The 69,831-nt window shown below is 38.8% G+C and overlaps 7 protein-coding genes across 10 annotated transcripts in view; 4 read left to right on the forward strand and 3 right to left on the reverse strand.

The window, feature by feature from the left end:
* Positions 1 to 2,454: 2,454 nt before the first annotated feature.
* On the reverse strand, positions 2,455 to 19,933 carry chrnd (cholinergic receptor, nicotinic, delta (muscle)). 4 transcript variants are annotated; one of them, XM_032551975.1, is made up of 14 exons: positions 19,821 to 19,933; positions 16,656 to 19,314; positions 15,079 to 15,243; positions 14,548 to 14,693; positions 13,384 to 13,428; positions 13,203 to 13,312; positions 12,584 to 12,739; positions 12,408 to 12,517; positions 11,278 to 11,478; positions 10,230 to 10,341; positions 9,304 to 9,418; positions 4,089 to 4,299; positions 3,898 to 4,016; positions 2,455 to 3,564 (listed from the first exon to the last, which is right to left on the reverse strand). In XM_032551975.1, exons 2-14 carry the CDS (start codon positions 16,711 to 16,713, stop codon positions 3,379 to 3,381), a joined length of 1,734 nt encoding a protein of 577 aa, XP_032407866.1. In that variant the 5' UTR covers positions 16,714 to 19,314; positions 19,821 to 19,933; the 3' UTR covers positions 2,455 to 3,378. The 4 variants fall into 4 exon arrangements, with proteins under 4 accessions (XP_032407866.1, XP_032407867.1, XP_032407864.1 ...); XM_032551976.1 differs by lacking the exon at positions 15,079 to 15,243; XM_032551973.1 differs by lacking the exons at positions 16,656 to 19,314; positions 19,821 to 19,933 and having other exon boundaries at positions 15,079 to 16,140.
* LOC116712151 (beta-1,4-galactosyltransferase 2-like) lies at positions 19,858 to 23,926 on the forward strand. Its single transcript, XM_032552044.1, has 2 exons — positions 19,858 to 20,272; positions 22,682 to 23,926. The coding sequence occupies exons 1-2, from the start codon at positions 19,886 to 19,888 to the stop codon at positions 23,348 to 23,350; spliced, it is 1,056 nt and encodes a 351-aa protein (XP_032407935.1). The 5' UTR covers positions 19,858 to 19,885; the 3' UTR covers positions 23,351 to 23,926.
* Positions 23,927 to 24,873: 947 nt separating this feature from the next.
* On the reverse strand, positions 24,874 to 41,638 carry cip2a (cellular inhibitor of PP2A). Its single transcript, XM_032551932.1, has 22 exons — positions 41,545 to 41,638; positions 41,221 to 41,323; positions 40,538 to 40,685; positions 40,338 to 40,450; positions 39,661 to 39,755; positions 39,494 to 39,590; positions 37,576 to 37,698; positions 37,164 to 37,309; positions 37,021 to 37,096; positions 35,180 to 35,419; positions 34,556 to 34,718; positions 33,884 to 34,031; positions 33,629 to 33,728; positions 33,438 to 33,556; positions 32,723 to 32,900; positions 31,681 to 31,755; positions 31,469 to 31,579; positions 27,450 to 27,646; positions 26,374 to 26,487; positions 26,201 to 26,283; positions 25,646 to 25,785; positions 24,874 to 25,127 (listed from the first exon to the last, which is right to left on the reverse strand). Exons 2-22 carry the CDS (start codon positions 41,320 to 41,322, stop codon positions 24,981 to 24,983), a joined length of 2,715 nt encoding a protein of 904 aa, XP_032407823.1. The 5' UTR covers position 41,323; positions 41,545 to 41,638; the 3' UTR covers positions 24,874 to 24,980.
* LOC116712132 (piggyBac transposable element-derived protein 4-like) lies at positions 29,522 to 30,885 on the forward strand. Its single transcript, XM_032552002.1, has 2 exons — positions 29,522 to 30,369; positions 30,458 to 30,885. Coding segments are annotated over exons 1-2 (810 nt in total). The 5' UTR covers positions 29,522 to 29,560; the 3' UTR covers positions 30,459 to 30,885.
* A 4,819-nt stretch (positions 41,639 to 46,457) lies between the features above and the next one.
* Positions 46,458 to 58,272, reverse strand: LOC116712175 (SH2 domain-containing protein 1B). The gene is made up of 4 exons (XM_032552071.1): positions 57,180 to 58,272; positions 51,144 to 51,207; positions 47,900 to 48,224; positions 46,458 to 47,816 (listed from the first exon to the last, which is right to left on the reverse strand). Exons 1-4 carry the CDS (start codon positions 57,320 to 57,322, stop codon positions 47,776 to 47,778), a joined length of 573 nt encoding a protein of 190 aa, XP_032407962.1. The 5' UTR covers positions 57,323 to 58,272; the 3' UTR covers positions 46,458 to 47,775.
* A 345-nt stretch (positions 58,273 to 58,617) lies between these two features.
* Positions 58,618 to 62,580, forward strand: LOC116712165 (erythrocyte band 7 integral membrane protein). The gene is made up of 7 exons (XM_032552060.1): positions 58,618 to 58,863; positions 58,950 to 59,062; positions 59,691 to 59,763; positions 59,957 to 60,039; positions 60,975 to 61,178; positions 61,255 to 61,389; positions 62,245 to 62,580. Exons 1-7 carry the CDS (start codon positions 58,809 to 58,811, stop codon positions 62,407 to 62,409), a joined length of 828 nt encoding a protein of 275 aa, XP_032407951.1. The 5' UTR covers positions 58,618 to 58,808; the 3' UTR covers positions 62,410 to 62,580.
* Positions 62,581 to 62,879: 299 nt separating this feature from the next.
* The window catches only part of lipib (lipase, member Ib), a 13,018-nt gene continuing 6,066 nt past the window's right edge, over positions 62,880 to 69,831 (forward strand). Inside the window, exons 1-5 of the mRNA XM_032552034.1 lie at positions 62,880 to 63,065; positions 63,132 to 63,299; positions 64,744 to 64,950; positions 68,331 to 68,716; positions 69,376 to 69,484. Of these exons, the coding sequence (XP_032407925.1) occupies positions 64,899 to 64,950; positions 68,331 to 68,716; positions 69,376 to 69,484 (547 nt within the window). The 5' untranslated portion in view covers positions 62,880 to 63,065; positions 63,132 to 63,299; positions 64,744 to 64,898. The remainder of the gene's footprint in view (positions 63,066 to 63,131; positions 63,300 to 64,743; positions 64,951 to 68,330; positions 68,717 to 69,375; positions 69,485 to 69,831) is intronic.

Here is a 69,831-nt window from a genome sequence, read left to right on the forward strand (position 1 = left end):
TGTCCAGAGTGTTAGCCTCTCTTGTAGCACACTTTACATGCTGGTGGAACTTGGGGAGCGCCGTCTTCAAGTCTGCATGGTTGAAGTCCCCCGCTATGATGTCCACAGCATCTGGATAGATGCTCTGCAGATGGCTAATGCTGCCATGCAAAAGTCCAATAGCTGTTTTAGCATTAGCATCCGGTGGTATGTAAACAGCGGTTACCATGACTACGGTGAACTCTCTGGGGAGGTATATTGGTCTGCATCTAACAGTCACATACTCCAGGTCTGGGCAGCAATGGCTGATGACAGTCGCTGTGTTAGTAACCAGGTGTTGTTCAGGTACACACAGAGCCTCCTCCTCTGCTCTTACCGGAGTCCTTCGTTCTGTCATGGCGCTGTACTGTGTAGCCTGCTAGCTCGATGGCAGAGTCCGCTACGTCTGGATGCAGCCAGGTCTCCGTGATCAGAAGAATACAGCTGTCCTTCACTGCGCTGTGAGATGCAGCCTGTAGTCTCAGTTCATCCATCTTGTTTGCCAGGGATCTGGCGTTGGAGAGAAACAGGCTGGGGAGCGGTGGTTTGTGTGGTTGCCTCCGTAGCCTAGCTAGCAGGCCGGCCCTGCAGCCCCGCTTCTGCCTTCTCTCTCTACGCCGCCGTCGCTTCCTCCCTGCTGCGATGGTAATCCACGGCGCGCCGGGGCTCCTCGCCATGTCCCCCGGAATATTGAACAAGCGTTGAAAATCAGCTGTAACATCTCGTTGGTAGCGGGCACCGATCGTCAGGAGATCGTCCCGACTGTACATTTTGTTTGTCCGACATGACGGAACACAAATCAACACGTACACAAGCAGCCAAACATATCACCGACCGAGAGAGCAACGAGCCGCTGCAACTGCGTGCGCCGCCATCTTGGGGGGGAAAAAATCAGTTATGTAGAAAAGACAAGAACATCCCACTTACAGGATCATCAGTCCGGATTCTGGGCCAAATACTAAACCTTCAAATTAAATCTATCAGGTAAAATGTTTGATCAGATTGGAGGACATTTCTGAACCTGCTGGTTTCAGACCTGAGAAAGCACGAGGCGACAGTGGACAGGAACAACTCCCAGCAGAACCAGGATGTATATTCATCCAGTTTGGACCTGGAAATGTTGGGATGCAGGAAAAGAACCCAGATCTTCCAGTTATGCTCTGGAAAATCTCCACCTAATTTCCACCTAAATCTCAGGATCTCTGTCACCTTTTGTGGAAAATGTCTGACTTCATGCAGTCAAAGCAAAACTTGGTTTTAATTTTTGCCTTTAACAAATAGTTAATGAACAACTGTAATTTCTTACTCAAATGTACGACTTTTCAACATCAGAGCATAGCTAAGCTTTTCTACGGAAAAGGATTAGTGCCACTGTAAAAAAAAAAATATTATTTTTTGTCCAGTGGCTCTAATCTTCTTTATTATTATTTTTCCTAATTAAAAGTGTGACTTTAGATTTAAAACTTCTGAGTTTTTTGGCAGAAACTTTTTTTCTTTTATCTACAGCGACCTTAGATAAAGGTCGCCTAGTGTTTCTCTCCAGCTTTTCTAAAGGTTTTCTTTGCACTAACTCAATGTTACCATGAAACTAAAACTTTGTGTTGTTAAAATATGATGTCATGTCGGAACATTATTAACGATAACGTTTGTATATGAACATTTGTTCAGCCTTAATCTGTTGCATCATCTTTTTCTAGATGTGAACAGAAATATGTTCAATGTTCTTCATGAGCTTTTGTAGTTTTACAAAATATATTTTTACTCAATTTGTTTGTTGACGTTTCCTGAGAATAACATCAGCTGCTCAAATGTTGCCAAACCAGAAGTTGTCTGTCGGTTTTAAAGGATTGTATGGCTGTTTGATACATTTCACATTCAGTTGTATGACATTTTAACATCAAGCTAATATGCCTTCAGATGGAAATGTTCATTAATACTCGTTAAAATGGGACAATAGAGAAGGTTTTTGGTATTTTTTCTTTCTTTTTTTTAGTTCCTTAAGAACAAGATGGTTTCTTTTTTATAATCATTAAACTTCCAAACATCTGGATAAAACAGAATATTGTTTTCATATGTGGAATTAAATACAGCCAGAAAAGTCCAGAATAATTAATCCGATATGACATGGCGTCCACGGCAGATGGCGCTGTTTCCTCCTGATTTATAGTCTTTTCTTTGTAGTAAATAAGAAGCTGAACTCATACATGCATGTATCACTACAGTTATTCTGCTTTAAGATGTGGAATTAGAAGCTTTAGCCCTTTAACTAACTAACTAACTAACTAACTAACTAACTAATTTAGGCCTGAAACTGTTGGACCTTCAATTCTCGTGTTATGTGAAAATGTTTTCTTTTCTCAGCCTTAATATAAAAAAACCTTAAAAACGTATTATTCTAACTTTTCAATCAGAACAATAAAAGAAAAATCCATTAAAAATGTTTCAATCTGTTTTTATTGATCTACAAAATTATATTACAGGCTCCAATTAACTTTATTATGCATTTAAAAGCAAAAATATCCAGTAGTTTTATTTTTCTGTGGAAGTATTCTGATTATTATTAATAACCAATCAAACCAATTGAATAAAAATCAGTTTAGAAAATTAAAAACAAGAAAATAAACAATGGCTTCATGTTTTTATTTGGTTTTATTGCTCTTTACAAAATAAAGGATAAATTAGAATATTAGACACTTAAAGCAACAAACATGCAGTAATTTTATTCCCCTGTGGTTTTATTGTGAATGATTATTATTAATAACCATCTGATTCCCTGAACCGTCACATTTATGAATCTGTGTGGAAAGAAACTGAAGAACATCTGAAGTCATATTAAGTATTTTTGGTGATAATTACATTTTTGTTTTTCATTTAATTTTTCATGTCATTTTTAAAGCAAACAGAGAAAATCAGCATCACGTTTTTTGATCAGTTGCCATTTTTTGACACTTCAAGACTTTTGAAGTTTTTGTTTTTTATTGAAAACATAAAATAAAGTTCATTTATTAAAGCTAGCAAAATGAAAATTCAGAAAAAATCTTACAATTTTATCAGAAGCCATTTTTTGGCAGCCAAAAAAATAATTCTCAATTTTCTAAAGTATTTTTTTAAATAAATAATAAAATGACATTTATATTGTTATGTTTGGTGAATGCAAAAGTAAATGATGGCATTCATTAAAAAATAAAACTTGTCTCGCTGTGCAATACTTCTAGGTAATTTAAATCAAACTGATGTTTTGGAGACACAAAGTAAAGAAAACCAGAACCAAAATATTCACTTCAACCTCAGAAAACTCAGACGATTCAAACATGAAGTGGATAAATGAGTAGAACCGGAACCGGGCTGCCGGTTCCGGTTCTACTCCAGCAGGCGCAGGTTGTCCTCGCTGTAGTCGTGCGGGTCTCCCTGGAAGGGCAGGCGGGGGGGGTGGTTACAGATCCCCATGAGGAAGATGATGACGGTGCCGAAGGTCATCACCGGGGTGATGAGGAAGAGGCAGAGCCGGTCCACCGTTCGGGCGATGCCGCTCCAGTTGTCCTTCTCCTGCGAACACAGAACATCTGGATCTAGATTCTACTGTTGCGGCGGGCATAGATCTATGATCCTAGATCACCTCAGCTCCTGCAGCAGCACCAGGAGAAAGAAACATAATTAAACTGAAATTAACAGAAATTAAACTTCTGCTGCAGCTAAACTCATTTTTTTGTATTTTTCATAACTTTGAAATTTTTATTTTAATCATTTTTCCAGATAAATGCTAAAACTCTCGTTTACTCAGCTGTTTTGTAACTTTCAGTTGATTAAGGATGTTGGAGTTTTGCTGATCGACTGTAGAGCTGATTTGGTTTCTGTCTCCTGGTGTTCGTCTCCTCTCACCTCGTTGTAGTCGTTCTTGTCTCTCATGTGTTGGACGATGTAGTTCGCTCCGTCCACCGCCGGCTTCATCTCCCCGTACAGCTGATCCATCGCTCCGTCGCTTTCCACCGGCTTCAACACTGAACACACACAGCCTGTCAGTGCCCCTGCTGACCCACCTCCCGGTTCTGCCTGGTTCTGTCTGGACGTACCTGAGGCCGGCGTGGGCCGTTTGGACAGTCCGTGTCTCTCTGACTGCCTCTCAAACATCAGCTCACTGCGGGACTTGATGCTGTAATATTCCTCGGCTGCAGCGATGTATCCCACCGAGCTGGATCGCCGTGGCAACGCTCCGTCCCACGCCGGCTCGTCGTCCGCTGGCTGGGCCATGTGGAGGATCCGGGGCAACCGCTCCAGGAAAAACTGGACAAAAAGTTGATTAATATTCATTTAATGTTAAAATCCAAATGAAGAGACTTTAAAATCCTGCAGTTAGTTTCTAATCACTGGACTTAAAGAACCAGAACCAAACATGGAGACGCATTCAGCTTCTATGCACCATAAATCTGGAACAAACTCCGGTCCAGTTTGTTCATCCTAAACTTTTAGGATGAATTGGTGTTATTATTGTAGCACAAAAATAATCATATATTTTTAAAATATGTAATGAAGCTTAAATAAATGTGCAGGTTGTCATGGTTATGCAGGTCAAACAAGCTGTACACTGCAAAAACACAAAATCATTTTTAGTGAAAATAACTTAGTCTAAGTTATTAGTCTGCTCACTGCAAATCTTTTTCATTTTATCAACAAGGACAGCAACGTGATCATCGCTTCAGAAGAACAGGCTCAAGGATTTCTGACTAGGATGGAACCGCTGGCTTATCAGGAACAAACAGTTTCAAAAACAGCTGATACATCGACTGGAGGCGGAGCGACTGGTTCCCTTCCTCCTTCTCCCCTCCCTCTCTGCTCACCCACTCATTCACAGGATTCACAAGATACACATGGAGAAATGTCTTCTGGACCGGAGTTTCTTAAATTTACAGATGGAATGAATCAGCAGGTTGTACTGGGGACGTCGCTCCTTAGCGCTCACGTAGCAGACCTCACTTCATTTAAGCCACCTGACTCTAACTTCCCAGAGGATCCATCACTCTGCGTTTCTGAGGTCTGAGGCCGGGGTCCAGACTTTATCTTTACGCCCTTCTTGCTCCAGAATGTGTCTGGCCCCTCGGCACTGCAGAACAGGACATTACCTGTCCGGATCACTACAAGAAAATTTACAAGAAACAGAAACATAAAATATAGGGGACCTAATTCAAACATCAGACTGATCCCCTGCCTAAAGGAACCTCAGACTGAAGATTTCTTGGCCTCCAAGTCACTTAAACTAGCTCTTTTAAATACCAGATCTCTCTGTGCTAAGGCTCTATTAATTAATGATTTCATCACTGAGCATAATATCGATGTTATGTTTCTGACAGAAACATGGTTGAATGATAATAATGAATCGATCGTACTAATTGAATCTGCGCCTCCTAACTACAATTTCTTCAGTGAGAATAGAAAACACAAAAAAGGAGGAGGCGTGGCTTCAATATTTAAGAATACCATAAATTGTAGTAAAATCTCTTTGGGTCACTTCACCTCTTTTGAGTATCTTGGAATTGAGGTTAAAGGCCACAAATGAACTTTGACAGTAACTTTATACAAAACTCCAACTTTTGTGGAAAATTTTTTTACTGACTTGAATGAGCTTCTATCTCTCATATGTATTGATTATGATTGTTTATTAATTGTTGGTGATTTCAACATTCATGTTGACAACCCCCAAGACAGAGGGGCAAAAAAGCTCGCTAATATTTTAGAGACTTTTGGTCTAACACAACATGTCAAACAAGCAACACACACTCAAGGACACACACTGGACCTGGTTATCAGTAAGGGTGTGAATATTTCCTATGTCTCTGTAAATGATGTCGCCTGTCGCATCACTTCCTGTTATCTTTGAAAGTTCTTTATCTTTTAACCCACTTGGACAAACAGCAACCATCACAAAACGTTCTCTCACTGAAAACACAGCAGAAACTTTTAATCAAATCTACTCTTCTTCCTCACCCTTAAGCTGTAATGATGTAGATAAGTTGGTAAATGATTTTCAGTCTAAAGTCTCAGATATTATTGATTCCATTAAAATGAAGGTTGTCCATCCATCCATCCATCCATTTTCTGTTCACCCTTTGTCCCTAATGGGGTCGGGAGGGTTGCTGGTGCCCATCTCCAGCTACGTTCCAGGCGGGAGGCGGGGTACACCCTGGACAGGTCGCCAGTCTGTCGCAGGGCAACACAAAGACATACAGGACAAACAACCATTCACACACACACACACCCCTAGGGAGAATTTAGATAGACCAATTAACCTAACAGTCATGTTTTTGGACTGTGGGAGGAAGCCAGAGTACCCGGAGAGAACCCACGCATGCACAGGGAGAACATGCAAACTCCATGCAGAAAGACCCCAGCAGGGAATCGAACCCAGGACCTTCTTGCTGCAAGGCAACAGTGCTACCAACTGCGCCACTGTGCAGCCAAAATGAAGGTTGTGTCTGGTAAAAAGAAATCTCCATGGAGAAATGCACAAACAGTTAGATCTGCAAGACAACTCTGCCGTAGGGCAGAACGAAAATGGCGTAAAACTCAACTTCACGTTCATTGTGACATCTATAAAGAAAGTCTACGTAACTATCACTCAACACTAAAACATGCAAGAGAGGCTTTCTTTGCAGATGTCATAAACAAAAACATTAACAATGCTCCAGCTTTATTTGCAACAGTTGACAGAATCACAAACCCTCCTGTGACGTTACCGCCTGAATTCCAATGTATTGCCGCCTGCAACCAGTTTTCCAGCTTCTTTTCAGAGAAAATTCAAAAAATCAGAGGATTAATCTGAACATCCACTATAAAGTCAGTACCAATGCTGAGCCCAAATAAAACAAATACAGGAAAAATGACCCAATTTCAACTACTTAATTATAAAACCCTACAGGAAATTATAAGTCAAATAAGCTCCAGTTTCTGCTGTCTGGATGTCCTAGATCTATAACTCTAGAACATTTCTTTAAGAAAGTCCTGCCTGTTATTGCTGCTGATCTGATCCAGATAGTAACTCATCGCTCTCGTCAGGCGTTTTCCCCCAGGCTCTGAAAACAGCAGTAATCAAACCACTTATAAAAAAGAACAATCTGGACAAATCACTAATGCAGAATTACAGGCCGACCTCTGACCTCTGACCTCCCATTTATCAGCAAAGTTATTGAAAAAGCTGTGTGTAAACAATTAACTAGCTTCCTAACGATAACCAACCGCTTTGACTCCTTCCAGTCTGGTTTCCATGGTTACCACAGCACAGAGACTGGCCTAGTCAAAGTGTTCAATGACACCCATATAAATACGGACTGTGGCAGAACCACAGTGCTGGTTCTGTTGGACCTCAGTGTTGACCATGACATATTACTGAATCAACTGGAGAGTTGGGTCGGACTCTTCGGTCCAGTGCTTAACTGGTTTGAATCCTACATAAAGAACAGGGATTTCTTTGTTTCAATTGAAAACTTTTCATCAAAGAGGTCAAAGGTCACATGTGGGGTACCCCAAGGTTCAATCCTAGGACCCCTTTTATTCAATATTTATATGCTCCCACTAGCTCAGTTTATAACAGGAAATAATATTAGCTACCATAACTATGCAGATGACACACAGCTCTACATTACGATGTCACCAGGTGACCTTTGACCCCATCTAATCACTGAACAGATGCTTAGAACAGATAAATGTGTGGATGTGCCAAAACCTTCTCCAGTTGAACAGAAACAAAACTGAAGTTATTATTCTTGGACCTAAAGAGGAACGATCTAGAGTTATAGATCTAGAGTTATGGATCTACAGTTATAGATCTAGAGTTATATATCTAGAGTCAATGCACAGCTTCAGTTATTACAACTGAAAACCAGCGATCAGGCCCGAAACCTGGGAGTAGTGATGGATTCTGACCTGAACCTCCAGAGCCACATAAAGACAGTTACAAAGTCGGCCTTCTATCACCTGAAGAACATTTCCAGGATTAAAGGACTAATGTCTCAGCCAGATCTAGAGAAACTCATCCATGCGTTCATCTTCAGTCGTATTGATTATTGCAACAGCGTCTTCACAGGTCTGTCCAACAAATCAATCAAACAGCTGCAGCTGATCCAGAATGCTGCTGCTGGCGTTCTCACTAAAACCAGGAAGATAGAGCACATAACACCAGTTCTAAAGTCCCTCCACTGGCTCCCTGTAGCTCAAAGAATAGACTTTAAAATACTGTTGTTAGTTTATAAATCACTGAACGGTTTAGCACCACAATACATTAAAGATCTGCAGTTGTTGTATCAACCTTCCAGACCTCTCAGGTTCTGGTTCTGGTTCTGCTCTGCATCCCCAGAACCAGAACCAAACGAGGAGAAGCAGCTTTCAGCATCTATGCACCACAAATTTGGAACAAACTTCCAGAAAACTGTAAAACAGCTGAAACACTGACTTCTTTTAAATCTCAACTGAAAACCCACCTGTTTAGGATTGTATTTGAAATGTAATCAATTACAAACTTATTGATGGAACTTGACTTAATGATTGATTCTATGTTGCTTTGTGTTTCTGTGTTTGATATGATGTAAAGCACTTTGAAATGTCTTGCTGCTGAAATGTGCTATACAAATAAAATTTGATTGATTGATTGATTGATTGATTGATTGATTGATTGATTGATAAAAGTAACTTTTCAGCAAGATATAGAGGTTTGTTTTAAGTCAATAATTCTTTAATAATAATGAAATCCACTAGCAGATTATTTCACTTCTGCATCACAGAAACTGGAAGAAACTGAAAATCAGCCGAAACACTGATCTCCTTTAAATCAAGGCTGAGAACCCAACTGGGTTGAGTTACTTTAGAACCGTAATAAATGAAACATTTATCAACATTTATTGATGATTTTGATGACGACAATCATCAAAATGTAATGTTTGTTTCTGACTCGCTGATGTTTTTATGACGTTTTATTTTTGTGTTTTTACCAATTAAAGCTGAAACACAAATAAACTGATAGATAACAAGACATTTTATACGTTAAATAATCAACCAGCAGAACTAGGAGTTTAGTTTCTTTCATCAATATAAATCAAATGAACTTTATTGATTTAGTTTTTGGTTTCCTGACTTCTTGTCCTCCATTTATTCTCCGACTACTTTTCTCTGGTGAACTTCAACTTCTCCATTCTGTCCTTTCTTTTTCTCTTTCCTGCATTCAGCTCCAGTTTGTCCGTCAGTGTGTGTGAAATGAGAACCATCAACTCTATTAAATGTTGTGATTTTTCCGCTCTTCACCTTCTTGGTCCATTCAGACATGACGTGTGTGCTGGGCGTCCTGAAGTGCAGGTTGAGAACGACGACACAGTTCAACACGACGATGGTAACGAGAACCATGATGAACATCAAATATCTGAGGAAAAACATCAAATGAGAAAGGTAAACTGACTTACAGTTGACTTTTCAGCAACATATACAAGTTTGTTTTAAGTAAATATTTCCTTAATATTGATAAAAAAACAAAAGTTATAGTTCCACTGCTAAATTATTTCACTTATAAGATGGAAAATGTTTTGTTATCCATCAACAAGGCAGTTCAAAGTGCTTTACTTCATAAAAACATTTTAAAAATCCATAAAAACATCATTCAGTCACTAATTAAGAAAGAAATGTTACATATTGATGTAATGTTTGATCAAAACCATCAACACTCATTAAATATGTTGGTTAATGTTTCACTTTTTACGGTTCTAAAGTAACTCAACCAGTTTTTCAGCCTTGATTTAAAGGAGATCAGTGTTTCGGCTGATTTTCAGTTTCTTCCAGGTTTCTGATGCAGAAGTGAAATAACCTGCTAGTGAATTTCATTATTATTAAAGAGTTATTGACTTAAAACAAACCTCTATATCTTGCTGAAAAGTTACTTTCAAGTTAGTTTCAGTCATTTTTTGCAGTAAAATCTAAACCAAAAATACTTGGTAAAATTTTGTGTTTTTGCAGTGAAATGCAAATTTATTTCTAGGTCCAGTTTAATCTTTGTTACAACTTTTATTTAAATGATTTTAAATAAACAAAAACACTTTCAGCTCATCCTGAAAGCTTAGGAAGTCCTGGACTGAAAGTAAGTTAAAAAATATGTTTTTAAAAAATTATTTAAGGACAATCAGGAACTCTAAAGTGTTTGTTCTTGTAGGTATTGAAAAATAAAATGACTTTTTTCCTACTTGACTATGAGGGGGACGGACATGGACGTCTCCGGCAGCCGCTGGGAAATCAGCAGCAAGAAGACAGACTGAGCCAGCAGGACGGAGATGGACAGCGTCATCTTCTCCCCACCTGAAGAAAAATCACAAAACTTCATCCTCACCTAAACACCAAAACACTAAACTTCAGATCTGTAGCGCTGAGTTTAACCAGATGGAACCAAAACCGTTTACAAGTTTGACAAGTCCTAACACTTTATTACGAAGGGGTTTAAATGAAGACTAGCATAATCCTGTTAACACATGAAGGAGACGTCATGAATGTTTACAGCTGTTTTTATTCGGTAAATAATGACATTTTAATGCAAAGTTGTGTTGAAAGTTGCCTTAAAATCCACTAAGTGTCAACTATAATAATATTTTAATGCAAAGTTGCATTAAAAGTGAATTTAAAACTCATTAAAAGTGTCAACTTTGCTTTATTTGGTAAATAATGACATTTAATTTCAAAGTTGTATTAAAACTTGCATTAAAGGTGCATCAAAAGTGTCAATTATAATAATATTTTCATGCAAAATGAATTAAAAGTTAAATTAAAATCCATTAAAACTATCGACTTTGCTTTATATGGTAAATAATCTTATTTTAATGCAATGTTAAGTGAAAACTTCCATTTAAAAAGTATCAGTGTTGCTTTATTCAGCAAATAAAGACATTTAATTCAAAACTTCCATTAAAATCCATTAATGTGTCAATTTTATATTAAAAGTATAATTATTTACCAAATAATGCAAAGTTGATGCTTTTAATGCAGGTTTTAAAGCAACTTTGCATTAAAATGTAATTTTTTTTATTGACTGAAGCTCCATGACAGTCAACACTTCCTGTTCCTGACAGGAAGTCATGTCCGTCTACGTACAGACCTTCAGAATAAAGTTTAATCTAGCTACTAACAACAGATCTTCTGCAAATCTTCCAGCTTTGCAGAAGAGTCTTTCCTCTGAGTGACCTCTGAGTGACCTCTGAGTGACCTTCAGAGTTTGTAAAGCAGCTGCGGTTCAGTACTGACTGTCAGCAGGCAGGTAGTAGACCAGCGAGGCCAGGAAGGAGATGAGCACACAGGGGATGATGATGTTGACGATGTAGAAGAGCGGCTTGCGTTTGATGACCAGGTAGAAGGTGATGTCCTGGTGCTTGTTGCTCTCCATGGGAATGTGCTTGTAGCCGTTTCTCTTGGCCGGCCGGTGGATGATCTCCCACTCGCCGTTTTCTGCAGGCACAAACTTTACGTCATCAGCTCCTAATTTACACATTATTCTCAATCTAATCTCCATTTTAATTAATCTAAGGATTTTAATTACATTTTGATCGTTTAAAAGCAAAAATATGACTTTGTTTGCCTTTCTCTGTGACAGAATATTTCTAATTTAACCGATATCAGGTTAAAGAAAAAGCTCTGGATGTAAATGTGAAGATATTTTGGTTATTGTGTCAGATAAGATTCGTGTTTTTCAAATGTTTAGCAGAGAAATTTGTGTTCTAGAATGTGAGTTTCTTCAGAGACAAACTGTTGCATCCTCAGTGCACTAAGGAGCGTTATCACAGATCCTTCCTGTCACTCAATATGTTCATGTTTTCATTACCAAGTTTTACCAAAGAGCCAAACCAAGTTTATCCAGAAACTTTTACTGAAAAGTCGACTTTGTAGCAACCAAATCCGCTCTTACTCTTTCTTAAATTTAGCTAAATGTAGCAGATGCTTTGAAACAGAGTCGCCCAGATCCTGTTCTTATAACAGAAAATAAATGTATTCAATAGAGCCCAAAACAAACTGAAAACTAGAAACATTTATTTTAATACAACATGCAGAATTAAAGCAGTTGTACGTAATAAATTTATGCCAAAAACCTTTGAAATTTTCTACAAAAACTGTAGAAAATTTTCTTTTGAAATTTTTTCTGGAAGATTTCTGAGATTAAGCACAAAATTTCTGAGTTTTTGGTGGAAATTTTATTTTCTTCTTTCTACAAAAGCCTTGAAACACCGTCGTAAAAATCACTTTCAAGTTTTGGATCTACAATAAATATCGGGCCTGATTTGGGTTGGGGGGGTTTGGCCTGTGTTTACGATTGAGTCTAAAATTTTGACGGTCAGGGCAGAAAGTTTGGACGCCCCGGGTTGAAAGGATAAAACAGTTGCCTGTGAAGCTGGCCGGGTCGATGATGATCCACTCCACGGTGTGCGTGTGAGTTTCGTTCCCGTCTTTCTTCAGCAGCATCTTGATCTCTTTGGCGTTGTAGGTCAGGGAGCTGCAGAAACACACAGAGCGTTTACCCCTCCCGACCTGCAGGAGGCGCCGTTTCATGGCCACCTACGTGAACTTGAGCGTGCAGTTCTGCCAGTCGAAGGGGAAGTAGTTGACGTTGATGGAGCAGGAGGAGCGGAAGATGGCGGGAGGCAGCCAGTAGCAGAGACCAGACGGATCCACCAGGACGTTGCTGTAGTAGGCAACCTGGAACTGGGCGTCGTTACTAAACACAGGGAACGATGACGTCACGATGACATCACTGCCATCAGATAAACTACTCATACTCCGTCCCACAACACGCACTATTAAAAATATGTACTATTTATTTATTCAACGAGTTTTGGCACTTATGAAACATACAGAACATCTTGACAATAATTAACCTTCAGGGTATAAAATGAAAAATAAAATAAAATTTTACTTGTCTAAACTCAAGTGAACTAGAAACTTGACAAAAATAATGTTCATCTATACTTTGTTGCTAATATTCTATAGTAAAACTAGTTTGTCAAACAAAATGGCCGCCTTGTGTGTGCTGACGTCACTCTGAGAGTGCGTTGGGGAAAAAATAACAATTATTATTATTATTAATTATTATTAACAATTCAAATTATTAACAATCTTCAAACAACAAAACTTTGTTTAATGGGTTTATTTGACCTGATTTGTATAAAATAAAGTTTTACTTGTTTTCCAGGACGATCTCCGGCAGCCACACCATGCTGGGCGGCAGGCGCAGCATCTCGATGCCGTCGAACTCGCTGGCGTTCCACGACAGCCGGTAGTCGGTCCATGTCTGCGTCAGAGAAACGCAGATCAGAGCGGAGGTTTGGTTTGATTAAAAAATAAAAAAACATTCTGACGTACGTGATCGATCCACACGTTGGTCAGCAGCGTCTCGTCTACTTCTTTCTAGAGAAGAAGAGACAAAAACTACATCATATAAGAAACATGGTAGTGGCAGCATCATGCTGCAGCTGTAGGAGGGAGAGAACAGATGCATGCCACACTTTTCAGATAGGGCTGCAACTAACGGTTCCTTTAGTAATTGATTATTTTGATGATTAATTGATTAATCGGATTTTTAAAAAATCAGCCTGTTTTACAGATTTTTTGTTTAACCGCTTAAACTTTTTTATCCAGTATTAAAAATGCATTAAAAGATTCAAATAAACAAATAATTCAATTTCTTTTTGCAATAACAGAATTCCTTTAGTGCCATTATGTGTCAAACTCAAGGTGCGGGGGCCAAATCTGGCCCTCAGCAGTTTTTTATGTGGCCCTCTAGACTCTCCAGTTTTTCACGTCACAAAAAATGAACAGATCTCTGCATTTTTTTACACTAATTCATAACTTGGAATTTATTGCAAATATTCTGAAAAATGGTCAAAACCTTTGGGTTTAAGTGACTGCTAACTCCTGCCTGCAGGTGGCAGTGTTTCTTACTTTTACCACACTGCTGCCTCGGCCTTATTGGACATCAGACATGATCGACACGCCGAGTAACAAGAAGTTATATTTATACATCAACACAAACAATGTAAAATTCCTAGCAAATATTTTTGAATCTGTGATTTTAATTGCAAAAAAGAATCAGAAAAACAATCTTTAAATCCTGATATGTGTTTTTAAGAATGTAGAGACCGCTATTTATTGATAGGTGAACAGTTTGTTAATGGTTTTATCACTTTATCTTCCTGGCCCACAAAGATATTCATGATCTTATTACGGCTGAAAATGAAAATGAGTTTGAATCTGAACCAGGTGAAGATAAATCTGCTGCTTGAGGGATTTTGGGTAAAACCTTACAGACAAAGGCATTTTAATTTAAAAGGCTAATCGTATATATACTGTACAGCTTTGGCTTAATTGCTGCTCTGAGGGTGTTATTTTCTCAGCCATTTATAAAGTCTGCATGCTCCAGTAAACGATGAACCAAATCTGAATCAATAACTGGTTCATCCGGATTCATCGACTTCCAGATAAAGGTGATTTTTGCCTAAAGAATCCAGGAAGTGGCAGGTTTTCTACCAGAGAGATGAGGTTGGAGAGCGTCAGCGCCAGGTAAACGTCCACCACCTCCTGCTGCTTCTTCACGGGTCGCAGCTCCTTGTTGTATCCTTTCTCCACGAACAGGTGGTTGATCAGACGCTCCTCCTCGTTGCGGCACAAACACTCTGACACAGAAACAGATTCAAGACGAAAACGTTAGCGTCATAAAGCTAACTGTGCAGAAACACTTGAGGGAAACTCTTAAGACTTTATTTCTTTTAAAAAGTTATTCATGAACCTTTGACCTTAATGACCTTCACTAACAGAAAGGAGAAATATTGAAAGAGTTCTGCACTGTGATGCTGCTTGGCGACTAATGATCAACAAATCATCCTAACCAGAGGAGAACTAGCAGCTGCGCTCTGGTTACAGTAAAGATACTTCAACATGTTTTTACTCAAGTAAAAGTAAAAAGTATTTGGTAAAAAGTTTACTGGACTGAGTAACGGGTCGAATTGTTAATCATTTAATATTTAAACATTATAAAAGCTTATAAAACTTTAATAAAACCTGCAGTGTGTTTCTGTCTGCTGGACTTTTGGTTAAAACATAAAGGAACCGTTTGGAGCGTCGGTCCGTCACAGCAGGAGGGAGACGGGTCCGGTTTCAGCGGCTGGAGGCCAAAGCTGAGACAGCAGGGATTAATACCAGCAGAACCGACCGGAACCACCGGACCTAACAGAACCAACCAGGAATGAACAGAACCAACAAAACCAAACAGAACCAACCGGAACCAACAGGATCCAGCAGAACTAACAGAACCAACCAGGAATGAACAGAACCAACAAAACCAAACTGAACCGACTGGAACCAGCAGAACTAACAGAACCAGCAGAACCAACCAGAACCAACCAGGAATGAACGGAACCAACAAAACCAAACAGAACCGACTGGAACCAGCAGTACCAACAGAACCGACTGGAACCAGCAGAACTAACAGAACCAACCAGGAATGAACAGAACCAACAAAACCAAACCAAACTGACCGGAACCAGTAGAACAAACAGAACCAACCGGAACCAGCAGGAACCATCAGAACCAACCAGGAATGAACAGAACCAACAAAATCAAATGGAACCAGCAGGAACTAACAGAACCAGCAGGAACCGACCGGTATCAACAGAACCAAAAATACCAACATTTCCACTGAACTTCATGTTTTGCTTCGTCTGATGATGTAATCTGTACATTTTAAATGATTAATAATCTGATCAGTACTTCAGTACTTCAGTACTTCAGTACTTTTTACCAAATACTTTTTTCCTCCTGAGTATTTTCTTGGATGAAAGTTTTTTGCTTTTACTTCAGTAAAATATTTCTACTCTTGTGATTTTTTGGATATTCTTTCCTCCTCGGTTACAACAAACATGATCATTTGCTGGTATTTTAGTATTTTATTCTGTTCATTCCTCGTTGGTTCTGTTTGTTCTGCTGGTTCCGGTTGGTTCTGTTTGTTCTACTGGTTCCGGTCAGTTTGGTTTGGTTTTGTGATCATTTGCTGGTATTTTAGTTTAGGAACATTTAGTTTTCATCAGTTTTTCTGCTGTTTACGTTTCAGTTTTATTGAAAACATCTGAAAACTGATAGATTTTTTTTCTATGAAAAAGCAAAAATATTTTTGCTTATTTTTGTGGCCAATTTTTTCTGCTAATATCCTATTAAGTTTATAAATAAAAGCTCCTTAAAATGTGAAACTGATGAAGGTTTTGTTTTCTCTTAGTTTTTTTAACAGAAGAAAATGTTTGGATGGAAATGTGCAGAACACTGCAAAAACACAAAATCTTACTAAGTATTTTTGGTTTAGTTTCTGGTGCAAATATCTTATTACAGCTGAAATAAGACAAAACTAAATTACAAGTAACTTTTCAGCAACACATAGGAGCTTGTTGTAAGTCAATATTTCCTTAATATTGATTTTAAAAACGTTCTAGTTCCATTGGCAGATTGTTTCTCTTATAACTCGGTAAGATTTTGTGTTTTTCCAGTGAAATGTTTTCATTTCTTTAGAAGCAACACTGAGCCATTCTGGAACTGAAGCAGAAATAAATCTTTGATAGAAAGCAGATCGCAGCTGGAGGTGAACTGACCTGAGGAGAAGAGCGTCAGCAGCAGCAGGGCGACCAGCGCAGCTCGCTGCAGCTCCATGGCGGACCGCCTGACTGGACCAGAACCCGCTCTGCCCGCCGACCTTCACGCAGGAAACTCCGTGAGTGACAAGCAGCAGCTGCAGAAACACAGAGGGCAGAAAATAGAAAAGCGACAACAGGCTGCCGGACCGGCACCTCTTCTCCTTACGGGAAGCAGAACGAGACGAGCCGGAAACACGCAGAACATTCCCAGGATTTATTTATTTAGCCTGCAGAACTGGGGTGTTGAAACAAATATGACTGCACTGTGTTTACGACACTGCTGAAATTGATTATATTTACATTTAATCTGATTTATTGCAACAAAACTGGAGTATTGATTCTCTAAAAAAGGCAGCTGCTGAAAGAGCAACAGCTGCAGGATCGCTGCCGGCTAGTCTGAAGGAGCTGAATGAAACATTCACCAACATGTTTCACGTTGACACTCCATAAAATGTCGTGTTTGCCAGATTTCTCAATTGTTGACTGTGTGGTGTCTCTTGTATTTTTGTGTTTTTAGGACATAAATCACGTTGAACTCCCTTGTTGTTGAAATGTGCGACACAAATAAACTGGATCCTCTGTGAGGAAACACAGTGCTGCGTCTGCAAGGCGACTCCAGAACCAGACGGTCCACAGGCCTTCTCAAACTGAACTGCAGTGCTAAGCTAATTATTTTCCTCTGAGTTTTGCACACACACGTTTTCTCATGAGAGGATTACATTTTATCAAGATTCAAAGAAATACATGTTAAAGAATTTGGTCAGAAGTTTGGACTTTGTGTTAAACTGCAGCGTTTTACTTCCAACTCACAGCCGTTACTTCATAACACAGATCTGTTTGTACCGAGATATTTCATTTTCAACCGTCTAACGTTTGGTTTTCATTCATTGGGGCCATAGCAATGCATAAGCACATGCATTGCAACATGGACTTGCACCATGGTGCAAGTCCATGTTGGTAAACATTCTTGTCAATCTTCTCATGCTATTGATTACATTGCAGCTTTCTTTAGCATTGATGCTAATTTCTAGCATCAGAACCCTGGGTCCAAACCGACTGGCACACTTTGGCAGACCCCGGTTAAATTTCTTCAGGAATTTTCTAGTTAGTGTTTATTATCTATTTGCTGAAACTGACTGGCTAATAAACCGTTGATTGAGTTCTGCTGATGAAGCGTCTGGACTCACGAGCTGAAAAAACCGCAGTCAGACTTTGTTGCGGAGCGTCTCTCCAGTTCCCCTTTCATGAGTTCCTCTTTCTCTAAGATAAAATTAATGGCTTAGTCTTCAAAGAAATGATGAGGATGAGAGGAGGTGTGTGAAAAACAGAAAAATAGCAGAATATATGGTTATGTCCATATAATCTACATTTGCTAGACCTGCCACAATAAACAATAAATCAATTAATCACGTGATGAATTAAAATTAGATCAATAATTTCCATTTGCATGATTTATCGTTTTTCTCTTTCTACCACAGTCTGGATGATAAAAGTCTTTGTGCTGTTTTGGTCTCAACTAGTTTCTTTTTTCTGAAGTTGACTCTGTGTTTCGTTCACAGGTTTCAGGATTCATTTTATTTGTTGTTTCTGTTGTTTTGTTTGTTTATTGAGGATATTTAAAATGTCTTCCAGTTCCAGTGGTAAATGTCGATTAGAATTTAAAGTTTATTGATCTTTGAGAACGTGTTCTTGCATTATTATGCGATTGTTTCTATTATATTCCTTGAAAATGGTCTCAAAACAGCAACATTGTGGTTTATCTCAGCTGTAACGTCTCGTACTGACAGAACCATCTGCTGCATGACCTTGAAGATCTTGAAGTTTTTAATCTGCAAACAGTATTGAAATGTTTGCTGGTCCAATTCTGCAAGCAGCAAATGTCACATGTAAAACATTTCTTAAATGTTGATCTATTATCATGTCTATTGTGACAAAAGTATAAAAAACACATTATTTGTTTTTTTTTTCTATACAAACTATGTCTAAGAAAAGAAACTTTCATTGATTAATTGAAATCAACCTGATAATTCATGTTTTGTTGTATTAAATCAGAACAAATTTAAAACACACCAGCAAGTCCAGCTCCGACTGACAGAAAAACAGGAAGACGACTTGTTCAGACTTGTGGTCTAGTCAAAGTCTGGCATGTATTGAGTCTACATGCGGTTCAAACAGGAAAACCCCAAATGTGGCTGAATAAGAACAGTTCTGCAGAGCAAAGTGGGTCAGAATCCCAGCATGGTGCAGTCAGACACTCAGAGCAAGTCTGCAAACACGCAGCTGCAGTTGCTGCTGATCAACCAGCCTGGACCCAGTTAGAACCAGTGAGACGGCCCAGTTAGAACCAGTGAGACGGCCCAGTTAGAACCAGTGAGACGGCCCAGTTAGAACCAGTGAGACGGCCCAGTTAGAACCAGGACCAATAACCAAATTATTAGACAATCTCTGTTCCACAGTCGTGTGTTTGAACTGGTTTCCTCCTTAATAACAAAAAGCTTCATTTAATTTAAACACTGCATTTTATCTTCATTGTATCATTTTTTTATTAAAGTCCATTTAAACAGTTTGATGACCTGAAACGTTTCCATGTGCATGAAGATCATCTCCAGGTCGCCTCCTGTTAAAGACAAACATCTTCTTTAACATGTCAAATTGAAAGCATTCAAGGGCCACATTTATTTCTACAGATTTTTCTATTTTTATCTCTTTTATAATATTCTAAATAGACAATATTTTAATAAAGCAATGAAATCCAATTTTTGTAGAAAAGGACCAAAATGTAAGCAGTTTCTGCTGTTTAAATAGATCAAATTTTCAAGCATTTGGGGAATTTATTGCTAAACAATGTTCATTAAAGAGAAATGCTTTGTCTCCTACCGAAATAAATAAATATTTTAAGAAGATTTATTTGTAAAAGTGGTGACTAAAAGCTGAGTTGTTGAATTTTGGGCCCAGGACAAACTGGACATCCCTGAAATAAATGTTCTGCAGAATTATTCCATTATCATATTGTATCCAATATTTCTGATCTTGTCTGCAGGTAAGTCATGATGCAGGTTTAGTTCCGCTACACAGAAATGAAGTACTTGAACATGAGAGCCAAATAAGGAAGCGGAACTCGACCTGAACGGAGCTTCCAGGTTGCAGAGGTGGGAACGTCAGTGGCTTCAGATCTGAGCATCAGAGACATGAAGAAGAAAATCACCAGCGTTCTGGCGCTTTCTGCGTTACTGACTCTGACGTGCTTCACCGTGTTTTTACTCCACAGCAAAGACACTTCTTTGGTTTTTCCTTCCGTGCCACAACAGGTGGTGAAAGGAAAGAGCGTTTTTGGAAAGATGATGGATCGTGTTTGGGTAAAGAAGATCCCAGACGTCTCCCGGAAAACAGCAGCGACCTCGGCTCAACCGGCTCCGCCTCTGGATCCGTGTCCCGACTCGCCTCCGTCTCTGGTGGGTCCGCTTCTGGTTGAGTTTAAAACTAATCGCAGTCTGCAGTGGGTCAGGAACCAGCTGGGATCGGTGCTGCAGCAGGGAGGCCGGTACAAACCCCCGGACTGCACCGCACGGCAGAAGGTGAGGCGGCGCCTTAAGACGGGAACGTTCATGAAAATAAATACATGCATTCATAATAAATATATATGCACGATTTCAAAACATGTTGAAGAAAATGTTTTACCGTTTGAAACCAAACATCTCAGTTTTCCAGGTTTTCGGGACATTTTTAAAAAAAAAATCAGTTCATAGTTAAAGTTTCTAAATTACGTTTGGAACCAAAATTACTTCTGTTAAACTTTCCTGAATATGAAAACGTGGAAAACTGAGATGTTTGGTTTGAGATAATGAAACATTATCATGTTCATTATCTCATATATATATATATATATATATATATATATATATATATATATATATATACTACTCACCCAGTAGCCTCTGCTGCTGGGTGAGAAGCTGCAGAGGATGGGTGTCGACGACTCAGTGATCTCCTGGGTGACTGACTACTTGACAGGCAGGCCACAGTTTGTCCGTCTGGGCAGTGTCCTGTCTGATGTGGTGGTCAGTGACGTAGGAGCTCCACAGGGAACTGTGCTTTCTCCCTTTCTCTTCACCCTGTACACCACTGATTTCCAGTACAACTCTGAGTCATGTCACCTACAGAAGTTTTCTGATGACTCAGCGGTTGTCGGGTGTATAGGGGATGGAGGGGAGGGGGAGTACAGGACACTGGTGGACAGCTTTGTGGAGTGGTCTGAGCAGAATCACCTGAGGCTCAACATTAGTAAGACCAGAGAGATGGTGATTGACTTCAGAAGGAAGAAGATACCTTCACGGCCACTAAAGGTCAAAGGGGAAGTGGTGGAGGAGGTGGAGGATTACAAATACCTGGGAGTTGTAATCGGCAACAGACTGGACTGGGCATCTAACACTGACGCTGTGTGCAGGAAGGGGATGAGCAGACTCTATTTTTTAAGGAAGCTGAGATCCTTCAATATGTGCAGCAAGATGTTGGAGACCTTTTATCACAGTGTTGTTGCCGGCGCCATCTTCTTTGCTGCTGTGTGTTGGGGAAGCAGCATCAGAGCCAGCGACTCTAATAGACTGGACAAAATCATCAGGAAAGCTGGCTCTGTACTGGGACTAAGGCTGGAGTCCCTGGAAACTGTGGTGGAGAGGAGGACACTGAAGAAGGTTCTGTCTATTATGGACAATAAACAGCACCCTCTCCACCACATAGTGGACAGACAGCGGAGCACCTTCTCACATAGGCTGCTCCAGCTCCGCTGTCGTAGGGACAGATACAGGAAATCCTTCCTGCCACAGGCCATCTCACTGTACAATAAAAGCTAAATCATTGTTCTGCACTAATCAGTCCAATTTTGCACAACTGCACTGTGGCACACTGCTGTACATATATTTACATATATCTTTGCAAGGACTGCTCTAAGCTGCTTTTTATATTAACAGCATTTTATATTTTTACAATTTATAGCATTTTCTATTTTATTTTCTATTTTTATTTTATCTACAACTACTACTCAGTGGTAGTTGTTATTGTGTCTTGTCTCTATGCTGTAACTGCGAAGTAATTTCCCTGCTGGGATGAATAAAGTACTTCTATTCTATTCTCTTCTATTCTACAGTATATACTGTATATATATATATATATATATATATATATATATATATATATATATATATATATATATATATATATATATATATATATATATACAGTATATATAATTTAATTTAATGAATCTGCCCTTGTGAAAAATAAATATACCAGTATGTTAAATGTTAGCATGCTTGTTGCTAGACTAATCATCAGTATATTTCAGGTTAGTTAACTTGAAGTGATTTATTGTGGAACAACTAATTTTGTGCTTAATGTATTTTAATAGTAATTAAATTATAGAAAATCACAATTTGAAGTGTACTATCACATGCTTTTTTTGGAACCACTAAAGGTATACTTTGTATACCTTTAAGGCTTTTTATACCATATAAATGTGCTATATTTATATTTAAGGTTTACTAAAATATACTATTTGAAAATACTACCAAAAGTACACTTTCAGAAAAGTATTGTTTATATATATTTGTAATATATTTTTTAAATGTGCATTTAAAATAAAAATTTTTACAAATTCATTCAAAGTGTATTTTTAAAGTATTATTTTAGTAACATATTTAATTATATTGCCAGGCCTGTTAGAACTGAATGACTGCTGGTGAGGAAATTCAGACATTTGATCCCAGTCTGTTGGAGTTAGGATGGATCTAAAAGTTGCAGGATGGTAGCTCTGTAGGGCCGGACCGGACCGAACCGGACAGGACCGGACCGGACAGGACCGGACCGGACCTGAGCACCCTCCAGCCTTGTGTGCATTCGAGACATTATGGACCCTGTTACCGGGTAACAGGGTCCATAATGTCTCACTGGCTCTACCAGTTCAAACTCTCCCTGCGTCCATCTTCTAGGTGGCTGTCATCATCCCGTTCAGAAACCGGTATGAACACCTGACCCACTGGCTCTACTACCTCCATCCGGTCCTGATGCGTCAGCAGCTGGACTACGGTGTGTACGTCATCAACCAGGACGGAGACGGAGCGTTCAACCGGGCCAAGCTGATGAACATCGGATTTGTTGAAGCACTGAAGGAATACGACTACGACTGTTTTGTCTTTTCTGACGTAGACCTGGTACCAATAGATGACAGAAACCTCTACAGATGTTCTGACCATCCCAGACATTTATCTGTGGCTATCGATAAATTTAACTACATATTATCCTCAGTAACAGCCTTCGGTGGCGTCTCCCTGCTGACAAAGGAGCAGTTCTCGAAAGTCAACGGTTTCTCCAACACTTTCTGGGGCTGGGGTGGCGAAGACGACGACCTGTACAACAGAATCACCGTAAGAGGAATGTCCATAACTCGGCCGGACGCTGGGATTGCAAAATACAAAATGATCAAACATGGAAGAGACTTGCACAATGAGGTGAATCCAGAAAACGCTGTCAAAACACAAAAAACGGCAGAGAATATTGAGACTGATGGACTAAACTCACTCAACTTTACAGTGAACGAGATTTTGAAGGACGTCTTGTTCACTTTAATCTCTGTGGACGTTCAGGCTCCATCACAGTGACTTAAACACTGGATCTTACTTGAAATGGTGGCAGCTTATGGCTTTGTTCCGATAGGTGTGTGTGTTTTCCTGAACGAGGCCTGGGTTCATTATCTTGGAAAATAACAATCAAGATATGAAAGTGAAAGGTAGCACAAGTTAAATGTATGAACTTTGGTTACCAGAAAGCACAGATACTTTTTACCCAACTGATTTTCTCAGCCAACAAGAAGTCGTTTTTCATGCTGGTTACAAACACAATAACACATATTTATGCATAAATAAGATACTGACTATGTAGTGTTACATTTTTTGTGGTCAGATTCTGTCTGATAAAGATGTGAGTAGCTCGAGAAGAAAGCTCCACATTTGGTATGTTACGGAACAGAGGTGGTTTTTAATGACGTGTTTTGTAGTTCGAAGCTGTTTTACTGTAAAAGGTAAAGAATGTAGGTAGAACAGCAGAACAATGTGAGAATAAGGAGATAATTTAAATGCACAAATAATATGTTGATGTTCTGGCATGTTTTGCTGTTATAGTGTGTTTTTATTCCACCATCCCACAACTTGTGAAAAAATAACCTTTTTCAAAAAATGGCTGCAGGTTCCAATTTTTTTTTTCAGTTTCAAAATAATCAGTTTCCAATCTTTTGGGTTTCTTTTTGAGATAACTTTATGGCACAGATTTAGCTCCATATAAATGTAGGAATTCCTCCACTGATGTCATTTTTGATATTTTCCTAAATTGAGAAGATAATTTCAATTTAATTTCAAGCTAAATTCCCTTTCAGCCAAGTCACCTCAACAAGAGCACAGAAAACACAACTGCAGTGATTCTTGGCAACATTTTTGCTCCCAACCAGTTAGTAATAGGGGCTGGTTAAAAATCAACTCCTATTTGCTTTAGTGGCTGGGCTCTAATGTTAATGTTTCACTTTCTCCGCTGCTGGCAGACAATAACTCTAAAACAGAGCAGAAATTTCATGTCACAGTTCACAACTTCTTCTGTTCACTGATTGGCTGGTCAAAAATCAGCCAGAGGAATCCAAGTGAAAGGGAGAAATCCCAGAAAAATCCCAGAAATTTCATTCATTCTGGGGAAAAATTCTAACCAAGTTTACCTCCCGGATAAAGTAATAAATAACAAACTGATTAAACTGTTTTTCTTAGAAAGTTGAATTCAATGCTACAAGCTAAACCCAAACCTGACCTGCAGATATAATAAATTATTTAAAGTGTTTCATCTGCAGCTGAAAGCCTTGATGAAAAAAAATGTAATCAGTTTTAGTTAACTTTAGTTATTTTAGCTAATGATACTGAGAGTAAATGAAATACTTGTTATATTTAGTATTACAGACAAAAAATTGGTATTGGCAGACAACTGTAATCGGTGCACATGTAGAATTAAAGTTTTTATTATTTATACAGAAAGAAAATTTGATGCAAGGGATTTTTTCTTGACACATTAATTTATTGACTACATTTACATTCAAATATAAACAATAAAAACAAACACATAAAAAGTACAAGTTCAGAAAAAAAGATATTCATTCATGTGTTTTATTGAGTCTAAAAGAGTGAATTAATGTTTCGAATGGAGCTTTGAGTTCATAAGTGTAGCTCCTCTCCCGTCCTGGTGGGGGCGCTGTGGTCAGAGCGACAGGTTGACGTCGCTCTTCAGCTTCCCGCTGCTCAGGCTGTGGATCATGGCGATCATGGCCGAGTGTTTGTTCAGCTCGTCTTCCTTCTGCTTTAACTTGCTCTCCAGCTGGCTCTTCTGCAGCTCCAGAGACGACGCCTGCCAGAGGTCAAAGGTCAGAGGAAGACCGAGCATCATTAAGCTGCAGTTTAGAGTTTTCTATCAGCAGCTGCTTTTCCTGCAGAAACCTCACAGCTATTGGCCACCAAGGAACAGGAGGCCATAAACAAACAAATAATGAATAATAATAGATGGACTATTGGTAATCATTAGCATAGCTTTAGATCAATAACATTAATCATTTGGCCAATAATAAAATAATAAATTCCTCTAGTACTTAATAAGCTCCAGCAAATGGTCATGGATGAAAGTCTTCAGTCAGAGGACTCTTCAGTCGTTGGAACACTGACTGCTACTGGATTTTCTTCCTTCTATCCACTGATTTGTGTAGAGAAATGAACTTTCTGATGCTTTGCGATTCTGTACAGAAACTCTGGTTTACTGGAGGCGGCCATTTTAGGAAGCCATCTTTAGCAGAGTTGTGGAAATAAACCCAAAACAAAGAAGGGTGCTTGTTTTGTCCGACTGCTAACAGCTAACAGCTGCTAGCCGCTCACCTTGATGCTAACGTCCTTCCTGGCTTGCTCCGTTTTGTTCAGCTCCTTCCTGAGGACGTCCAGCGTCTCCTCCAGGTCTCTCCTCTCCTGGTCCTTCTCCCTCAGCGTCTCCTCTTTGGACCGCAGGTCTGCATGCAGACCTAAAACAAATCAGCAGAAACATTTGAAAACTAATAACTGCAGTGTAAGCCCGTCGTAATAATCAATAAATCTATAATAAATAAAAACGAGCTCAATAACATCCATTTTCATGATTTATCGTTTCTCTCTTTCTATCAAAAACTGGATGATAAAAATCTTCAATCTGCTGTTTTGGTCTCAACTCATAATTCATTTCATTTGTAGTTTCTGTTTTGTTTATTTATTTTAGAAATTTAAAATGTCTTCCAATGTTAAATGTTCATCAGAATCTAAAGTTTATTGATCTTTGAGAACATGTTCTGGCATTTTCATGCCTTTATTATTATTACATTGTCTCAAAACAACAATATTATGGTTTATCAGTTTGTCATGGTGACAGGTTTAGTTCAGAGGTCAGATCGCTGCCAAACTGACCTGCAACGTCGCTGTTCTTCTTCTCTACGTCCAGCCGGAGGGATTTGATCTCCGCCTCTCTCTCCTGCAGCTCTGATGTGATTCTGAAACAGACGGAAACCAAACCAAACTTCTACTTTGTTCAAATGCAGAGAATAAAAAGCAGCTGAAAGCTCCAGCTGTCGGCTTCCTACTTGTCCCTGTGCAGCTGCAGAGCTTCGTGGTTCTTCCTCAGCGTGTCGTTCTGTCTGCTCAGAGAAATGTGAGCCGCCTGCAGCTCTTTCAGCAAACGCTCCGTTTCATTAAACCTGCGCAGATAAAAGCATGTCTGATTTCCAACTGCTGGGAAAACAACATTGGTCTTTAACATGGCAAAAGCACTAAATCTTACCAAGTAGTTCAGGTCTAATTACCAGAGCAAATATCTTAGTTCACTTGAAATAAGGCAAAACTGCGGTAACTTACAAGTAACTTTTCAGCAAGATAGTTTGTTTAAAGTCAATAATTACTTTTTATATCAATATAAAACTTCCATTGGCAGATTATTTCACTTACAACAAGACATTTTTTACATGTTTAAAGTGAAATAAATTTCCAATGGAATAAGTTTTTTCTCATCAATATTAAGAAATTATTGACTGAAAACAAACTCCTATTTATTGCTGAAAAGTTAGTGATAAGCAGAGGAAAGCAGAGCATCCAAAACGTTTACGCAAGTAAAAGTAAAAAGTATCCGTCCAAGAAATGACTAAATTAGAGTAAAAGAGTAGTTGGTAAAAAGTCTAACAGATCAAATTATCAATCATTAATATTCAAAAATTACATCATCAGATGGACCAAAATATCAAGCTAAGTGGAAATTTTGGTATTTTAACGAATCAAAATCACAATAATTTATACCAGTGACACAAAAATAACAAAAACAGGCAACAGAACATTTTTCCAAATCAGTTTCTTTAATTAAAAATCTTATGAAACTTTAACACAAACTGCAGGTGTGTGTCTGAATCTGGGGAAGTTTTGGTTATAATATGTTTGTTTTTCATGCAGTTTGTAGAAAATCCAGAAATTTTACTCGAGTAGAAATACTTTACAATAAAATTACTCAAATAAAAGCAAAAAGTACAGTGGAGTTATTCAAGTAAATGAAACTAGTTACTACCCAAAGTTAGTTTAGTCTTAATTCCAGTGCTTTAGTAGAAACCAGGCCACAGCTGCTTGGTGAGGTTTTGTGCCTCAGGATGCATGAGGAATTAATTTTGCCTCTGACCTGTTGAGCAGAGCGTTGTAAGCTCCTTTCAGAGTCTCGTGTTCCTCAGAGTCCCTCTGCAGCCGAGCGTTGTGCTGCAGCAGCTCCTCCATGTCGGCTCTGGACTGCTCCACCTCCAGAACCTGGTTCCCCAGCTCGCCCTGCAGATCCTCCCGCCGACGCTCCGCATCCTTCAGCAGGCAGGCCAGCTTCCGCGCCTGCAGGAGGGAAACCAGCGAGAGACAAACTGCAGATCTGGAGGATTTTACCGACAACCCAAGAGTTTATAAAGTTACAGTCAAAATTTAACAGCAATAATTTAGGTTATTTAGTCTGGTGTAGGAGGAGAGTTTATATTTTCACCATGTTATTAATTCATTTATAAACGTCACAGTTTAAAACTTAATATTTATTTAGAAAGATACAGTAAATATTTAGCTCGTTAAGTCGACGCCCGCCCTGTGGCGGGCATGACGTCATGCATTTAAAAGACTTCTGTATAAAAAAAGGACGCCATGAGAAGTGTGCATTTCATTTCTGTTGGACAGTAGAGACTTCAAACTTTGTAAAAGTAGTGTTTTTATATTGATTTTGTTTTATATTTACTTCCAAATAAAACCAGGAATATGATCGATCATTTTAGCCATAGCGTAGTGCGCATTTTACGCATGCTGAGTGCAATCAGTAGTTGTTTTATGACCAAAAAGTGAACGAATGCAACATGAAAGCCATTTTTCCGAGTTCCTCCAAGTGCACCACATTTCCGAAGCAACCAATCAGAAAGCATTTTCGGCCATTTTGACTTGAGATCGGAACAGCAGCGCGGGGAGAGAGTTTTGTGGCGGAAGAGAACGGTGCGTTGTTGAGATTTCGGATTTTACTAGTAGTGTTTTGTATTAGATTTTTTGGAAGTAGTGTTTTGTATTAGATTTTTAGATCATACGTGTGTTAGTTAGTGTGCATTAGTGTTTGTGTGTAGTGTTTGTAGACGGTTTTTAGTGTTTAGTGTGTGTCAAAATGAGTCGCTACATGACTGCGCAGCAAGCCCTGAAGTACATGTACGAATGTGAAGAGGACGAAGGCGCGCTGCCAGAAGGTTCGGACTCGGAGTTTGAGCTTGACGATGAGGTTTGTTTTTGGTTTTTTTTTCTTGTTTTATTTCTTTGTTTGGCATGGGATATGTACAGTAAATTATTATAATCGGAGTAGATGCACACTGAAACACATTATATGCTAATTTCCATCTCCAGCTTGGTGATCCCTCCATTCTATTCAGGGAGGAGGAGGAGGAGGAGGAGGAAACTCCCACGTGCTCTGTCCAGTTGAGGCCCACACATCAGAGGACACCACTGAGAGCGCAGCGAACTCGGACAAGATCCAGATCTCCTCTGACTGAGGCAGCACCAGAAACACGGGCTGGACAGTGGAACACTGAAGAGGACGCAGATGCAGCCCCTGTTGTAAGCCGCTTTCAACCAAGGAGAACACCAGGACCACAGATGGATCTGATGTCCAACCACAGTCCAAGTGAGCTGTTTTTGTTGTTTTTTGCAGCTGATACAGTCAAAACCATCTGTGACAACACAAACAGATATGCTGCAAAAAATCAAGCAAATGGAAAAAAATATAAATGGGCTGAATTAGACACAGAGGAGCTGTATAGGTTCTTTGGTCTATTGATCTATATGTCCTTGGTGCAACTACCAAGTGTCCAGGACTACTGGAGACAAAATCATTTTTTGTCTGTTCCAACTCCAGCTAAGGTCATGACAAGGGACAGGTTCAGGAGCATTATGTGGAACTTGCACCCAAGTAATCCTGAGGAGGATGTCAAAAATGACAAAAAGAAGGGAACACCAGGCTACGACAAATTATCAAGACTGCGGCCTGTTTATGATGACATCCTCAATGCCTGTCAGGCTTACTACCAACCAAAGAGGGAGCTGGCAGTTGATGAAAGGATGGTGCCAACAAAGGCAAAAACTGGCATGACCCAGTATATGAAAGACAAGCCAACTAAATGGGGAATAAAGCTTTTTGTGTTGGCCAAGTCAAGCAGTGGCTACACTGTGAGTTTTAGCTTATACACTGGCAAGACTCACACTGCAAATGAGCATGGGCTGTCTTATGATATGGTAATGAAACTTATTCAGCCATCTTATCTTGGCACCGGCTACCATATTTACATGGACAATTTTTATACCAGTCCTACACTGTTCAAGGACCTGGCCAGCAAAAAGTTTGGAGCTTGTGGCACTTATAGGGAATCCAGGAAGGGATGCCCTAAAGGGAGGCCAAATGCTCTCACTAAAAAAAGTGGAAGAGGATCAGTGAGATGGATCAGAGAGGGCCCAGTGGTCTTTGTGAAGTGGATGGACACACGGGAGGTGTCTGTCTGCTCAACTATCCATCCTGCGTTTTCAGGTGAGACGGTGCAAAGGAGGGTGAAGAATGAAGTGAAACGCTGGATTGTGAAAGACATTCCATGTCCTACACCAGTCATGGCGTACAATAAATACATGGGTGGGGTTGACCTGTCTGATCAACTCATCCAGTATTACTCTGCACAACGGAAAACTTATCGTTGGTACAAGACTGTGCTTATGCATTTGGTTGACATTGCCACAGCAAATGCCTACATCCTACACCAAGAGTTGTGCAAAGCCAAAGGAGTGAAGCCCATGACACACAAAGACTTCAATGTGGAGATGGCCAGTCAGCTTTGTAGTGTGGACATGGCAGGTGTTCCAAGGAGAAAGGCAGCTGAACACATTCCTGTGCCCATTAGTGCTCAGCAAAATGCCAGAAACGGCAGACTGCAGTGCAGACACTGCCTCCAGGTGAACAAAGTCAGGAAGGACACACAGTGGAAATGTGAGGGCTGTGATGTGCCATTGTGCCTTCTGATTGACAGAAACTGCTTTGCACAGTGGCACAAGTAATTTGTTTTGTCTTGTGGCACCCATTTTGCAAATATTGTAAATAGTTGAAAGTGGGGGGGGGGGTGAGACATTGTGATGTTGGAGAAAATTTGTGATGGAGATATTGACATATTTTGTAAATAGTTGTAAAAAAAACGCCTGGGAAATTACCCACAATATGGTGAAAATATGACTAGTAATTTGTTTTTTACTAAGTTTGTACAAAAGTTCTTAAAATTTACCCAAAAACTTTTCATGTTAGGCTGTAAAAATGGTTTGTTCAACATTTTTGTGAATATTATAGTAAAAATATCAATATTTTTTCTACTCGGATTTTGTTTCTGTGTGTGTTTTTTGCTCCAATGTGATAATAAATTTTGTCAAAATGAAACAAACACTGTAAAATCACAAAGTTTAGGATGTTCTGAAAATAATGATACCAAACAAGGTAAGGTAAATAGTTTTTATGGTGAAAATATAAGGGTAAATTCAAAATTAGACCAAAACGGCCATTTAGACCCAAGACTCCAAAGGGTTAAAACTTAATATTTATTTAGAAAGATACAGTAAATATTTAGCTCGTTAACTATATATCTGGTTTGTAGCTAAATATTTCTTGAAACTGTAACAAATTACTGGAAAGTTAAACCCCGAGTTAAATAACTCAAGTTATTGCTGTAAATCATTGATGGTGTAACAAACAGAACCAGCTGGAGTTAATATTTTCTTAACCTGATGAGTTTGATGACTGTATAGGTCATTCAAACTGTGAAGCATTTATTTACTTTCTTACCTAAAGGTTTCCAGGCTCAATATCTCAACTAGATCATCACTTATTGTATTTGTGTGAGAAGCTGAATTAAAGTTTTACAGATTATTTTGTTATGTGGAGAATCTGAGGAGTTTCCTCTTCACTGAGAATGATTTAGTTTACCTGGATGTTCATTATGAAACAGAATGATTTAGTTTACCTGGATGTTCATTATGAAACAGAATGATTTAGTTTACCTGGATGTTCATTATGAAACAGAATGATTTAGTTTACCTGGATGTTCATTATGAAACAGAATGATTTCGTTTACCTGGATGTTCATTATGAAACAGAATGATTTCGTTTACCTCGGCCTCAGCTTGAGCTCTCTGCAGTCGATACTGAGCGATGAGACGGTCGGCCTGAGACAGAGCCAGAGCTTTGGCCTCCAGAAGGTCCTGCATGCGGCTCTCCTTCGACTAAAACACAAACAACCAGCAGCTGGAAGACGAACTGAACAGGAGATTTAAAAGCAGCTTTTCGTATTTTACCATTAATTCTGATGTTTTGTTAAACTTACAGCAAACCCAGCCAGTTTCTGCTCGTAAACGTCGATGATCTCAGACAGAGGAGAGTCCTTCGTCGGTTCCTGCAGCTACAAAAATAAAAAATAAAAAAAACAGAACAAATAAATTATACACTGCAAAAAACACAAAATCTTACCAAGTATTTTTGGTCTAGTTTCCAGAGCAAAAATCTTAGTATGTTTGAAATAAGATAAAACTAACTTGAAAGTAACTTTTCAGCAAGAAATATCATCTTGTTTTAAGTCAGTAGTTCCTTAATATCGAAGAAGAAGTCCCAGCTCCATTGGCAGATTATCCTAAGTAATTTTCCCATATAAGTGAAATAATCCACCAATGACAAGAACTTTAGCAATTTTAGGGACATTTGATTTCAAACTACCTGTAACTGAATAGTTACTCAACCGAGTCTGAAGAAGCTAAATTATCTTCATTAACAAACCTGGATGATAATCAGATTAATATAAAGAAAAAAATAAGTTTTTAATTCATGAAGACTTTAAGTTTGGTAGAAAATCCAAATCAGGAACAATGAAAAGTAAATAGAAACAAGTTTTTCCTTTATTTCAGGATTAAAGTGCCTTCATTCATACTCTGTAGTTTTTTCCCCAAAGGTGTCAAAAAGGTAGAAACATCCATAAAATATCGGTAAATATTGGTTATCAGCCATAAGAGGAATATTGATGTTGGATATCGGCCCAAATTTTCATCCATAATTAATTCATTTCATCCCATTTTTAAAAACAAACTGGAAAATGAATGTTTTTGACAGCTAAAGATTTGAGATGTGCCTTGCATTTGCTCTCCCCTTCACTTTGACACCCCTAAATAAAACCGATTCCCTCCAAAGCTGGAAGAGGAACCAGAAAACACCTGCAGAAACAGAAGCAACTCCACAGCCGGACAGAAGTCTGCACTACACTGTTCATAATTTTACTTGTTAAAACATGAAAATCAGGACATTTTTCTCCATTTTGTCACATAAAATCCCATGCAGGTGAAAGGTCGTTGCTGTGGCAACGCCTCCAGAGTTTTTACCTCCATGCCGGTCTGCAGCTTCTCCACCAGACTGCTCACGCTCTTGTTGCCGCTGGAGGCGTCCATCGTACTGGAGTTCATCCAGGGAGGCGGGACTTCCTGCACAGCGACACGCTTCGCCGTCAGCTCCGCCTCCCTCTGGCGGTACGCGTTGTTAGCGGCGATGCTTTCCCCCACGCTGGCAGGACAAACACAGACTCAGTCAGCAGCAGATCCTCCAGGACTCTGACAGGAAGCCAAACGGCAGGAAACATTTTCTGTCATTTCTAAAAAATAAGAACTGATTAAAATCCGATCTGGTAAATAAGAAATCTGAGATTTTACTGTTTATAGCCCGACTGCGTGAAGACATTATTTTCATCATGTTTCTTATTAATGCTGAAATAAGCAATAGATCAATTAATCAAATGATAAATTAAAGTGAGCTCAATGATTTATCATTTTTCTCTCTTTCTACCAAAAACTAGATGATAAAACTCTCCAGTCTGGTGTTTTGGTCTCAACTAAACATTTTTTTTGAAGGACAACTTTGGTTGGAGAAACTTTATAATTTATTTTATTTATTTATTGTTTCTGTTTTATTTGTGGATATTTAAAAAGTCTTCCAGTACCAGTGTCAAATGTTCATTAGCATTTAAAGATTACTGATCTTTGCAATAACTTCTGAAACAACTGATCGTCCAGTAAAGTTCATTATTGTGACTGGTCTACTCACAGCAGTGCTGGGAAGTCTGGAAGGGGCGTGGCTTCCAGCAGCAGGGTGAGTCCGGTCTGCACGCGCTCCCTGTGGTGTGAGGTCAGAGCCAGAGAGAGGGGGGTCACCGTCCTCTGGTCCTGCAGGGTTTAATGAGAGACGCTGAAGATTTAAACAGGAAGTGAGGAGGCCTGGCGGGAGTCGTTGTTCACCTGCAGCATCCTGTAGAAGCTCGTCTCCATGTCCTTCACCTGCTGCCTCAGGCGGCTCATCAGCTCCAGAACCTTCAGCAGAGCTTCTGCACACAACTGGCTGGAAGGAAAACCACAACGTCACGATTTCTGCTCCAGAACGGATCGATTTCAATAAAAATATTTACAGCTTTAATTCGCAAACTGATGCAGTGATTAGAAAATAAAATTATTTCATAATAAATATCTCCCTAAAGCGTTTTTATGTTGACTCACCTGAGGTTGCTACTGGAGACAGGAGGCAGGCAGGTCAGGGGACTGTTGCTATGGCAACAGGAGAGGAGAATTTCTACCTGAGAGAGGCAGAGCTGAGCGCTCACCTGAGAGGACACCAGAGACCTGGTGGCGTCCTGGCAGCAGAGGGGTGGAGCAGGTGAAGGAAACAACCCGATTCCTCTCCATTTAGCTCAAGGTTAGTTGGTTTTAGTTAGTTGTTTAATCTTGCTAGCTCAATATATAACTTTTGTTTTGAAACTGCTTGCAAACTAAACAGTTAGCTTGGAGTTGAATATTTACTTTGCTAAATAGATATTTAGCTTGCTAACTAAATGTTTAATTTAACTTACCAACTCAATATTTAGCCTGAAGCCAAATATTTAGCTTACTAATTAATGTTTATTTTGGTAAGTAATTTTTAAGTTGCAGCTAAATATTTTGTAAACTAAATATTGAGCTTTCTTAGTAAATATTTAGTTTAAAACTGTGACATTCATAATGTCACAGTTATTGAATGAATAACATGGTGAAGATGAACCCCATATTTTTTCTGTCATGACTGTTCATCTTTAGACACAATAATTTAAAAAATGCAAAATTTTAAGGCTTTAAATCCCCCAGGTAGCATCACAGCGCTAACAGACACGCATGCAGGCCTGTGGGTGAGGATATTGAGCAGCAGGGTGCAGACGTGGGTGATGCGGTGGCAGTGTTTCCTGAGGTGAGCGTCTCCTTTTGCAGGATCAAGGCCCTTCAGCAGCCCCAAGGCGACTGGAAGCAACATTTCCACGAAGTTCAGCGTGGATCCAGACACGCTCTCCGCTCCCAGCGACTCCTGGATGCACAGAAACGGCCATCAGGACAGAAGAGGACGGGTCGACTCAAAGGTTCACACACATACAGACAAAGAACATCTTTATTGTGCATCAACAACATTCAGATTTCAAGTCATTTACTGAGGAAGACACAGCAGTGGATTAAAGTAAGAGCTTCAGACAAACTGGAGGGTGTTAGTGATGCCTATGCATATGCAGAGTTTGTCCTCTAGGGGGCAGAGTACCACTTTAAAAAAAGCTGCTGAACGCATTTAATTTTTATCCTGTTTGTCATTAAACTATTCTGGCCTTAGAGTATATATCCATACATATATCCATACATCCTAGTAAATAACTAGTAGTAACTAGTTACATTTACTCAGGTACATTTACTTGAACAACTAATTTTAATAATTTTATTATGAAGTATCAATTTCCTATGTTTCCTCTGAGTGAAATCAGATTAATAAAGTCCTGATACCTCCAGCAGCTCGGTCAGCAGCTGTAGCGTCTGCAGTGAGCATTTCTCGGCGCCCTCCACAGGCGAGGTCAGCCACTGCACCAGAGCCAGCCCACACTCGGCTTTCCGGCCCCCGTTCGCCTCGCCCGCCTGTCCGTGGCCGGCGGCTCTGAGTTTGGCGCCGGCCGGCCGGAAGACGACCTTGCAGAGCTGCGAGCGCAGAGCTGCGACGCTGCACATGGACAGGAGGAGCTGCAGCACCTGCAGCGACACACAGGCTGCGTTAAAGGGGCTGCATCATGTTTTCCAGACACATGGAGCCATTTTATAGCACAATCAAGTAAATATTTTAACTTTAGTTATTATGAAAATGTTTTATGTATCAAATATGATCTAAAAGAAATCTGACTTCCTGATTTAGCGCCTGAAAATTGGGCCTCTGTCTCTTTAAGAAGCTCCTGCTCTTTCGGAAGCAGTTTTCTGGAACAAACTTCTAGGAAACTGTAAAACTGCTGAAACACTGAGTTCCTTTAAATCCCACCTGGTTAGAGCTGCTTTTGATTCGTAACTGGAATACTGACCAATATGATGGTTTTTGACTAAATGTCATATTTCCTGCTTGTTTCATAACTGATTATTAAAAGCAGTTGCTGCCTTGTTGCTGAAATGTTCTATGAAAATGAACCTGACTGCTCACAGCCACACATTCCTGCTTTTTAAAATATTTGATTTGGTTTTAAAGGAAACTAAATTAATGGGTTTACTGGAATTATCAAAATTGAGAGAAACAATTCCCTCTGCATTCGTTGAATCTACAGATGGAGAAAGTCACAATAAAACAAGATTATACACGATAAAAACCTGAAACATTACATGCATACAGAACATAATGAGTGATAAGCCTCACATCTGGACCACAAAGTTCCTTTCTTCAATTTTCTGCTATAAATCAACCAACTGTTTCTAGGTATTAAGTTCTTGTGGGAAACATTATTCGCTGCTGCATAACGACTCACATTCAACCTGAATCCATCTGGAGAAAAACAAAGTCGTGTTTGATCAGGAAAACTTAACGTAAAGGTTTCACTAATTATTTACATAATCACTTTATGTAAATAATTATCAATGCTTAATATTTATGTGTAAAGGTGGTAAAGTATGAGCAAGTGTTTTAAGATAATATATCTGCACACATATGAATGGTTTTATTGCTTTAGACCGTTTTTAGATGCATGTATCAGTTGTTGTTTTTTAAATGAAGCAATTCACCACAAACTGTTTCCTGTTCTGATGATTCATGTCTGATCAAATTAAAGCCATGAGAGCAGAAAAAGTGTCAACTGATGCAAAGGCTGAGATAAGAGGCCTGATGAACAAAGTGTCATTCACAGATCTGCCTGGTCCAGAACGCAGCTGCTGGCGTTCTGACTAAAACCAGGAGGACAGAACCATCAACCCGGTTGGTATTTTATAAACCACTGAACGGATTGAAGATCTGCTGCTGCTGGATCAACCTGCCAGACCTCTCAGGCCCAGAACCAAACACGGAGAAGCAGCATTCAGCTTCTATGACCACGAATCTGGAGCAAACTACCAGAAAACTGCAAAACAGCTGAAACTCCGAGTTCCTTTAAATCAAGGATAAGAACTTGTTTTGAAACATAATAAATGAAACACTAATCAATATTTCATATGTAACGATGGCGTTCATCAAAATGTAACGCTTCAATAACTGACTGTGTCTTCTATGAATTTGTATTTTTGCATTTTTCTGATATAAACTGAAATTAATTGTTGTTGAAATGTGCTATACAAATAAACTAATTGAGGCTTTCTGGACTCAGAGTGTCTGTCCGTCTCACCGTGGCTGCCGAGTCGGCGTCTTTCAGGTGCAGCAGCCCCAGAACCTGAGAAACGCAGGCTGAGAAGTGCTGATACCTGGAAGCAGAGAGGCGGGTCAGACAGGGCGGCGGGGAACGTCTGGGCCTGAAGAGATCAACTCCACCTGCTCAGGTAGTCGGCTACTTTGGGGCTCTTCAGCAGGTCGACGAGGAGGTCGACGGAGTACTTCCTGGTCAGCGTGCCGCCGCCGTTCACGATGATGTTGAACACCAGCTGGAAAGTCTGATGGATGTTCTTCGCCTCAAAAAGCTGCAGACAAAAAACATAACAAGTTCCAGGTGTAAACAACCAGAAGCTTTTTATGATGCAGACAAGAAACAGAAACAGGAAGCTGAACTAATAAAAATAAGACAGTGGGACAATTTCCACGCGTTCAGATAGAACAACATTTAACCAGAAAGGCCTTTCAGTTGCATCATTTATCATAAACCAAACAGTAAAGGATCCAAAAATACCTTAAAATGAGTAAAACTGGATTTTATTTACCTTAGAAAATCAGAAGGATTTCTACTCACCTTCTCGCCAACCTTCTCGTTGAGAGTCAGGCTGGCCAGGATGGACAGCGTGAAGATCACCACCGTCAGGCTGTTGTGAGCCAGGAAGCTGATCAGAGTTCGGTACAGCTGCCTCACGTTCTCCTTTACAGTAAAAATAAGTTTTAAAAATACACATTTTACCCACATGAGGAAACCAAACGTCCAAAAACAACAGCGAGGCCAGTTCTTCTTCCAGATTTACACAGAAATATAAAACTAACTGCAGCTAAATCATCAATGATCTTCTCAAAATGTGTCTTAAATTCCATGAAAAACCTTTTTTTAGCATAAATAAAACATTTAACATCTTGTTGTGAGCTTGGGGTCTGTAGGAGAGCAGAAAGTTTGAATCTGGTCTCCCTTCTATATATCTTCATTAGAGAGGCACTGATCTACTTTTTCCACCTCCAGTACCGACACCGATATCTGAAGTTTAGTATCAGCCGATAAATTGACTTAAAATGTTTCTTTTTTTAAACACAGACATATATGTACTGAATTACACGTTTATTTAATGATTTACTGCAGCAGTACAGAACATTTAGAAACACCAATAGCTTCACAAGTTCGGTCAAATATGCAAAAACAACTTTAATTTGTTCAATCAGAGCAATTAGGAATAAAACAGCCAATTTAAAATAAATAATAAAGAAACAAACTGACAAAAACAACAGGTTGATCACGTTGGTCAAACATGTAAAAATAAACTTCAACAAACTTTTCTAATGCTTCAGAAAGTGAAACCAGGAATAAAAAATATAATGTAAAATAAATAATAAAGCATGACGTCACTCAGGGCATAGAATTAGACTGAATAGATCTGCCCTGATGGATCAGAAATATTGTCACCAAATTGTTTTCAGGGCCAATGCAGAAATTAATATCGGATCTATAATCTTTATCGTCTGTTTGGGTCAAATGCGTCGATCAGTTCAGTTTTCTCTGTTTCCTGTTAAGTCTTATGAACTATTACATCACATCGCATTTATTTGGCATTTCGCTAAAGCAATGTTCTATTAATCACATTTTTATATCCAATTATTAATTAATCTGTTAATCCAAAAAATAATCTCTACATTCAATCCAGCAGAAATGCCTGAGATTTTCTCACATGTTGGTGTTACAAGGATTTTTTTTAGCTGCTTTGCAACAAACATTCACTAAAGAAATGCTGTTATTGCATTTTAGCCAATAAAATGTTTATTTCCTTATTTGCATTTTAATGTGTGTGTTGGTCTGTCACAATAAGCAATAAATCGATTAATCTGTCCAGGTCAATAATTTTCATTTGCACAATGTGTTGTTTTTCTCTTTCTACCGAAAACTGGATGATAAAAGTTTTCAGTCTGGTGTTTTGGTCTCAACTCAACATTTTTTAAAGGATAATTTTGTTTAATTCATTTTATTTGTTGTATCTGTTTTGTTTAATTATTTTGGATATTTAAAATGTCTTCCAGTTCCAGTGAGAAATGTTTGTCAGAATGTAAAGTTTATTAATCTTTTAGAATGTTTTCTTGCATTATTATGTCATTATTACCATTATATCAGTTGAAAATGGTCTCAGAACAACAATATTATCGTTTATCACAATAACTTCTGGGGCAATTTATTGTCCAGAAAAATTTGTTATTGTGAAATTTGTGTGAATTTAAGTGGTTAAATGAAAACATATTATTTTTTTTATCATGGGAGTGTTCAAAGGCCAGAACTACTGCTGAATACTCAAAGTTTACCAGAATCATGTTGATAAAATATTCTGTGGTCTAAAACAACACAAGAGGAACTTTCAAGAAGCAGAAATGATTGTTTTAATCTGTCGTGTGAAGCTCTATGCCAGCTGTTCTCACAGTTTTGTAATATTTTTAATCCAGAAAGCTGAGCGGCGCTGAAAGCTCACCATGGACTTGATGTGGCTCTGCACTGACGGGTTGTCCCGGCACAGGTTGGCCAGCAGGCCAAGGCACGGCATGACCACGTCCTCCTTCTGCGACTGGCTGAGGGGAACCGTGATGACGAGATTAGAAGATTATTGTTCACGTTTCATCGTCAGATTACGGCTCTTACATGTTGGTCAGGAGAAAACCGATGAGCTCGCGGATGTAGTTTGAGAACTGGAAGGTGCGAGTGTTGTACGTCAGTTTCTGCAGCACCTGGAGACACTGAAAAACAAAATTTAAACCATTAAAATCACAACATATGGAGAGAGTTAGTGCCTGAGACAGCAGAACAGAGACACTCTGACTCTGCGTTAAACAAACACAATAAATAAAATTAGAACTCGATGCATTTGAACTTAACAGGTTTGGAATATTCCAGCTTATTTTGGTGAACCGTTTAGGTCAGAGGTCCCCAAAGTGCGGCCCGGCCAACGCGTCCCTTTGCCTCTCAGATGGTTTCTTTACAGCTCTGCAGATCTACTGCAGTTTGAGCGCAGAGCAGAGCTCAACGTGTTGACATGCTAATTTAAACAAGTTAAAATGGTAAAAGGTAAGAAATGGCCACTTTAACACGGAGCTTCTACAGAGCTGACTGTGAGTCCCTCTTGATTTGCAAAACTAGAATAAACTCTGTTTACGCTAAACCTGCTTTATGATGAAATCTAAAGGTGTAAAAACCAAAATATGAGTCAAAATAAAAACAAAATCAGGTTATTTTCTCGTTAATATGTTAATACTTTAAGAAGTGTTGTATTTTAAATGTTATTTTAAAAGTTTCTCCATGTTGCTGCTGTTTGTCTCTACCTGCAGCACCAGAGGATCTCCAGGGGTGTTGCCATGGTGATGGATGACAGCAGCCAGCGTGCTGGTCAGGTTGTAGCTGCTGTGGAGAACTTCCCGACTGGCGTCATCGCTCCCTGAGAGAGGAGAATAAAATGCAGCGATGCAGAAAGAGAGCAGGAATCAGACCCGACCCGACCCGACCCGGCTGTGGCAGAACTCACCCAGCTGGGCCAGCAGGGAGATGATGGCGCTGGTCAGGGCCGGACTGGTGCTCGGGTTTCCTGCCAGCTCCACCAGCCCACTCACACACTCTGTGGGTAAAAACTGACCCGAGGACAGCAGGCCGTCACATTTCAGGCCGGAAAGCTCCTGAAACAAAAACAGCAGCTCAGAAATCACAACCAAAGGAACAGAGTCCTGGTTTGAAACTGATCTGATCTGTGCAGGGAGCTGAAGATCAGGTCCATTTGAAAACCTGGAGCTCATCACTAAATAGAAAAGGAAACAAACAAAAAGCTGCTCAGTAGTTATAAAAAATAAGCTAATGCACTGATGAAACATTGAAACTTTATGTTGATCCTGCATAAATTCAGCAGGACAGAAATATTAAAAACTACAATAACCTTTAAACGAACAGCTGTAACTGGTTCATCTGTCACAGATGTCCTAGGTGACACCATCAGTGGCTGGCGGCTCTGCTAATCCACCTCCTTTGCTTTTGCTGCTCCTCTTTAAATCTACTTTAACATGCTGTGACCATGAGCAGAACACTTCCAGAACTATGAAGCTATAAAACGTATTTGTTTTCTCTCTCTACCTTGATAAGAGACGTGTGTGTGTGTGTGAGAGTGTGTGTAGGTATCTGACTCAGAGAAAGTCCAAAACAATCCCCGTTAGCGCTCACCTCCACCTGTTTCTGCAGCTGCGCAGTGTGCTGAACGGTCCTGCTGTCTCTGTACTGCTGGATGGCCACCAGCAGAGACTTTAAACATGTCGCTATGTCCATCCTGTAGGAGGAAAAACCGCCAGTTAAAACGATTTAACAACCAAAATTCTACTACTCGTTTCAACGAGCGTCCATCTTTGATCCTTCAAGCTGCTAACAACAGTCTGTGGATTACCCTACATTTTCACAACATAAGACGAAACGAGGAGTGTAGTAAAATAATAACTATATTTAATGTGTTTACGTGTCACAGTAAATCTTTGTGTGTTTGTTTCTGAGTACCTGGGTTGTCAGTTTTTTTTCTGTCTTCGGGAAACATCAACAGCCTCCCCGGCAGTAACGTCCTCCCGCTTCTGCTTCGAACTGGGAAGGAACGAACCATGTAGGGAACAAAGGGGGGGACCGAGCTCACTCATTTTCACTTAAAAGTCTAATTTTACTTCTATTTGCTATCAAAGTCAATTATATTCAAACAATATTATATTCCACTGAAATCTGAATTATTATAATGACTAAAAACAGTTTTGTCCTTCAAACTAAAGCCGTTTTTTTGGCAGAGCCCCCCCTCTCTCTTCTGTCGTTCAGTAGGAAGGAAGTACGTAATACGCAGAAGTGTAGCAGCTTCTGACGTTAAAATGACTTAATAAAGTTTGGATGAAGCATAAAACAAAACAAACTTAAGCAAAAATCAAATGATTAAAAATGTAATTTATTTACAAATTAAAATGAATAAAATGACCGGGAAAAGTACAAGTAATTCAATTACATTACGGTAAGTAGTACAAAAAGTACCATTTTATTTTGTACACTCGTTGTTTTGAAAGGCCTGGGAAACATCTCTTGCTTTAGTGTTAATTTTTCATATATCTCATGTTGGAGTCCACTTGTATCATACAGCAAAAGAGTGGCTCTACTTCAACAAATCTTTACCTAAGTAAAAGTAAAAGTTGCCATCCAAGAAATTATTCATGTAAGAATTAAAAAGTATTTGGTAAAAAGATTACATAGGTACAGAGCTGATCAAAATATCTGATCATTGAGACAATGAGATAAACTAAAACATAGCACTACGCGTAAATTCTTGTATTTTAAAGACTAAAATGAAGACATTTATTTTAGAACAGGGTAAAGTAATTCCAGTGCCAATATGTAATGTTTACTGTATATTTTTGATCTCGAAATGATCTAAAGGGCTGGAGCAGATCGAAAATGACATCAGAACAACAAATCTTTTGTATGAACAGGAGGTCTGAAGCGTCGGTGTGTCTCTGTGTCTGGTGTACTTTTGGTTGAAACATGTTTATTCTTCATTCAGAGAAGTTACTTGCATATAATCACAAATTTTACTTTATTTTTAAGAGCAGCAAAGCAACACTTCATAATAATATAACCCAAGTAAAAGTAAAAATCATGGTGTAGTGAAACTTCTAATAGATTTGTTTTCCCAAAAAGTTACTCAATGTAACTATAAGTTACTCCCAACTTCTGTTTATTTCTCATTATCTGCCTCATATTTTGAGGAGAATCTATGTAAGGAAGAATAAAACTTTAAAATTTTAATGAAATTAAATGAGCGCAAAGGTTGATCAGATAAATCAAATGCTTAATTCAATTTAAAACAAATAAAACAAAATATGACCATATATTCTGCAATTTTAGATTTTAAATAAAATGCATTAATTATTTTATTGTCACTAAGTATCTAAGTCCACATAATAGCACAACATAATTACGTTAAAGAAGGTTATTTTTATTATTTATAGATAAAATAAAACCTATCTGAAAAAATACATCTGCTACATTTTAAACATATTTCCATTGTAACATCTGATTAAACATAACTGGCCTAGAAAAAAATTGTAAAAATTAAATAAATTATATTATTAAAATGAGTTGATGCCGTTGTGTCAATATATACTGATAACCTCCTCATTTTTGTTTTGCTGATAAAATAAGCAAGCACATATTTCCCTTAATAATGTGAAAATAGTATGTTGTTTAATTTGACCTAAAACAGTAAATATGCCCGTTTTAAAAATGAGAAGAATGAAAATAAAATCCCCCGTCAGTCGACCTCTGCTGTTGATTCATCTGAACACATCAAACTGAAAAAACTGCGGTTTAACCACATCTACAGTTTGACAGCCTCTCTCATTTTAACTTTGAGTTCCCCTCTCCCCTTGTTGTATTAGGAATAAAATATTAATTGTCTTTAAATGTGCAGCCTGAAAACAATCTAAACAGTAAAACTGAAGCCTTAGTTTTCAGACGTTTTGATTCGGCTGAGAGAAGATCTGTGAGAAACAAAAAAGGGGCTTGAATGCAGCGTAGCTAAGAGTTGTGAAAACAGGCAGGATGTGTGGTTATGTTCTGGTCCATACAGCCACTGGTACTTCAGCCTCTTCTCATGCACTTTGCTGCATGATTGTAACCAGGTTTTTAACATGCAAAGCATAAGGAAGTGACAGATGATCCTATTGGTCAGGTTTTCTGCCTGCAAGGAGCAAAAGTCGCAAGGTGCACAGCACCTTTATATCAAAGAAGCTTCACATGCTAGTCATGTGAAGCGTCATGTGAAGCGAGGAGAGCCTCATTCAGCTGACCAGTGGATTGTAAAGTGAGAAATGTGGTTCGCACGTTCAGCGCCACCCAGACTCAAAATGCATCTAAGACAAACAGAAACTGTTTTTTTATAACCTTCAGAAAATACAGATAGTGCAGAGTACTGAGCTTTTAAAATAACAGGTTAAGGGTTGAAGTAAAAAGGAGTCAGAGTGGGTGTGGCAGAAGAGAACATCTTGGTTTGTCACTTCCTTTATTGCTTGGCAGGTGGTTGGTAAGGTTGTGCATCACAAACAGATCATCTAGTAACTCATTTTAATATTTAAACACTTTGAAACAACATAAAAAGTCATTTCTTCAAATCATTTACATTTCTAAAAGCCGTTTAAATGCAGAAAATGTTTAATTTTGCGACTGTGAACCCAAAAGTATTTTCAAACAAAGCTTCTTACATGCAACAGCCAACTTTCTTCAGCAGCTTAAAGTTGGACTGAGGCGATCATTAATAACGAAAAGCTGCTTTGTGCCATGTTGATCTTTTTCAGTGAACTCAAGTTCAAAGTCAACATCTGAGCAGAAAAAAGAGGATTTAAGTGATTTTGAAGAGGGATTGGGTTTTCCATTCATAACCATGTTTACAGGAAAGAGGAAACATTTCAATCAATTCAATTCAAATAGATTTAATAAAGAACAGAACATTAAACAATGCTACATGTGAGAAACGGAACAAGTAATGTGCAACCCCAGTTTAATCTAAACAGAAAATAAAAACAGGAATAAACAGAAACGGAACAATTACACTGAATTTCATAAGCATGAAAGTGTATTTTACAAATGTGGCTTTGCTGATGTCAGGGTTGAATAGAGAGATTGGTTTCCAGGTGACCAGAAAACAGCAGCTCACATTTCAGAGAACAAGAAGAAGAGCTGCAGCAGCAGAGAATCACAGCGATCCGCGCAGCAACGCCGGTTCATCAGAACCGGACAACAGATTGTAGAGAAGTTACCTGGTCCGATACGGTTCAACTTCATCTGCAACATTTAGATCTAAAGGCACAAAGTCCAGTCTGATCTAGCTTCAAACTATTTAGTTTGGAGCTGAATATTTAGTCTTTTAGATAAATATTTAGTTTGTGGGTGTTACGCCCCCCAAGGTCTAGGGGTTCAGGGACGGTAACATAAAATGTCCAGAGAAAAAAGTGGAATGAAAAAATGATTTATTACAAAAAGAAGGTTTTCACAGAACCAAAACACAATACAACTTAAGTCAATTAAACAAAAGTAAAGGACCAACAAATGCAGAAATCACCGAGTGCAAATTAAATAACAAGATGTGCAAACACATCAGTCTAAAGTAACTCAAAACAACCCAAAAGAAAGGACAAAAGGGAGCACCAAACACAAGCCTCTAGCTTGTTCAAGGTTTATCTAAAACAGATTCAAACCACTTAGCAAAATAAGCGAGAACAAAATTGTTCAAACTGTCCAAAACAGAAGGTGGGGGTCAGCTTTACACAACACAACCTCTTCCTGCTAGCTGCCCCCCTGGAGGAATGAACTCAGACTTCTTTTATATGGTGCAGGTGGGTCTCATCAACATCTGATTGGCTTTGCTGCTCCAATGGGGTGGCTGCTCTCCTGCAGCCTCTAGGCAGCCAATCAGAAAGCTGTGCCCGCACAGCTGATCCTGCATAATAGCAAAAAAACAAAGAGCCTGCACAGCCTCAAGAGGCCAGGGGCCATAACAGTGGGCCAAATATTTAACTTGCTAACTAAATTCTTAGCTTTAAACTATTTACTTTGGAGCTTAATATTTAGTTTTCTACCTAAATATTTAGCTGAAGACTAAACATTTAGGTTGCTAACTAAATGTGTAGCTTCAAGCCATTTAGTTTGGACCTAGTTTTTTAAATTGTAGGCTAACTATTTAGCTATCTAAATATTTAGTTAGATATAGCTCTTTAGGCAGAGATAATATGTGCTGAAATGAATCGTTCGCGCTGACAGTTAAAGTTCTGTTCACTATTCAAACATAATGGTTGACTGGGGCGTGCCGTGGTGGCGTAGCGGTTAGCGCGACCCGTATTTGGAGGCCTTGAGTCCTCGACGCGGGTTCGACTCCCGGACCCGACGACATTTGCCGCATGTCTTCCCCCTCTCCTTCCCCGTTTCCTGTCAGCCTACTAAGGGTTCTTGTTGTGGGCTCTAGTGTCCTAAGGGACACTAGACCCCCTGGAGGGGTAAAAAAAAAAAACATAATGGTTGACCATAAATATATTCCATATTTCTTCGGCTTCAGACGTGATTTAAAATCTTTAAACTCAGCTTGTCTGGAGCAGAGAAGAAAGTCTTGTCCCTCTGGTGTAATGAAACGAGTTCATTGGATGAACACGATGAACTGTAGCGATCTGTTTGCATGTAAAGACGTTTGTCCTCGTAACTTCCTGAGCTAAAGTGGAAATCTAATGCAGCGGCAGATTATGGTTCTATTTCTGCTGCTGCGTTTCTTTCAGTTCCTCCGAACACACTCCGGGTCGGGTCGTAGTTTGCTGCTGCGGCTCAGCAGTGACTCGCTGCTGTCTTTGGTTTGTTGTTATGGACTCATATGATTGTAAAAATGGTCTACTTCCACATTTAAACAGACATATATATTTTATTCTGTATCCAGTTCTCCTTTTTACAGGCTCTCTGAAATCAGGCACATTTTCCTGCATGCCAGATGTCGTCTTCCTTCAGACTGTCTGCTTTTTCAATCAATGGATGATCTTGGTGGAATTGGCAATCCATGCACCAAAAAACAAAAACTATACAAGCGAATCGGAAATTTCTGCACAGTACCAAAGCTCTTTTTCACACTGCTAAAACACAAATTCTTATAATTATTTTTCTCAAATTTCTGCTGAAAATATCTGCACATGAAAAAAAAAAGAACAAACTATCTATAAAACCTTACATTGGTGGGGCAAAAGAGTGGTAATCCCAAAATAACTACAAAAACATTTAGAAATTATTTATTGAATCAAGTTTTAAATGTCCTTTCACCTTCTTGGAGACGCTCAGCTAAACGTCCCTCAGCCTCAGTCTGAACTTTTTCTGATGATTTTTCTGTTTCTTTCTGCATTTCTGGGCCTCAGGTTTGCTGATATGATCTAAAATCTCTTAAAACTGACTTTACTTCCCGAGGTTTCTGTTTCATCGTTGAGAAATGTCCTGAGCTGCTGTCAGAAGCACACTGCAAAAACACAAAATGTTACCAAGTATCTTTAGTTTGGTAACCAAACATGGTTTGGTTTAGTTTATGATCTTCATATACTTGAAACAAGACAAAACTAATTTACAAGTAACTTTTGATTAAGATATAGGAGCTTATTTTAAGTCAATAAAGTTCTCGTTCCTCTGGCAGATTATCTCACTTATGAGAAAATGTTTTATTGATCACTTGACGTCCTTCTTGCCCTCTTAGTGTTGAAAGAAGGAATCTAAATTCTTGCAGATATTCTGTTGCGTTTTACAGATTATGACCCTTTAATGACGTTCAGATAAGATTTATTTTATGCACATCAGAACAAACAGCACAAAAATGTCTGTATTACTAAAATGAAATGAATATTAAATATCAAGGTTTCGACTGCCAGGAGTAAAACAAAATGTCAAACTAAATACAACTTTTGTGATTTCAGAGCAGTACTTCTCCTCCTCTTCCTCTTTCTTCCTCTTCTGCGCTCACAGGAATGAGGTGAGAAGAAAGTGCAGAAGTTCATCCTCTCATTCAGAGTCAATAGCTGGGAGGAAACTCACTCTGCATTAGCTCACCTTTTCAGTCTGTTTTACCTAAATTGTGCAAATGCAACAAATCTCCTCAGGGCTTCGCATAAAAAAATAAAACATCTCTAATGCCAAACAAAGTTCAGTCTGTGTTCTTGTTGTCCTTCGGTTTGAGGTTGGCTTGAGTTAATCTGGAATAACTTCCACATAATCTGAATTTGGATCATCTGCAGTAAAACAGAGAAGTTGAATTAAATGACAGACAGTAAAAAAAACGCTGCAGGTAACCAAGACAAAACATTTCACATACTCTCATAATCATTTTCCTCTTCAGGTAAAGGAGAAGCTCCTCTCTGCAATGAGTGTCCGCCCGACGCGCCGCCCCATCCTCTGGCTGACGCTGCGGCCGATCCTCTGGCTGACGCTGCGGCCGATCCTCCAGCCGATCTTCTGGCTGGCGGTGTGGCCGGAGCTTCAGGTTGTGTTTCTGGTCTCCTCGGCGGCTGGATCAACATGGGTGTTTTCTTTTTCACCGAGTGGCGCAGATGAATGGCCAGACCTTGGTTCTTCCTCTTGTAGTTACGGATTAAATCGCCCAGAGTCTTAAAATATGTCTCCTGCAAACCTCCTGCTGTCTGTGGAGCGACACAGAGATAAAGACACGAAGAAGCTGAAGGTGCAACAAATCTGTGATCCATAACTCAATGTTTTCATCAGCAAGTAGAGAGAAAAATGTAAAATAAATGTTTTAAATGCACAATCCAACATGAAGCAACAGGTAAACTCAATAAGAAAACTGTAAACAAAAATGTTAAAACAATAATTGGGAACAAACAATAGAAAAAGAGGATTCATGTGAAAATAATATTAATATATGTAATATTGTGATTATGGAAAAAAATATCAGCATATATATGGAAATAAAAGCTTAATACAAATTTAAAATCTAACTGAGAACAAAGCTATGCAAAAAGATAAAATAACATTCATGAAAAACATATTAATATTTTAAATTGCAAATGTGTCACAAAACAAAAATGAATAAAAAACTGAAAACAAAGTGATGCATTAAATAAAATAATATTAGCAAAAATTTATTAAAATGTTAAGTTTCAAATGTGCAACAAATAAAAATAAAAGAAGCTAAAAATAACAATAAAAAATAACATTGGGAAAAATAAATATATATATGAAAACATAAATATTAATTTAAAATTAAGTAAAAAACTGAATAAAATGGAAATAAATATTGTAGAAAAAAATACAAATAAATTAAATTAAATTAAATTAAAAGCAAAATAATAAAATTAGATAAATAAAAGTGGGTGATTGAAAGATAAGAAATATTGAAAGCTACCTAAATCCTGTTATGGAAACAGTTAACTGAGATTTGTCAAAAAAAACAAACATCCTTTTTCCATGCGTCTACCTCATTTGACCTTTAACCTTAACGTGGACCGTGTGGCCCGGGGGCAGCATCACCACCGTCTGGTAGACGCTGGCCGTGTTTTTATTAGCTCTGACGTCATTCAGTGTGTGGAGGGGAAAAAGTGTTCAATGTTTTCCTCTGCTGTGGGGGAGAGTTTCCTTCATGGGGGTGAAATGCTGATTTTCTTCCTGAGGCCTGAAATACTTTCACATCTTAATGAAACCCAATATCTCCAATCTACTTTATTGATCTATTTGATGACAAATCTACCAGAAATTAAGACCCTTTTAAATAATTCTGTGCTAGAAGTTGAGATTTCAGTAAAAACTCAAAATCTTACCAAGTATTATTAGTCTGGTTTCTAGTCCAAGTATCTTACTACACTTGAAATAAAACAAAATAAACTTACAAATAACTTTTCAGCAAAACATAAGAGCTTCTTTTAAGCCAATAATTCATTAATAATAACGAAAAGTTCTAGTTCTACTGACATACATGTTAACCTAATAACATAGTTTCTCATGTTACAAGTGAAATAAACTGTCGATGAAACTAGAACTTTTTTAATCAACATTAATTAATTACTGACTTAAAACAAGTTTATATATCTTGCTGAAAAAAATACTTGTACGTTAGTTCTGTCTTATTTCAAGTGTGCTAAGATATTTGCACTAGAAACTAGACCAAAAATACTTTTGTTTTTTCACACATTTATTAGACCAGAATGAGTTCATGGAAAAGCTGTGGGTGAGCAGCTGCCAACCAAACGCATTAATTCATTAACTGATAATAAACAGTGTGAGAACACATATTAAAAAAGGTTTTTGCATTTTGCTGCTGTGGAAAATAGAGTTGTGTGCTGGAACAGTGACAAACACCACAAAACAAGTGAAGCTGGTTGAACTTGAAATTGATTTTCACCTCCAGCCATGAAAAATTGTTAAAGAAATTAAAGTTTATAAAGCTTATTTCAAACAAAGTGTCTAAATATTGTTTCTCAAATCTGATAGATCATTAATCTTGAATTGTGAGTTGCTATAACTTAATAGAGGTGAGCGGATCAACCCAAAATGAAGATAATATCAATAATATTGAACTTTACTTAGAGACAATGCACAAACATTTGCTTTGTTTCTCTATTGGTTCTGTTTATTGTGTAAATAGGTAACTAAAGTACACATAAACTTTATCTAAATTCTATCCAAATATTTAACAAAACAATTCAAAGAGGAACAAACAAAAGCACAGAGATGTTGATGATATATCGTAGTAAAATAATACATATCAGTATCGGTTTTGGTGATACATGCCTGGTATTTACTTGGTATCGGATCAATACCAAAATATGACATATCCTACACCTCAATAACTTAATAACCTAAACCAAATAATTATTTCACAAACTGTCCTCACTTAGTTGAACAAGCACACAGTTCAGTATTATTTTCACTCACATTATCAAATTTAATAACTTATTTTAAGTGAGAAAAACCTAAATTCTTTATTCAACTTGCATGAAAAAAACTCTTAATTTTATAAAACATAACACTGAGTTCTGCTCAGAAACATTTGTTCTAACGGACCTTAAAGGCCATTCTCCTTAATCATTTGAATTATGCATTGAGCATCAAGCGCACCGGAGATCGCTGATTACAGCGCAGGGCATTCTGGGTAAAAACAACCAAAACAAACGCGGTAGCTTAGCGCTAGCGGGAGAAATAGCTCGTGGTCTTTTACCAAAAACAAAAGGGAAATCCTACAATCGCTAAAATCTGACGCCTCTCCATTTTTTAAACGTTTTGTAAAGAAGGAAGTTGCGCTCACTGTCTTCTTCAGAGGTTTTTGTGTCGTTTCCGTTGGTGGATCTTGGTGCAGCGCCCCCACAGGTGAAGAGGGGAACAGGTTTTTCAATGAGTTTAGTTGGTTTGACTCAGTGCAGCTGAAAATGCAACAAATGTTGCAGTTTTGTTCCCCAATCGAACCGAGTCTAAAGTAACTAAATTGATCAACTAATAATCATCACGAATAAATAAGTATGTAATGTGGAGCAGGAAGAGAGACAGAGGCAGCAGCTTATTAATCAAAGAGACGCCACATATTGAAAAAGTAAAAGTGTTTTTTTTACCAGCAGGGTGTAGTTTCCGTTGTGCGCCTGGAGGATTCTGTAGGTATAAACCACCTTCTGTTTGCTGCAAAGAGAAAACAAGACGTCTGTCAGTGAGGGATGAGTTTAGAGGAAGTATCGCAGAAAACCTTTTCCGTGTTAAACAACAATGACTCTGCTTTAAAACTGTGAAGATTAAAATCATGCACCATGTTTGGCACAACACTATAGTCATCTCTCTCGTGTCTCTGTCTGGGCTTTTATTATATCGTTTTCCATTCATCGTGATAAATCTATTTCCATTTAATCATGTTTAAAAATTCCTAAAACTGTCTGTCGGAATTGTTATTTTACTATTTTTAATCCACTGCTTGTTCAATAAAGGCGTATGACTAAATAATGATAAATTTGACAAAAATGCTATACAGAGAAACATAAAAAGTATTTTTTCGTGGCAAACTATCGTGATAAAACTTTGCATTTATATCCACCATCCCTAGATCCAACTTCACTCAAGTTTCTGCACACAAACAAGAACGACATTTTAAACATAAATATATGAAAAGGGAGACAAAATAAGCTAGCACTGAAGGTAAAATTGCAAACAGTTTATGTCCAGCATGTGTGGGGTCTGCAGAGATGTTAGCTGCCCCTTTCCTAACCTTAAACCAGGTCCACAGAACCAGAAGTGATCTACAGCAGACACGGAGTTGATTGACTGAGCTACCTTTGACCCCCCGGCAGGATGAAGAGTAGATCCAGTCCGTCTGCATCATCTGATGCCTTTAATCATCTGGCTTTGGCGTTTGCATGATTTTTCGGTGCATTGGGTGCGTTTTAGTTTGTGTGAAAGCACACTTGCAAGCACGTTTTGGAACAAGATGAATGCAAAACTCAACCGCAACTAAACCTCAGTCTTACCTCATCAAAGTGTGGAGCAAGACGACGAAGAGCTGGGGTTTCTATAAATAAAAGGAACAAAGAAACCAACCGGAGCCAGCCATGCAAAGCAGCTTTTCTCACAAAACTCAGCCAGTCTCACTGGTTCCACTCAGTTTCCACTCAATGAGCAACCAGCCCCTTCAAGAACCCAGAGGTGTGTTTTTAAATTATATTTATTCAGTGGGGAAAAATGCAGAAAATTCAGCTGTATGCTGAAAACTATAAGAGAAACACTGCAAAAACACAAAATCTTACTAAGTATTTTGGTCTAATTTCTAGCACAAATATCTTAGTACATTTGAAATAAGAAAAAACTGACTTAAAGTCACTTTGCATCAAGATATTGGAGCTTGTTTTAAGTCAATAATTCCTTAATATTTTTTTTTTTTAATGACTAGTTCCACTGTCAGATTATTTCACCAGTAACAAGAAAGTTTTCCTGTTATAAGTGAAATAATCTACCAGTGGAACCAGTAATATTTCATCAATATTAAGAAATGATTGACATAAAACAAGCTACATGTGGCTGACATGTGATTTGTAAGTTAGTTTTGTTTTATTTCAAGTTTACTGAAATATTTGTACTGAAAACTAGACCAAAATTACTTGATACTTCTTATTTTTGCAGTGAAATATCGCATCTAATCACAGTCAGTATGTTCTTCTGAAAGAGCATTTTCAGACTGATTGTTTTTAGGAAGGCGCTGCAGGTTGGAGCAGCTCCGTTAGCTCTGACTGGCTCTTTCTTCAGACTTTTGTTTATCGTTTGTTTGTTTGCGTGTTTGGAGGATTATGGGTTTGGATGCCGGGCAGCTGAATCCATTTTTACTTTCACCGCCCTTATTTAGGACAGTTGCTATGATGCGTAGCCATGGTTACAACGTGTTGTTTTTACAGCTGGATGTAGCATCATGAATGCTCAATTAGTACCTGACCTTTGACCCCAAATCCCAGAAGAGTTGAAAATGAGCAAAGGGAGGAGGAAGTTCAAACCGTCTCTTCCACCGATCACAGTGACGTCTCTCTGCTTTCTAACCAAAAGTCCAGAGAGAGATTTAAAGAGGCAGAGCAAAAGCAAAGGAGGCGGATCAGCAGAGTTAGCTAGCAGCTGATAGCGTCATCCAGAACATGTTGCTGTGGGATATCATCTCTGCAGGGCTGATATTGCACTGTTTGCATTTCATAACAGTCATACAGCAACGGCCTTCAGTCAGAAACCTATTCAGAAACACTGCAACACTGACTGCTACTGGAGCGTCACAGCATCACCATCAACAGCGACGTTTATTTAGAGATACTAGGATAATTCGAGTTAAGACAACATTTTATTTTTGATTTATTTTGAACTGAACTGAAAATGAAATAAACATAACGATTGTTTTTTATTGAGACTAATTAATACAGGTCAGCAGGTGATTCGGTTCCAGCTAAACGTTTTCATTGATCTAGCTTGTCTAGAGATAAATATGGCTCTTAATGGTTTTTACAAGAAATGCAGAAACATATCTAAACTTTCAGGTTTCTTATCTGCTGTTTTACTGGCGGATCATGTTATTCTTATCATTATTGGAGTCTGCTGCTGGTTTGATGGTCAGTCAGTTAACAGAGTTAAACCAACAGGGTTGGTGTAGAACCACAGCTCTGCGGTGTCCCTCAGGGCTCAGTTTTCGGCCCAATGGTTTCCTCATTTCATTTGATATTCCCGTGTAGGTTTAACATGTGCCTCAGACATGATTAGAGTTTCAAAACATCACACATAATTTATGTGAATGTCAGATTTATTTGGGGATTTCAACTTCTGTTTTTATTTAATCTGGGGGTCTGGTGACCTAAAGAATCAGGAAACTAATTTGAATTTAATTTGAATCAAAGTCTATGAGGAGCCATTTGTAAAGTTACACAGCAGACAAATGTATAGCAATAATCTGAGTTATTTAGCCTGTTAGAAGGTTATTCATTCATTTATAAATGTCACATAAATATATTATAAATATTTAGACAGCAACATATTCAGTTTGCAAACTAAATATTTAGCTCCAAACTATTTAGTTAGCAAGTAAAAGATTCATTTCCATTCTAAATATTGAATGAGCAAACTAAATATCTAGTTTACAGATTGATTATTTAGTTAGGAAGCCAAATATTTAGCTACAAACTAAATATTCAATCAGCAAGCTAACTCTTAACTTCAGAAACTAAATAATTAGTGCCAAACTAGCTAATTAGTGAGCAAGCTAAATATTTAATTCACAAGCTAAATATGTAGTTTATAAACTAAATACTTGGTTTGTAAACTTAGTTGCAGTAAATGTTGCCGCAGTGTTTAAATGTTTGAAAGACTCATCTCCTCTCCTGCACCTTTTTGCCTTTGTGGCCATAAAACTTGACTTTCTGTTGCTTTGACTTGACTAAGGCGGATTAACTAACTTTACCAGATTAACACTTTTCTTAAATTATGTTCTGTTTTGTGATTATTAATAACACAAAAATATAACTGAAAACATAATGATCATTAAATTAGTCATGGTTGTTTCTTGCCTTTTCATAATTATGAAAATGCAAATACATGTAACTGTTAAGAATCTTCATATTTTGTCTGATTTTACCATAAAATGTGTCAGAAACACTCACAGCTCCAATGTGGTTTTTGCCATTAAACTGCCACAACCGTTTCCTGTCAACAGATCGCATCAAGGTGACCTTATTAACTGCAGCTCTGAGCATCATAAGAAGCTAAAAACTAAGTGAAATAATTCAGTTTCTTTATGTGAACTCATCATCTGGAGGATCTTTGTGATTTCAGTTCAAACGTTTCAGATGGTCCAGTAATAAACTTCGGTTCATCAGTAAAACTAGTTGAATTTATTTTCAGGAAAAACCAGCAGGTTGCACCGAGTCATTGATCTGAAACGTTCACAAACTTCCTTCTCTAATTTTTGTTCAGGTCACTTCCTGCAGATATTATTTCTATTTTTTTTCCACTTCAACAACACATACTAACTTGCATGTACCACATTAAACATTCACAACCTGCAAGCAGCCACAGTAAAACCTGAGTTACTGTGAAGTCACTCAATCATTAAAAACGCTAAATGGTAAGACATGAGACTTTGAGTTCTGCAGCAGATTGATTCTTTGGGTTTTAGAAACCAGATGCTGCTCAGAGGCAGTAAGTCTGAAAACATGTTACTGCAGAGAAAATGATTTTAGTGTTCTCTGTGTTGGTCATGCATTTCCTTCTTCTCTACATCCACGCTTTTATTTTTTTAACAGGTGAGACAGATTGCAACATTCAGCAGGAAAAGCTTTTTGCATTTCTGGAGTTTGAAGTTACTAAGTTTAGAGGACAAAAGAAGCGAAGTCTCCATACTTCTCTTTTTAAGGTTTCTTTGCCACCAGTGGCCTTTATTTCACAGAATCCAGACAGAGAAATGGGAAAACCTGCCGCAAAGGTCACCAGGTTGACCTTGAGCAAAGCGTAATTTAACGTCAACGTCTCGCTCTGCACAAGCATTAAAGTGAAATTCACCCAAATAAACCTTTTTCCTGATAAACTGGGTAAATCTTTATATTTCCGTGCAAATTTTGACATTTTTGTACAATTCATTTAGTTTGGCTTTATTTTGCCTGAAACCGTCTCATTACTGGTTTCTTTAGTCAAACAGTTCAGAGGCAACTGAATTACAGACCCGGCAAATTATTTAACTCAAAACATAGAAAAATGTCTTTTTCTAAGTGAAACAATCTACCAGCGGAACAAGAACGTTTTCATCAATATTAACGAATTATTGGCATAAAACAAGCTCCTATTTCTTGCTAAAAATTTAATGTAAGTTAGTTTTGTCTTATTTCAAGATACTTGCCGTAGAAACTAGACCAAAATACTTGGTCAGGTTTTGTGTTTGTGCAGTGTTTGCTAAACCAAAACATGTTTGATGGTCTAAAACATAAGAAGCAAAGAAATCCATAAGAGGACGATCATTTTTCACAAACGGGATTATTTTCAAAGCCAAAAACAGCTCAAATATTTACATTTTTTACTGATTTATCAGCTGCAAAAACACTAAATCCTATCTAGTTGTTTCTAGTGTAAATATGTTAGAATGCTTGAAATAAGATAAAACTGACTTAAGTAACTTTTCAGCAAAATCTAAGAGTTTGTTTTAAGTCAACAAGAAGTAATTCCATTGCCAGATTATTTCACTTATAAACGGGGAAACATGAAATAATCTGCCAGTGGAACTAGAACGTTTTCATCATTATTAAGAAATTATTGGCATAAAACAGGTTTCTATGTATTAGTTTGTCTTATTTCAAGTTTACTCAGATATCTGCTCTAGAAAGTAGATTGAAACACTCGGTGAGAGTTCGTGTTTCAGTCCATGCTGCACATCACATTTTTTTCTGTACATTTCATACTAAAGATCAAGACGTTAAATATTATCATTGATAATAATTCATCACAGATGCTGTTCAGGCTGGCTAACCTCTACATCAGAACTTTAGTGGAAATGAACACATTAGTTTGCATTTTAACAGAACCGGCTGCAGTACAGACACAAGCGCCCTGCAGAGGATGGTGAGGGGACGCTCCGTCCAACGTCTGCACTGTAAAAACACAAAAACTTACCAAGTATTTTTGGTCTAGTTTCCAGTGGAAACATCTCAGTACACTTAAAATAAGACAAAACAAACGTACAACTAACTTTTCAGCAAGAAGAAAGAACTTGTAAGTGAAAAATTTCTTACCATTCCTGAAAAAGTTCTAGTTCCACTGGCCGATTATTTCACTTATAAAAATACTTTTTTCCCATGTTATAAATCAAACAATCTGCCAGTGGAACAAGTACTTTTTAAAATCAATATTAAGGAATTGAAAGATTACCTATTAACCTTTCAGTTAAGGTTGATTTAGTGAAGAAAGATATTTCCACCATAAACTAAACCAAAACGCTCGGTAAAATGTTTTTTTTTTTGCAGTGTGTTTCAGATCTGCTTTGTTGAATCTGAAACAAAGATCAGATCAACAAAACACCTGATTTGTTGATGCTTTGTTGAGCATCAACAAATCAGATACCAATCAAAGCATCTGATGTGTTGCTGAGTTTTACTCACTAGACGCAGAGACACAGCGCTCCCTGGATGGTCTCGCTCTCTCGGATCAGGTACGCTCCGTCCTTGTTCTTCTTCCCCAGAACCTCCTCACACTCCTTCTTGGTTATGCCGCCGTGGTAACACTCCGGCAGAGCCGCTGCCATGGCGAACGGGGGCCGCGGGCCGGCAGGCCGACATCCACCTGCACGGCGCAGGAGCTTCTGCTTTCACAAACAGCCCTGAAAACGGTAGGAACCACGACCCGGTTAAAGCCCGAGCAGCTCCAGAACAGAGCCGGCCCGGTCAGCTCTCGCTGCGTGGAGGTGCAGAGCAGAACGCTCACTGAGAGGGCATCAGGAAACCAGCGTGTTGTTCTCGCAGTTTCACAGGAAGTTAGGTGTCACAATGAGACACTTAAATGGAAACTAAAAGATGTGCAGCAGATAACAGCGAAGCTTACCGGCAGAACTATTCAACCAGTCAGAAACTGTTAAAAACAGTCATTATGTTGAGGAAGCAAGAAAGACCAGGTTTCATAAAAAACCAGCAACTTCACACGCATTCACTCCTGCAAGAGCACAACGGTATCAAGAAACAGACAAAAAATATATATTTGTCTTGATTAACTTTTATTTTCCTAGCATACACTTTTAGAACATGTGCTAAGATTTGCAAAACAAACTATTTTTAAGATAATCGCAATCAGCCTAGTTAGTTTCAGTCACAAGTCCATTTATTCATATTCAAACCTATAACAGCAAGTTAAAATTAATCTAATCATCTAATTATTGATTCAAATAACAAGATGCAGCAGACCAATAAAATGCACAAGCAATGAGTAGGGCGCCCTCTTCTGGTTGAGTGGGACAACCTGATGATTAGAGGAAACCGTGTCGTTTATTTTACACTCTGTCTCTCCAGCCAGTCAGATTTAGACCATGTTGACACTTTCGATTCCAATTAAACTGGAATCCACTTTGTGTGTGAAATAGTTTGGTTATAAAATACAGAATGTAAATTTACACATATTCCACAATAATAAAAAAAAACATGTTTTATGTATATTTTGTCATTTTTAGAAAGTCTTGTGTTTTTACTTAAAAAAATGTTTCCTTTGTATTTCCTTAAGTAATTTGGAACAATTGAGTTTTGCTAAACATTTTCTAAACTTTGCAGGTTTGCTTTTAATTATTATTAATTTGTTGTATTTCCCCTTATTTTATTTTAAGATAAAATAAAATGTTTTATTAAGTTGTTGTTGTGTCATTTACTGAGAAACTTATCCCTAAATAAGAATGAAAAAAAATCTAAACGTTTCCCTTGGGTATATTTCGGGAGAGTAATAAAAGTATACAGCAGAATAAAGTAAATAGTAATTACAGTAACTTCTTCTTGTGACCTGAAGAGGGCGCCCACGGCTCTGAGGGCGCCTCCTCCGGTTGCTAAGCGACAGCTCGCAGTCTACGTCCCGTGCTGTGGGCGGGGCAAACATAAATCCGTAACGGTTGCGAAAACTTTATTGAAAAACTATTTAATTTCAGTGTAATGTAATATGACGTTTATCATGGTTAACATTGAGGACACATTTCCAATAGTTTTTGGTGAAACTCTGTGTTGACACAGGCGTATTTATCAGTAGTTTGACGGATAATGACCGGCGTTTGTAACAAGGTTGGAGTTGAAAGTGGTTCCGGAAATGGAACAGGTCGCTACATTTAGCCGTTAGCGGGATTTTTACCGTGATTAGCTGAAGGCGAAGCCTGGTTTAACTGCCTCTGTCGGTGTGTGCAGGTGGAGAAGTGAGGCAGGGCGGTGCTTTAGGCGTCGTGGGGGCGGTGTTAACGCTCCTGTCGGTGCTCCTCATCCTCCTCACCTTCCCCTTCACAGCGTGGAGCTGCGTTCAGGTAAAGCACCTGGATAAAGATGGCGTCCCCTTCATTCAGCTGGCCCGGACCACCTTCTGTTCGCTTTAGTTCTATATATAAAACATTTAAATGGTCAAACATGAACTGGATCATTTTGTAACAGTTTGTTTAAACATAACTTATATAATTAAGCAGAAAAAGATCACTGTTTGGACAATTTAACTTTCGAATAGTTTTTAGACTTTGTTTGGATTTTTCACTACAATATATGATGTTTAGCTTGAACACTACACAGCCTAGACTGGATTATTTTACAATAATGACATATTCTCTTAAATCAAGAGATTAGTGTGAATTTTATTCAATTTATAAGGGGGGTAACTGGGTGTTTTTAAGGTTTTTAATCGGATTTATTTCAAAATCTTGATGCTTAGTACAATTACTACCAACTGCACCATCATGCAGCCACCATGACTTTTGTTTTGAATCATTTTTAAGCATGAGTAGAGTACAAGTCTGATCAAATTCAGATCAGATGCCAAATTTATTACATTCTTCACTCATTCTTAGATAAACCTCCACAGGTGTCATAATTTGAGCCCATTTTGAAAGTGTTTTCATATCTTCTCTGAATCAGTGTTTTAACTGATGTGTGTCTGTGCTGCAGGTTGTCCTGGAGTTTGAGAGGGCCGTCATCTTTAGACTGGGCCGGGTCGTCAAAGGATCAGCTAAAGGACCTGGTGTCTTTTTCTGTTAAACTCAGACTGGAGTCATTTTGTTTTTAATTATTATACTAATGAATGCATTTATTACTCACATGATTCTGACATTTTAAGACACTGAACAGGAAAGCAATTCTCTGAGACTGTAAAACATATTTTTATTCCATCTCCTGCTGTAATTTTGTGAATGTTGTTGGTTTTGTTCCTGCAGGTTTAATCTGGTTCATTCCCTGGTTGGACGTCGTTCAGAAGGTTGACCTTCGAACTCTCTCCGTCTACATCTGCCCACAACAGGTCTCTGCTCATTAAACAGTTACTACTGCATGCATTTATCTACAGTTACATGTAAAATGTGTTTGTGTCAAACAGATTATAAATTAGGATAAGGCTGTTAATTTTAATCTTGAATTTAACTTCACTTTTCCTTTTCTCAATTTCCTCAGTATTTCAGCTACATTTCTGTTTAGCACACAATAAAATGCAAACTATGTCTGCACTGAAAACCTTAGAAAAACTGCGACATGTCTTATATGGATTAAGCATCCTACATATTTGGAGGCAATTTTCAATAAAAGAACAAATAATTGGTCAGGGAGGAGTACATTTCTGCCAAAACAGTTTCATAAAATATGTGGAATTGTTGTTTAAAGGTCACACATTTTCCAGGAAAAATGTACAGTTTTCTATGATTAAAAACATATATTTATAATATTAAAAGAGGATATTCTCTGACATTATGTGACATTTTATATGAAAAGAACATCTTCTGATCCAGACTCGTTGCATCCATGTTGCGGCGTCTTCTTCACCGTCTCTGGTGTTATTTCTGTGTCCCGCTCGAGGCTTCGTGGTGAGTCTGGACCTTGAAAATGTTCTGGTCCAGGAACATTTCTGATCCAGGAAATGATTCCAGATGTACCATTTCCATTCTGGAAAAGATCCAGATAGGCATCTCCATCATTTACCATCTCAGTCTGAGGATTTATGCCTCTTTCTCTTGCAAATGTCTGACTTTATAATGTCAGAAAATATCTTTATAATTTAAATACTGTTTAAAATTCTGTGTTTAATGATGAAAGGTTTTTAAATTTACAAATTTTGACATCAGAGAATTTGGAAATATGTTAAATTAATCTCAACATTTATTGTTTTTCTTGTTCTGCACTGACTGTGACAGTCTGTGGTAAAACCTGAAGGTTATTTCAGACGTTTCCTCCTCCTTCCTGCAGGTTCTGACAGCAGACAGCGTCCCGTTACTGGTGGACGCGGTGGTGTTTTACCGCGTGGTGGATCCCACCCTCTGGTTCACCCGGGTGCAGAATGGCTTTGACGCCACACACTGGCTGGTTCAGGCGACCCTCAGGGCGGCGCTGGGCGCTCACACGCTGACAGACCTGCTGACGCAGTGGCCTAGCATAGCCACGAGAATGGAGGTCAGACACAGCCAAGCTGCCAGAGTTTAGCTCTACATCAGGGTTACAGATGATTTTACTGCTTCACGTCCTGCAGGAGGTGCTGCACTCCGGCTCCAGGCCGTGGGGCGTTCAGGTGCAGCGAGTGGAGCTCAGAGATCTGAAGCTTCCCATCAGCCTGCAGCGCTCCCTGGCCTCAGAGGCCGAGGCTGAGAGGACGGCGCGGGCGATGGTACTGCTGCAGTAACACGCCCACCAGGCAGCACCTGCCCTGTTCACCGCGATATTCACTGTTACGTTAAAACTGCAGCATGAAACTTGTTCAAACTGTCACCATGTCATGACAGTTTGTTTTGAAATCTGTGAAAAAATTAATCTGCAACCTCCCTGAACGACTGAAGAAATGCACCGACCAAAAACAACCAATCAGAGCCAGGAGGCGGGATTTAGCGCTGTCAATCAATCTCATGTACGCGCTGATTGATATGCTAACTTACTGTTACAGGAAAACTGTTTATCTGCCATCAGCATAGCAAAGGTTATGCTAACTAGCCTTAGCATTCATGATAGCCTCTGCTAGCTTCAGCGTAGCGCAGAGCAAGGAGGAGAGAGGATATGAGCAGCGCCACACAGAAACTGTGGCTTTTACCTGCTGCCTTATTAAAAGAAAAACAGATCATTTCCAGATTTTTTGGTCATTAATTGTTTTGTTGTTTGCTAGATTTTTGCCATTCATGACTTGTGGTTGTGGGCCAAACAAAATCATTTCAAAGCTCACGAATGGCCCACAGGCCACACTTTGGACACCCCTGTTTCTTGTTTATTTGCCATTTGTTTCAGTTCATCAAATTAGTTTTTTTCTTTCAGTTTCTGTTGTTTTTGTTTTTCTGAGTGGAAGGAAAAGTTTTTATTCCTCATCAATATCAGTAACTAAAGAGAACAATGAGAATTTTATACTAAATAATGAACTTATTCACATTTTGTTTAACACAAATGTTTGATATTTCTATGTGTGGAGTTGTTGCCATGCTAAAAGTCGGACGATTTGTGATGTTTGTGTTGGTTTTGAAGTGTCTCTGTGTTTCAGATGATCGTGGCTGAAGGGGAAGTGAAGGCGTCTCGTACTTTAAGGGAGGCGGCGTCCGAACTGTCGCCTGTGGCTCTGCGCCTCAGATACTTGCAGACGCTGGCGTCTGTGGACAGCGGCGCCTCCATCGTGGTCTGGATCCTCCCCACAGGGATCCTGCAGTAAAACTCATCCAACCGAGACGCAGCAGGTTCCGCTGAGTTATCCGACCCAGAAAGAGAAGAGTTAAACAGAACCAAACAAATCTGAGCTCTCAGGACGTCCATCTGTCTGTTCAGATGTTTGTTAAATTATCACATTTTCATATTTAATAAAACCAAAAGTGTTTACAAATTATTCCATGGATGCTTCTGTGGTCCTTTACTCTAAAACGTTAAACGTGTTTTACTTTACCTGTGTTTTTTTCCAGTGAAAACATTTAAATTTTTTAGTTGAAACAGATTTTACAAACTTTTAAAGTTTATAAATAATCTCAGCAGTTTAAGTTTAGACTCAAACATCCAGCAAGTTTCATTCTGGGAAACTTCACCTTAATTTTAATTAAAGAGATGGTCACCATGCCAACAGAATGAGAAGAACATTCACAACAAAAGATTAGGAGAATCAGTTATCCATCTGTTCATCCGTCCGTCCGTCTGTCTCTCCATCTTGTCCTTCATTTATTTTCTCGTTCCTCATTCTCGGTGTTCATGTAAAGAACTAAACCCAGAAAAGTTTTTCTGTTTCCAGCATCATTCTCCATCTGCTCCTCTGGGATCCTAAATCTTTTACGGTTTGATGGGATAAATCGTCTGGATCTCCTCTCGGAGTGGTGACCCCAGGTAACCTCCACCAGCAGCCATTTGGCAGCATCCTGACCACCTGACCAACCCACCTCACCTCCACAGGTTTGTCACCTGTCCGGTTGGAGCAGGTCTCGTAGATCTGGATGTTTCATCCTGATGCTGCATCAGCAGAAAGCAGAGAACAAACACAACCTGAGGAAGTTCAGAGTCTGATCTATGATCTCATCAGGAAATCCACTTTGACCTGAAAGCATCCAGGTCAGGTGACAGGTGAGGGGGCGTGGCTTAGAAAGGTAAGCTCTTTAGGTGATCTGAACACTGTGGCCTAACAGTGACCTTTAACCTGGTCACTCAGAAGCGCTGACGTCAGGATGCAGAAACGTCTCTAAAGCAGAACCAGCAACAATCTGTTCACTGCAAAAACACAAAATCTTACCAAGTAACTTTAGTTTACTTTATAATAATATCTTATTACACTTGAAATAAGACAACTAACTTACAGGTAACATTTCATCAGAACAGAAGCTAGTTTTAAGTTGGTAACTCCTTAATTGTGAAATAGTTTTGTCTTTTTTCAAGTGTACTAAAATATTTTCACTAGAAACTAGGCTAAAGTTACTTGGTGATATTTTGTGTTTTGCAGTGTAATGTATAATAAATCTAATCTTTGATCTGGTCAAAATATTAAAATTATGTTTTGTGGTATTTTAGTCCAGTTTTCCAAGCAGATTTAGTTCCTTTCTTTTCAATCTTAGATGAATGAAGGGCTTATTATTAAACCTCCAACATAAAACAAAATCTTAAATCGCCTCAATAATTTATGACACCAGTAAATAGATGAAGAAATCATTTTTGGAACATATTCAATAAAAAATGATCATGAAATCTGAAGTTGGTTACAGAAACCTCTCCTCTGTCTCTCACTTTCATTTGCGTCCAGCTCTGATTGCACGGTTGCAGGTTTCGCTCTAACATTACTGCGGCCTCGGCTCTCTGCACATGTTAATTACATGTGTTTCTACTGGATGCACAGGGAGGGGCGGCTGGGTGCGGCGCATCACTCTGCAGCTATTAATAACCATCACAGCCTTTATGACAACCCAGATCAGGCTGTTTATCTGTATTCCTTATTAATTCGGTTTGCTCCAATAAACTAAAAAAATATATGTTGCAATAAAAACCTCCTAAATTTGTTTATTAATCATCTCTAACAACATTTCAAAACAAACCTGGTCTGGCAGCTGATGTTAAATTAAAAACACAACCATTATATAAAATATTAATGATCCTGCTTCATATAAAGGTTCTCAATCCTCTGATTATATTTTAATTACTGCACATTTTAATAAAGATCTGTTTCAGTTGTTATTTGTGCATTCAGCTCCGACAGTCAGAAATAACCTAAATTATTTTTAAAGTAATCACATCCATTAATAGGACAACATGTGTAAGAATGTGAAACAGGTGAAGTAATCAGTTCATGTCCTCCTGTCAGAAACTAGAATCTATGTTGAAACATTTCTTAGTTTATTGATCTTTGCATTATTATGTCATTACATTTTATTTACATGAAAATGTTCTCAAAACAACAGTATTATTGTTTATAACTTCTGGAACAATTTATCATCCAGTAAAGTTTGTTATTAGACCTGATTATACTGACTGAATATTCCACTTCACAGTGATTAAACTCTGATTTCTCCCTCATGTGTAGAAAGTTCCCACTCGTTCTTCTTCACCTGGTTTGGATAAATCACTCGTCTTCTAGAAAGCGCTCCCTGCGTGAGGCTCCGCCCCCTTTCCTCCCTCCTGGTCAGTCCAGCCGCTCCGTCAGTCTGGGTTCAGATCGTTTCTGTAGCTAAAGGAAAGATGTCGCTCCGCAGGCTGCTGGCTCTGCTGGGACTCCTCATCCTCTGCAAAGGTAGGAAACTCCAACAGCTCTCTGACAGACTTCCTGCTCGCCGCGGCTTCCATCTTTCTGGCTGATTCAGCAGGAAAACAACAAACTGCTGAATGTCTGAATGGATAAAAGTGGAGCATGAAGAAGGAAGGCTTAGCAGCAACAGATTATTTACAGGCGTCTCCATCTGTCAGGAATCAGGCGGTTTGTTTGTGTCTGGACCCCTGCCTGACCTCTGACCCCAGCCTCATTATTCAACAGGCAGCTGTAATCAGCGGCTGGCTCCATGAAGACGCAGGTGGTGACGGGATGAGGCGTTTTTTTATAGCAGCTTGATCCTATTGAGGCCACCGTCTCACTTATATGTGCTACTTGTAGAGCTGGAAATGCCCCCTGAGGCTCAGCGGTTCAGTAAATGTTTGTCTCATTTAGAGCAACAAATAATTCAGCAAACCCAGAGATGATGGTGCAGCTGTTCACCTGCTGGCTGCTGATGACTGAGGCAGCTAACGAGGGTCACGCAGGACAGCAAGATGTTCGGTTTGGATCCGATTCTCCTGCTCAGATTGGGACTGACGCAACAATCAGTTTAATCATGTTACACCTGAAAGTCAACAAGCCACCGCCAGCCAAGTGCTCAGTTACCATGGTAACGTGGTTTAGCCATACACGTCAACTACAAATATAGACAAGTCAACATTATTGTAGAACATTTTAGCAGCAAAGCAGTTCAAAGTTCTTCACAAGATACAAAAAAACAAGGAAATTAAAGTTAGTGATGAAAAGAACAATCATTGTTATTATGAATCAAAAGCAACTCTAACCAGTCTGCATTAAAGGAAGTCAGTGTTTCAGCTGTTTTGCAGTTTTCTGGATGTTTGTTCCAGATGTGTGGCGCATAGAAGCTGAATGTTCAGAACCAAGCTTCTACATGTTTGGTTCTGGTTCTTGGGATGCAGAGCAGAACCAGAACCATGAGATGTGAGAGGTCTGGAAGGTTGATGCAACAGCATCAGATCTTTAAACCATTCAGTGATTTATAAACTACCAGCAGTAGTTTAAAGTCTCTTCTCTCAGTAGAAGGACTTTAGAGCTGAGTTATGTTTTCTATCTTCCTGGTTTTAGTGAGAACTCCAGCAGCAGCATTCCAGATCAGCTGCAGCTGGAGGATTGATTTTTTTAGGCAGACCTGTGAAGACGCTGTTGCAGTAATCAATGCGACTAAAAGTTAACGCCTGGATGAGTTTCTCTAGATCTCACTGAGACATTAGTCCTTTAATCCTGGAAATGTTCTTCAGCTGATAGAAGGCCGACTTTGAGACCGTCTTTATGTGACTCTGAAGGTTCAGGTCAGAGTTCAGCATGATTTCTAGTTTCCAGTTGTAATAACTGAAGGTGTGCTTTGAGTCTAGATCTATAAATCTAGATCGTTCCTCTTTAGGTCCAAAGATCACAACTTCAGTTTTGTTTCTTTTCAGCCAGAGAAAGTTTTGGCTCATCCACACATTTATCTCTTCATCTGTGATTTCAGTGTTTTATGCATTCATAATGTTTCCAAACTGATTATGTATTATGTTGATTGTGTGTGATACAAAACCTTCGAAGGTGAAAAGAATCAACTTTTTACTACAACTTTAACTCTGTAAAACTAGTTTATAAGCAGCCTCCACGTTGGATTTTAGGTTTGGTGTGAACATTTCAGTGTTTGATCCAGTTTATTTGATTTCAACTCAACATTGGAAGTTCGAACATCCAGTTACTAAACAAACTCATCAGTAGGCAACAATTCAAACGGATGAAAAGTTGGAATTCGCACATCGTGATCCACGTTCCAACATGTTTTATCTTTGCTGAAAACATCAAGTCAGTCAGAAAGAAATTAACCTTTGACTCTTGATTCTGCATGACTACTGGCAAAACAAAACAATAACAAATGTATTTTTCTATTTCAAACACTAAAGAGTCGAGGGTTTCAGAGATTCAGTCAGAATTTCAAGTAAACATCTTACTGCAGCAGCCATGTTGGATTTGAGGTTCGACTTCATGTTGTCAGGTCATAATTTCAGCTTCTTTAGCTTTATTTTTATTAGTTTATTGTTGTTTTACATTAAACTTAGAACTCAGCATTGCAGTTCCCTGGTGTGCAGACAGAGGGCAGCATCAGGATTCAAAGACTTTTCTCCAACTTAACATTTTCTTTTATTTTTTAACTAAACATGAAGCAGACAGAGACTTCTCCAGTTGTTTTAACCCTTTTGTATGGTTGATCAGCTGTTTCTAATGTAGCTGCTTATATATTTGACATCCTGACAAGATACTGTTATTTCCACATTATTTCTTAATATTGTATCTTTTTTAATCTCTCTTGTTTAATTGAAAGTTAAAGCCAGCAGAAGCTGTTTAATGTTTGGCACCACATCGATCCTCTCAGGCGTTACAGGAAGAACATTCTGGTGATCGGATCAGAAATCCTCCGAGCTGCGATCTGCTGGGACTCCCAGGTTCCCCTGATCACTAAACAGATAACTCCCTGATCCGATTAGCCTGAAAGTTATTCCTCATCTACAGGAAGGCTTTAATATTTGTTTCCTTTGCCGTTTTTATCCAAGTTTGTGTATATTTAGTTTTAATGCCATCTGAGGCATCAAAACAGAAATGTTCTGATTTACGGTAAATCTTCTAGGATGATGAAGTGAGATTAGATTAGGAGGCTCCAAACTCTTAAAATAGGCTGAATATTTATCCTGATGATTAACCTGATCCCTTACTGTAACAGTAAAGCCTTTATCCCTCCATTCACACTTAGTCTGACTGTAAATCACCATCTGATCTCTTATCTGTGCACATTTTTAACTGGATCAAAGGTTCAATAGGAAAAACAATCAATGTAGGACATTAAAGAGGGTGGAAATGTTTCTACACTGAGGAAATATTTATATTATTACTGAACATACTTCTAGATGTTCGTTCATATGTTTTTAATAAGATTTATTTTAAATTCCCAAAGTTTAGATCTTTATTTATCATGTACAATCATGATTTGTTTCTTCGTTTAGATTTATCATCTTGTACAAAGAAGTCATTGGTTGTTAGTAAATTAAACTAAAATGTTGGATTTTTTATTTTTAAACTTATCTTTAAAAAAAATGTAAAAACTGTGAAAAAAGATTTGAGTGGTTACATGAAATATCTGCAGAATGTACCAATCTTTGAAATTAATTGCCAGAATAATCAATAAATTAGTCAATTACTAAAATAAATACATATAAATACAAAAGAGTGAAGAATATTTTCCAAACAGAGCAATAGGTAGTGGAAATATTCTTCATCTTCTTTTTAGAGCAGACTCCCATGTTGCTCTAATTCTCATCTGACCCCTGACCTCCATGATGTCCGTCCAGGTGAGTCCGGCACCGAGGAGCCCTGCGATAACTTCACCGACCTGGACCTGTCCCACTGCTTCATGGGAACCAGCCTGTACGTCCGCCTGCTGCTCTACACGCGCTCCAACCCGGACTGCGGCCGCGAGGTCGCCCACCACCACCTGTCCTCCCAGCCGCTCCTGGACCTGCGGCGCCCCACCGCCTTCGTCATCCACGGCTACCGGCCCACCGGGGCGCCGCCCATCTGGATCAACCGCATCGTGCGCCTGCTGGCCGAGCAGGAGGACATGAACGTGATTGTGGTGGACTGGAACCGAGGAGCGGCCAACCTCAACTACTTCACCGCCGTGACCTACACCAGGGAGGCGGCGCTCAACCTGACGGGCTTCATCAGAACCATGCAGGTGAGACGGCAAAAGAGTCTGCCTTGGGTCACATTCTGCTGCTGTGTTAACACAGCCCAGGTAGATGAGAGCGAGAGGTTCTGGACCGGGATGTTTTCAGCTCAGATTCTGACAAGAAGATACAAAAAGTGTTTCTGTTGTTTTAAACTCTGATTTTCTTAAACAAATTAAAAAACAGAAAAATCTTAAAACAAGGCGTGAAATTAGCTACGTTCACACAGCAGGCGAAAGCGACGCAAATCTGACATTTTCATGTCTGAATAACCTAATGCAGATATTTTCACTCCACAAAGAAATCATTTCTGTTTTTCTTCCATTTGTGAAACTAAATCAGATAGTTTTCAAAATGTCTGCAGTCTGAACCGTCATGTTGCATTTTATCCGACTTTTACGTCATTTGTGTGAGAAAGCTTAGTAATTATATCTGAAAATTATGATTATGAAATTATGAAGCAGTCTGAGTCAGTGAACGCATCACCATCACTCCACTCTTCATTCTGACTCCACATTAAATCACACTTCTCTACAGAAGCTGCAGCTAATGCTCAGCTCCACGGGTTTACTTAGTAAAATAAAAGTTCCCGCTAAAGAAAACTAATTTTATCTGATTAGCTCTCTCGCCTGTCAGCTCCTCATGTTGCTTGAACGTGTCGCTGCAGGAAGAAGGCGCCTCTCTGAGCTCCATCCATCTCATCGGCGTCAGCCTGGGCGCTCACCTGGCCGGATTTGTTGGAGCGAACCTGAAGGGAGCGATCGGCCGCATCACAGGTAAAACTGTTAGCATCCAACCAGAGAAGCTAACGGCTCAACGACGAGAGGAAAGACTTCAGGGTTACTCAATCTGTCCATGAACATGATCTGCAGTCACAAATACTCAGCATTTATATTTGGGGCCTGCCATGCAAAGCAATGGCAGGAACCTATTACTATTGTCGGAGAAAAGCGTCTCTTTAATCTTTATTTTTCTTCCGTAACCGTTAATGCGGCTCATACCGCTGCGTGCACACCTACAAATGAGGTATCAAAACGTGCAGAAAATTCACGCCATTGGAGCTATTACTTTTGGTGGGATTTGGGCTTAACGTGGCGACATAATTCGCAAAAAACTACGAAAA

Source organism: Xiphophorus hellerii, chromosome 21, assembly GCF_003331165.1.
Source record: "Xiphophorus hellerii strain 12219 chromosome 21, Xiphophorus_hellerii-4.1, whole genome shotgun sequence".
Lineage (NCBI taxonomy): Eukaryota > Metazoa > Chordata > Actinopteri > Cyprinodontiformes > Poeciliidae > Xiphophorus > Xiphophorus hellerii.

Excerpts from the sequence above, each read along its gene's own strand:
- LOC116712132 (XM_032552002.1), top strand. The coding sequence starts at position 29,561 with ATGGTAATGAAACTTATTCAGCCATCTTATCTTGGCACCGGCTACCAT.
- LOC116712175 (XM_032552071.1), bottom strand. The coding sequence starts at position 57,322 with ATGGCAGCGGCTCTGCCGGAGTGTTACCACGGCGGCATAACCAAGAAG. Across the intron at positions 48,225-51,143 it reads ACGGAAACTACACCCTGCTG|ACAGCAGGAGGTTTGCAGGA; the intron begins GTAAAAAAAACA and ends GTCGCTCCACAG. Across the intron at positions 47,817-47,899 it reads AGAGGAAAATGATTATGAGA|ATGATCCAAATTCAGATTAT; the intron begins GTATGTGAAATG and ends GTTTTACTGCAG.
- LOC116712151 (XM_032552044.1), top strand. The coding sequence starts at position 19,886 with ATGAAGAAGAAAATCACCAGCGTTCTGGCGCTTTCTGCGTTACTGACT. Across the intron at positions 20,273-22,681 it reads ACTGCACCGCACGGCAGAAG|GTGGCTGTCATCATCCCGTT; the intron begins GTGAGGCGGCGC and ends TCCATCTTCTAG.
- LOC116712165 (XM_032552060.1), top strand. The coding sequence starts at position 58,809 with ATGACCGGCGTTTGTAACAAGGTTGGAGTTGAAAGTGGTTCCGGAAAT. Across the intron at positions 59,063-59,690 it reads CAGCGTGGAGCTGCGTTCAG|GTTGTCCTGGAGTTTGAGAG; the intron begins GTAAAGCACCTG and ends TCTGTGCTGCAG. Across the intron at positions 61,179-61,254 it reads GCATAGCCACGAGAATGGAG|GAGGTGCTGCACTCCGGCTC; the intron begins GTCAGACACAGC and ends CACGTCCTGCAG.
- chrnd (XM_032551973.1), bottom strand. The coding sequence starts at position 15,601 with ATGGTTCCTGCTGGTTCCGGTTGGTTCTGTTTGTTCTACTGGTTCCGG. Across the intron at positions 13,429-14,547 it reads TCTCCAACCTCATCTCTCTG|AAAGAAGTAGACGAGACGCT; the intron begins GTAGAAAACCTG and ends CTTCTTCTCTAG. Across the intron at positions 13,313-13,383 it reads CCAACGTGTGGATCGATCAC|ACATGGACCGACTACCGGCT; the intron begins GTACGTCAGAAT and ends TCTCTGACGCAG.
- cip2a (XM_032551932.1), bottom strand. The coding sequence starts at position 41,322 with ATGGACATAGCGACATGTTTAAAGTCTCTGCTGGTGGCCATCCAGCAG. Across the intron at positions 37,310-37,575 it reads ACGAGAAGGTTGGCGAGAAG|CTTTTTGAGGCGAAGAACAT; the intron begins GTGAGTAGAAAT and ends TTTTGTCTGCAG. Across the intron at positions 27,647-31,468 it reads GAGCTCAAGCTGAGGCCGAG|GCGCGGAAGCTGGCCTGCCT; the intron begins GTAAACGAAATC and ends TCCCTCCTGCAG.